At 47.9% G+C, this 61,895-nt stretch overlaps 3 protein-coding genes across 3 annotated transcripts; all 3 read left to right on the top strand.

Moving 5' to 3' along the window:
* Positions 1-5,874: 5,874 nt before the first annotated feature.
* Positions 5,875-34,131, top strand: UBOX5 (U-box domain containing 5). The gene is given in 5 exon segments (XM_048509915.1): positions 5,875-5,979; positions 25,054-25,160; positions 26,826-28,032; positions 30,198-30,347; positions 33,145-34,131. Coding segments are annotated over 4 exon segments (1,620 nt in total). The 5' UTR covers positions 5,875-5,979; positions 25,054-25,106; the 3' UTR covers positions 33,354-34,131.
* Positions 5,880-14,501, top strand: FASTKD5 (FAST kinase domains 5). Its single transcript, XM_048509914.1, has 2 exons — positions 5,880-5,979; positions 11,834-14,501. The coding sequence occupies exon 2, from the start codon at positions 11,869-11,871 to the stop codon at positions 14,341-14,343; it is 2,475 nt and encodes an 824-aa protein (XP_048365871.1). The 5' UTR covers positions 5,880-5,979; positions 11,834-11,868; the 3' UTR covers positions 14,344-14,501.
* Positions 34,132-45,974: 11,843 nt separating the features above from the next.
* Positions 45,975-56,363, top strand: LOC125440117 (vasotocin-neurophysin VT-like). Its single transcript, XM_048509696.1, has 3 exons — positions 45,975-46,244; positions 53,895-54,096; positions 56,057-56,363. The coding sequence occupies exons 1-3, from the start codon at positions 45,984-45,986 to the stop codon at positions 56,212-56,214; spliced, it is 621 nt and encodes a 206-aa protein (XP_048365653.1). The 5' UTR covers positions 45,975-45,983; the 3' UTR covers positions 56,215-56,363.
* The last annotated feature ends 5,532 nt before the right edge of the window (positions 56,364-61,895 follow it).

Raw genomic sequence — 61,895 nt, 5'->3', positions numbered from 1 at the left:
TAAATCGACTTCTCCTCCATAAATCTGTCCAAGCCCCTTTTAAAGCTATCCAGGTTAGTGGCCATCACCACCTCCTGTGGCAGTTAAATATGGAGCTAAATATGTAACATGGAATTTTCTCCTGCACATACCTCTTTGGGGCCATTTATCCATGTGGTTTGCTTCACATTGAGAGTTCATCCCCTTCACGATGGAGTCTCTGCAACGCACATGTTGGAATGGAAAGTGAAAGCGCAGCTTGAAGAAATACGTCCACACAAGAAATGTTTCTGCAACAGATATTCACCCCATTGCGCACCAGACACCTGTGCATAATTGGCCATTGCAGATACTGGCAGGTCAGAAAGGGAGTCGAATCCTAGTACGGTCAGGGAGATTTATAGAGAGTACATTGATGCAAAGTGAAAGCCAACTCAGGCAGATGTTATTGCCTCGGATTGTTTAACTCATTGTATAGCTAAGATAAATTATTTAAGAACATAAGAACAAGCCAGCTGGATCAGACCAGAGTCCATCTAGTCCAGCTCTCTGCTACTCGCAGTGGCCCACCAGGTGCCATTGGGAGATCACGTGCAGGAGGTGAAAGCAATGGCCTTCTGCGGCTGTTGCTCCCGGGCACCTGGTCTGTTAAGGCATTTGCAATCTCAGATCAAAGAGGATCAAGATTGGTAGCCATAGATTGACTTCTCCTCCATAAATCTGTCCAAACCCCTTTTATAGCTATCCAGGTTAGTGGCCATCACCACCTCCTGTGGCAGCATATACTAAACACCAATCACACATTGTGTGAAGAAGTGTTTCCTTTTATTAGTCCTAATTCTTCCCCCCAGCATTTTCAATGGATGCCCCCTGGTTCTAGTATTGTGGGAAAGAGAGAAAAATTTCTCTCTGTCAACATTTTCTACCCCATGCATAATTTTATAGACTTCAAACATAGTCCCAAACGCTGCAGCCTCTCCTCATAAGGAAGGTGCTCCAGTCCCTCAATCATCCTCGTTGCCCTTCTCTGCACTTTTTCTATCTCTTCAATATCCTTTTTGAGATGTGGCGACCAGAACTGGATACAGTACTCCAAGTGCGGTCGCACCACTGCTTTATATAAGGGCATGACAATCTTTGCAGTTTTATTCTCAATTCCTTTCCTAATTATCCCCAGCATAGAGTTTGCCTTTTTCACAGCTGCCATGCACTGAGTTGACATTCCCATGGAACTATCAACTAAAACGCCCAAATCCCTTTCCTGGTCTGTGACTGATAGCACTGACCCCTGTAGCTTGTATGTGAAGTTTGGATTTTTTGCCCCTATGCGCATCACTTTGCATTTTGCTACATTGAACTGCATTTGCCATTTCTTAGCCCACTCACCTAATTTATCAAGGTCCGCTTGGAGCTCTTCGCAAATCCCTTTCCTGGTCTGTGACTGATAGCACTGACTCTTGGAACCCTTAAGCTAAAGAAAAAATATAAATAAAATTTTAATTTGTTCAAATTTACCTAGAATCCTACACTGGCAATTCATGAGGTTTTCTTCCTCAGAATCACATGGCCCTTTGACACTGGTTTAGAGTTCAAACACAATACTTCAGGAGAAATTAAAAAGGGGGATGGAATTAAATTTCTGGTGGCAGTGATATATACCTTGGAAAGAAAGGAAGAAACAAACACGTCATATTTATTCGCAAAGCAAGAAGGGAATGCTCATTACAGGAGGCCTGTGTGTTTATTGACTTATTTATGTACATAATTTATAATCTTACCTTTCTCACTGGGACAAGGCAGAGCTACGCAGAGTGAGTCACTACAATCAACAGGATGGGACATTCAACTAGCAATGCAGTAGAATTGGGATTTTAGAAGTCTGGAACCAACGGAAAATCAAAAAGATAGGATTGAAGCAAAGCATAAGGATTAACATGACACATTAAACAATTCAAAAAGCATAGCATAAGCATAAGCATTTATTGTCATTGTGCACGCACAACGAAAGTTTACAGCAGCATTCCTCGATGCACACAATTTCAGACTCATACCCCATCCTCACTTTCCCCTTCCTCCACCCATCCCTACACAGCCCCAAACACATCAACATGAAGCCGCAGAGTTTAGCATAGCCACAGCTCTAGAGTAGAAGCTGTCTCTAAGCCTCTTTGTCCTAATTTTTATAGACCTGTATCGTCTGCCGGATGGTAACAGTTCAAAAAGAGAGTGTGCTGGATGAGACGGGTCTCTCAGAATATTTTGGGCTTTTTTTAGGCTTCGAGAATTGTAGAGTTCTTCCAAGGAAGGGAGAGGGCAGCTGATAATCCTCTGTGCAGTAGTGATCACCCTTTGGAGCGCCTTCCTATCCGCCACTGTGCAACTGGAGAACCATACACAGATGCAGTAGGTTAAGACACTCTCTATAGTACAGACAAACAAACAAACAAAAAACCCTCCAACACCAGAAAGCCCTCCATGAACAGCCCCTGGCCACGGCTGCGACTAGCTGGACATCATTTGGTCCAGGGATCACCAATAGGTTTTCATTTGCAGAGTGTAACACACTTCGGGTGACGTATTGGGAGAGACAATCTCGTGGGCATGTTGGCCCCAGACAGTTTAGGGCTTTGTAGTACCAGAACCTTGAACCTGATCTGGTACTCCACCCAGACCCAATGAAGCTGGCAAAGCACTGGTTGAACTGGCACCAGACACATATAGCAGTGGTGGGATCCAAAATTTTTAGTAGCAGGTTCCCATGGTGGTGGGATTCAAAACAGTGGCGTAGTGCCAATGGGGCTGGGCGGGGCACGACAGGGGCGTGGCCAGGCATTCCGGGGGCGGGGCATTAATAATTTCTCTGTTACTGTAAAAAACTTACTGTAAAAAAAAGTTCCTAATTTCCAGCTGGTATCTTTCTGTCCATAATTTAAACTCATTATAGCAAGTCCTATTGTCTGCTGCCAACAGAAACAACTACTTCTCCTCTAATTGACTGCCTGTCAAATACTTCATACTTTCAAATACTTAATTTTGTTTCTAGAAATCAAAAGAAGGAGATTTTCCTTAAACGAGGAGCTTTACCATATTACTAAAACATGTTATTAAAACAGCACAACAGAGAGAATTATCCCGTTTTCTGCCTTCGCTAACCAGCCACATAGGAAACAACAGGACTGTATGATTTTTGGACCTAATGGAATTTCTAACGGAAAAGCGGACCCAATTAGTAACCCCCTCTCGGCACACACAAATAATTAGTAACCCCCTCTTGGGAACTGGTGAGAACCTACTGGATCCCACCTCTGACATATAGTATGTCGCCTAGAATAGGGGAGGGGGGGCAATACATAACATTGCAAAGTATCTTGGTATTTTGTATTTGTAATTCAATTTATACCCCACCCTATCCCCGCAGGGCTCAGGGCAGCTAACAAAACAGTATACATTATAACAAAATAAATACTGATAAAATATATAAAACTAAGAATAAACATCATGTTACAGGCGGCGACTTAAACATATCAAGCCGAACAGTTTGCTAATAACAATAACAGCAGCACTATATCAGAACATATCAATACATATCTATACTAAATCCAACTATATCACTACAATAACAATAAATCAACAATACATTGGCAAAGCAGTGATATACCAAGAATATTAAGCATTCTAGTTTACAATGCAAAGACTCCAATACTTAACAAATGCATTAGATCAGGGGTCGCCCCACGAACAGCTTTCTAGATGCCTGCCAAGTATTTCTAGAAATTGAGTGCGGCTAAATGGGGCTTTTGCTCAGCAAAGCTTCTGACTAGCTATTGAGATTTGATTGGCTGCCATTATTTTTAAAGCATTGTTTTGCCAGCAAATGCCACCACAGCATGAGGATCTTCACCATGAGACTGAAGGTCAGCTGTGGTCACCATTTTGTGGTTGGCTTCACCCCCGGCAGCCGTCATTTTATGGCTGCACCCACGACCCTGTAATTCCAAGCAGGCTCAAAAAAAAGTTGTGGCCCGGTGGAGCAGGGGGAGGAGGAGGGCTGTGGGGGGCAATTTTGTACCCCCACGTGACCCCAACGGCATCCACCTGGGGCGCCTGTCGCAACCCTGTCCCATGGTAGCTACGCCACTGGGGACGCCAGCATTAGATTGTGTATTTACACTCATTCTTCTGTTGAGTTTCTTTTGACCTTACATCACTCCCCCAAATCCTTTAAACCCGATTAAGCCTTCAGGATATCCAGAGATTCCGATTCTGCTGGTTTTGTTACAGACTAGCATAGCGACCTCCTTGGACTCTTATGTTACATCAGCAGAACAGAAAACTATTCAGAACTTTAAAAACAAGGAATGTGAACTGTGAACTGTTGACTGTTGGCAGGGCTTGGAAAGTTTCAGGTTAATGAAATTAATATTTTCACCAGCACTGCAGATCTCTGCAACCTAATTCTCAGACAATCGTTTGTGATTTTATACACATGGTGTGGAGAAATAACTTTTCCTCTGTCACTTATCATCACAGAGATCAGAGTCATCCAACCAAACTGAATGGCAGGTGATTCAGGACAGAGAAGAGAAAATGGTTCTTTGCACAAGAGATACATTCTAATTCAAGTCTCCCCTAGACCGGGCTTTGGGGAAAAGCGATGAATTAGTGGTAAAGCAGCTGCCTTTTAGAAAGTCCCAAGTTCAGCTCCAGGCATCTCCTGTTTTATTTTGCATAGCAAGCCATGACTTTTTGGGTGGTTTTCCATCCACCAGAGCTGACCGTCTGGAGCTTCTGAGGTCTGATAGAATCATAGAATTGGAAGAGACCCCAAGGGCCATCAAGTCCAACCCCCTGCCATGCAGGAACATACAATCAAAGCATTCCCGACATATGATCATCCAGCCTCTGTTTAAAAACCTCCAAAGGAGACTCCACCATACTCCGAGGTAGTGCATTCCACTGTCGAACAGCCTCACTGTCAGACAGTTTTTCCTGATGTTTAGGTGGGATCTCTTTTCCTTCATCTTGAACCCATGACTCCTGGTTCTAGTCTCTGGAGCAGCTGAAAACAAGCTTGCTCCCTTACCAACATGACATCCCTTCAAATATCTAAACATGGCTATCATGTCACCTCTTAACCTTTTCTACAGTAAAGTAAACATCCCCAGCTCCCTAAGTCTCTCCTCTTAGGGCACGGATTGCAGACCTTTGACCATTTTGGTTGCCCTCCTCTGGACATGTTCCAGCTCATCAATGTCCTCCTCCTCTCCTGTGGAACATAAATGTTTCTGACCAGAAAGGAATGCTGTAGTTAAGAAGGATTTTTCCCCTTCATAGTTCCAGTTTTTAGAAGGGACTACCCTGCAAGGTAGGCTAGGCTGAGAGAATGTGATGGATCCAAGTTCACCCAGCGAGCTTCCAAGTCATGAGTTCGGATTCAAACCCAGGTCTCCTTGAACCTAGCCAGGCATTGTTACCCACTATGCCACTCTGGCTTTATGCAGTCCAAAAACAAAGCCCAAGACCAGCAGGGCAAGTGGCTCATGTCTGTGTTGCAACACTCCAGCCTCCACGCACAAACAAATCTGGGTCGAACAGTAGCATGTCAAAGGCAGCCATGAGATGTTAGCTTTCTACATGCAGGAATATATATAGGCATGGAAAAGCACATGTGCCGGTGCCACTTGACCCCGCCAGATGCGACCAAGAAGAGGTTAGCTGCGCATGCGTGCCGAGAGGCCTAAACCGAGCGGCGCGCGCCCCCTGCCGCTTTGACGCCGCTTCGACGGCGGCTGCGGACAACACAGGCGCGACGTCGCGCGCTTCCAGGAAGTTTGACCCAGCCGCTTTCCGTCGCCTCCCTTCTTCCCCCCTCCCTTTTCGGAAGTGGGCGGTGCCGCGTGACCGGAAGCAGCGCTGTCAAGGGAGAAAAAGAGAAGAGGCTCGTTGGGAACAGCAAGTCCTGGCGGGGGAGGCGGACGGCGGAAAGGCGAGCGGCTCCTGGTACGTGAGGGTGGCTGGCTGGGACTTCCCGTGAGGCAAAAGATCGCTAGAGTGGGATGGGGGTGGGGTCATCTCGAGTCCCTCAGAAGCCTCGCAGCGGGCGCTTCTTGGCGCCGCCCCCGGCATGCCGTCACAGAGAGCAACGCCCGCCTGCTTCTGGCCCCGCCCCTTGGGCGCCTACGTCATGGGCCGTGCCCCTGGGCCAGGTGCGCTGCGCAAAGGCACGGGGGACCCGCCCCCTCTGGCTCGGACGCTTGTGCGCATGCGTGGCCCCTCTGTCAGATGTCTCTTTTCGCGTGTCGGGCGTGGGCTGGGCTGTCCCAGCGGACTTCCTGAGACCCTCGTGGGGTTTTCAAGGCAAGGGAGAAGCAGAGGTGGTTTGCCACTGCTTGCCTCTGCGTAGCAACCCTGGGCTGTTAAACTTGATATTATTATTATTAATTTGATTTTTTTTCATCACCCTTCTCTGGTAGGCCCAGGGTGGCTTCCAGCATCTGATAAGACCAATTTAAAACATAAAAAATGCATTAAATTTATTTTAGAACATTTAATGCCTCACCTTTTCCTAGCTGGAGCCTGGCTCTGGGCATCTCACACATATAGCTTCAAACAGTCATAACATCAAATAAATTACACAATATACATTAATAACCTTTAAAACACGATTGCTGTCAAAGATTGCATAATCTGGGTGTCTGTAAGGACCTTTATATAGTCTATATAGTGCCTCTGGGGTGTTCAGTAGCAGCACCTTTTTTTCCAGATGATATCTTTATTATGAAACAGCATTAGGAATGAGCATTTAGACTCCTGTTGCCAGAACTAAAGCATATGTAGCATAGCGCCCTCCATTAGATGCCTTGTCACCCCCCACGTAACACAACACCACCCCTGACTACTTGTTCCCCGGGGCGGGGGGGATGATACCCCACCAGTCCACGGTCCAGAGATAAGGCATCCTTCCCCAGCATAGTTTTACTATACGTGTGACATATTCTCCCCCACCCTCAATATTTTTGATAAATTAGATCCTCTCTAGACGAATGTCTGTTGTGTGCTCATAAGAACAAGCCAGCTGGATCAGACCACAGTCTATCTAGTCCAGCACTCTGCTAATCGCAGTGGCCCACCAGGTGCCTTTGGGAGCTCACCTGCACGATGTGAAAGCAATGCTCCCCTGGGGGCAGCTTGAAAGCCCAGAAAGCAGGTGCCTGCAAGGAATGAATCTCATGGCATTTTCCCCTGGAATGATTTGTGAGCAGGAAGTGATGGGGTATGGCCACGGCAGAGCCGGAGTGTCGAGACATGGTGCTCCTTCAGATTCATAGTCCTGTTTTTAAGGATGGCTGCGTGCAAACACGTGCATGGTACCGTGCATGAGGTTTGTCCATCTGATGGGTTTTGCAGCATGAGAATGGAAAAGGCTGCATCACTGCAACACAGCGAAAACCTGCTATTGCAGGTTGTACTGGGTGATGCAACTCCCTCCTTCCCTGGTCAGAAAGTCCTGACCACACTGTACAATCCCATCAGCATTCCGCACAACCTGGGCAAATTTGTGAACTCAGTCCTGTCCCCTGCTTTTAGAACCAGCCATGTTTGTGGCTGCATGATGATGCAAGTTGAGTTGCAGGCCCCCCTGCTTTTGATCAGCACAATTGTTTGGTGGCAGCAGTCCACCTTCCCTCCCTACTCAGGAGAAGCTTGAAGCTTGGAAGCAGTTCAGCTACTGAAGCAAAGCAAGTCTGGCGTCCTGTTGTTTTCTAGACAGGCATCCACCAGAAAGCCATAAGTAAGCTGATCTGCTCTTAGAAGTGAGGTACGGACTACAGCAGTGATGGCGAACCTTTTCAAGACCGAGTGCCCAAATTGCAACCCAAAACCTACTTACTTATCGCAAAGTGCCAACACGGCAATTTAACCTGAACACTGAGGGTTTCATTTAGAAAAAATGGTTGGCTCCGAGGCGCGTGTTACTCGGGAGTAAGCTTGTTGGTAGTCTGGCTTTGCTTTGAAGCAACCATGCAACTCTTCGAACGGGTAAATCATGACCCTAGGAGGGTTTACTCAGAAGCAAGCCCCATTGCCAGCAACTCAGCTTACTCTCAGGTAAAGGATCACGCTTTAGTTCTTCCCATGAAAATCAGTGGGGTTTAACAGTGCTTCCCCACCCCCCACATGACGCACTCTGTGTGCATGTGCCCACAGAGAGGGCTCTGAGTGCCACCTCTGGCACCCGTGCCATAGGTTCGCCACCACTGGGCTACAGGGTAGTTGTGAGCTAGCTACGGACATATGATTGCTGCACTCCCTTGAATCTTCCCCAGCGAAGGAAGATCTATTTGTAAATTCAATCTGGAAAGCACCATGCTTATGCAGCAGTCCTTCGGCTTACGTGAGGAGCTGTGCAATTCCTGAATCAAACCCAGACCCCCAGGGAAGTATCGGCAGCAGCCTGGATCCCCTCTTGGTCTGCAAGCTGCTGAACCAAGGGTGGATTTTCTCCACGTGGAGAGCGACAACAGGTCTTGCCGGTAGACTGCTCTGAGGAAAAGAAGAAGAAGAGTTTGGATTTATATCCCCCCTTTCTCTCCTGTAGGAGACTCAAAGGGGCTTACAATCTCCTTGCCCTTCCCCCCTCACAACAAACACCCTGTGAGGTAGGTGGGGCTGAGAGAGCTCTGAGAAGCTGTGACTAGCCCAAGGTCACCCAGCTGGTGTGTGTGGGAGTGTACAGGCTAATCTGAATTCCCCAGAGAAGCCTCCACAGCTCAGGCGGCAGAGCTGGGAATCAAACCCGGTTCCTCCAGATTAGATACACGACCTCTTAACCTCCTACGCCACTGCTGCTCCAGGAAGAACCTGGCCCATCATCCCCTCCAGTACAACCAGTTTCTGACCATAACTCTGTACTGTATGCATTGAACTGCTGGGGTGCTCCAGCCAGAGTGTCTCTGCTGTTTTTCCTCTTCTATAGAGCTCTCCTGCATATTTTCAATCCTGCTGATTGGCAGTAATTAGTAATGTGGAAAAAAGGGAACTTCGTGCTTCAGCTTTCCTACATCTCACCAGTAAATAACGTTGATTTGTTTTTCTACTCCCTGCTTCATAAGAAGAAGAAGAGTTGGTTTTTATACCCAGCTTTCTTCTGTCTCAAAGCAGCTAACAATTGCCTTCCCTTCCCCACATCAGACACTTTGTGAGGTAGGTGGGGCTGAAAGAGTTCTGAGAGGACTGTGCCTGAGAGTTCTGAAAGGACTGTGCCTGAGAGGACTGTGCCCAAGGTCACCCATCAGGCTTCATGTGGAGGAGTGGGGAATCAACATTGATTCTCCAGATTAAAATTCCTATTTGATTAGGAAGCAGCAATTTACCCATAGTTCTGAGCCTGTCAGTTTGCCTGTTTTTTTGTGCTTTTTCCTTTTTTTAGTATTTAACGCTAGGTGGCAGCAGCAGACTCTTTCAGACCAAAGATGAGTTTTGAAATTGACCTGCCATTTTCAGCCTTGCGAGAACAGATTGTCTAATTGAAGAAAGCAAATGATTTTAAAGATTTCTTTCTTTCTTTCTTTCTTTCTTTCTTTCTTTCTTTCTTTCTTTCTTTCTTTCTTTCTCTCTCTCTCTCTCTCTCTCTCTCTCTCTCTCTCTCTCTCTCTCTCTCTTCTAAAATACCAAAAGCAAGGAGTAGTAATTGGTTGCCTTTGTAGCTTACCAAGGGGTTGGATTGTCAGCATCGCTGGTTGAAGGAACTGATACTGTTGGCTATTTCCCATCTATGATTAGCTGAGAGAAGTAGTAGGATATATCCAGTAATTTGTGATGAGGGTATTTCTGTGGGTTTAATACATTAGTATAGGACCTCGTCAAAGGGTGTTCAAGGCACGAGTTGAGCAGAGGTGGTTTGCCACTGCCTTCACATAGCATTCCCAGTCTTCCTTGGTGGGCAGGTGTCCCAACTACTGACTGTGGGTGATGCTGCTTAGCTCTCAAGTTCTGACAAGCTTAGGCTGAGCTGGGCTATTTGGACTGCTTCCAAGACTACTGTATAACTTATTTGCATGTTGCCAGCGGCTCAGAACTGTGTAGCAAATAGGGTTAAATCTTGCTGCATCACTGACTTCCTTTTAGTCTATTTCATAAAGTGAAATAGTGGGGAAAACTCTCTTTATTACTTCGGTCTGTCATCCGTCTGGCCTCAACTCTCCAGTGTCTCAGAAAGAGGTCTTTAGCATTACCTAGGTCCCTTCCGCACGTGCAAAATAATGCGTTTTCAAACCACTTTCACAACTGTTTGCAAGTGGATTTTGCTATTCCGCACAGCTTCAAAGAGCACTGAAAGCAGTTTGAAAGTGCGTTATTCTGCATGTGCGGAATGAGCCCTACTGATTGATCCTAGGCAAATGGAGATGCATGTTGTTGAACCAGCGACCTTCTGCAAGCCAAGTAAATCCTCTTCCACTGAGCCGTGTCCTGACACCTGGTTTTTTCTAAGACAATTAATGTGGAGACGATTTAAAAGGACCGCAAAGTCCATTTTAATCCAGAGGATAAGCCAGGTTCTCCTCCGTGCTCAGCCACGTAATTTGCTTGCCGCTTCTATTGTGTTATAAATCTTATTGTTTTCTATTGTGAGTTGCTCTGTGCCTCCTGCACCTGAATAATAATAAATAAATAAAGGGTGGCTTGGTCAGGTTTGAAATCTTGCAGCATTTAAATAGCCAGCTGAACTCCTGCATGGCCTTTCAGGGTATTTTTGTTGTTGTTGCCGGTCTTCGAGCCCAACAACCACAATGACTGTCTTTTGAAAGCCAAGGACATTTGAAATGCACCTGTTGAACTTGATGGGGGGCGGGGCATGGGTTGGGAGATTCACAGCAATGAAGAAGCACTTAGTACTTTTTAGGATGGTGCGCAGTTCAAAACGGATCCCACTTGCAGCTTAGTTAATTGTAACTTAGGCCCCTTCCGCACACGCAGAATAATGCGTTTTCAAACCACTTTCACAACTGTTTGCTAGTGTATTTTGCTATTCCGCACAGCCTCAAAGAGCACTGAAAGCAGTTTGAAAGTGCATTGTTCTGCATGTGTGGAATGAGCCATAGAGTGCCGCTTCTGAAAATGGTGGGTCTGATCGTGCCTGAGAATTTCATGCCGCTGGCAGAGGTTGCATCCAGCAGGCACTAAGACTTAATAATAAAACACCCTTGTGAATCTCATTAGAAATCTCGTCAGGAAAAAAAAAACACTTTCCAAAAGTTCATTTAGGCCTTGTATCGTTAGGAGGAATCCCACTCCTTCTCCCGGTTCATATGGTAGATTGGCACAAACATTTCAAAACAATTGAGTCGCTGACTCAACTCTTACAAGGTTCTTATCACAGCAGAGTACCTCAGTTCCTATCCCAGTGCACTTTATTTTTCTGTAAACTTGGTTGAGGGTTGACTTGCGCAAAGAAAAGAAAGGACTTAGCTTTTGAGTTTTCTGCTTACCAGCTCATGCATAGATGGAGCTGCTTAGTACCGAATCCAGCTGTTGGTCTACCAAGGTCACATTTTCTACTCTGACTGGCAGCAGAACTCCAAAATCTCGGACAGAGTTCTTTCTCTCCACCTACTTTCTGGTCCTTTTTTAAAACCGGAGTTGCGGGGATCGAACCCGGAATATCCAGCAGGTCCTCTACCACTGAGCAACAATACCGCCCCAAACATCCAGTCTCCTGCCATTTGTTTGACGCGTTGAGTGAATGTTGCGTTGCAGAATATATTTTTGCCTTAATGTTAAAGGGTTTGAAAGAGAAAAAAGAACTCCTCATGACAGATGGAAGCCACTCATTCTTCATCTGCCCTTTTTTCAGTACTTGGATCCCGTTCTGACCCGGTAGTTGGGAGCATGCCCGCGAGGATGATATACCGAAGATTCGCAGGGCAGCCCTGCCGCACGGCTGCCTTTTCTACTGCGATCAAAGCGCCGGGCAAGAGGACGTTCTTTGGAAAAGCGGAAGAGGACCAGAGGCTCCAAAAGACAGAGGAACATCCTAAGCCCGTCGCCGTGCTCAAATTGTGGAAACCTCCAGAATACAGAGTATCCTTTCATCCATCGGCCTACGCTGGGGCCAAACGTGTCTCCGAGGAGGACCCATCTTGTGGCTTGGAGGGCGGATCGCTCGGAAGCGACTACCCAAGCATCGGCGCCAAACAGGTCCAGAATCACTACAGCGTCACCTGCTCGCGGAGGCTTTCCAGCACAAAGAATACACTGCTGGATTTGGAAAGGAGCAAGTTTCTCTCTGCCCAGGCCAACCTGCCGCATTCAACAACACCGGATCTTGCGGAAGAGGACGGGGAAGCCGCGGACGTGGAGTCTTATGACACGAAGGAGGATCCCAGGGCATTTCAGACACAAAGGCCTGAATACGAAGCGTTGAGTTACAATCGTCGCAAGCGCCCTCCGCCCCTTTCCGCAGAGGAAGGTAGCTCGATCCTGCAGAACGTGTCCGTGCTCAAAAGCAGCCTGAAACCAGACACCATCACAGAGTGTTTCTTTAGGCTGAGCGGCTTGCCGGCAGAGCAGCAAGAGAGCCTGTTCTCCAACTCCAAGTTTGCCATTCTGTGTCACTGTGCGGTTGAAAGCATCCCGCTCTTTGATACTTCCGAGCTGCTTACGTGCTTAAAAGCGTTTGTGCACTTAGCCGTTCCGCCCACGCATCCCATGCTGAAGGTGTACGAATCCGAATGTTGCCGCCGCGCCTGGGACATCGGCCTGAATCGCATCCTGCTGGTGGCCGACCTGTGGCGTTGCTTGGGGTGCAGCGTCCCTCGGTATCTGGAGATCGCGTTAAGCTACGTTCACCTGCACTGGCAAGAGCTCAGTTTGGCCCAGCTGGTTCAGTTGCTCTATATCATCGGCGAGGGCCGCAGAGCCCCTGAGGATTTAATGAAGAAACTCGACACCTTGGTCTTGAAGCACTTGAGTTCCTTGAGCCCTGAGGAAGTGGGGGCCGTTTGCTTGGGGTTCTTCAAGTCCAGCCACGGTCTTTCCAAACACACTATGCAGAAAATTGGAGATAAAGTCTCTGCCCAGATGGCAGAGATGAGCAATTACGCCTTGGTGAACGTGCTCAAGATGTACCGTTACACTCACGTTGATCATCCTGAGTTTCTGAAGCAGCTCTCGATGGTCGTGCCTGCACGGATCCCTACCATGGGCACTCAAGGAGTCATGCACGTAGCCCTCGCCTGTTCGGCTTTGCATTACCGCAGCGAAGGAATCATGAATGCCGTCGCTTCTTCCATGCCTTCCAGGGCAGCTTATTGCCGAAGCAAAGACATTGCCAAGTTTTTGTGGTCATTTGGGTGCCTGAACTATGAGCCTCCTAACTCAGAGGAATTCTACGCTTGCCTCGAGGAGCAGATGCGCACAAAGATGCGTGAATATCGGAGATTCCCCGAACATTTCCTTACCTCCTTGCTAGCCCTGGTGTTTGCAAGGCGATTCCCCAAAGATTTGATTGATTATGCTCTGAGTCCCAAGTTTATCCGACTGATCAGTGACAATAAGTTTGACCTCAAGAAGGACTTGCTCACCCTGGATGGCTCAGTGGGGATTGAATGTCCTGGCTATGCTGGCAATCGCCTCGAGGCCCATCTTAAGCAGGAGACGACCGAGATGCTGTGGGATTACGCCCAGAAGGACCTCTGCACAAAGCCAGAAGTCATGGAAGCCCTCTCTCACCTCGAAGACATGTTGGGCGGCCCCCAGTACATCAAACAACACATGATCCTACCTCACACAAGGTCTGTTGATTTGGAGATCCATTTAGATCCAGAACGAAAGCCGTTGCCTTTTCATTCAGAAGCCACGGCGGTAAAATTCGAATTAAAAGAGAGCGGAGTGTCTCTCACGGATGACTTAATGAGTCGGCTGTTGAAGGGGAGGTCTGTCAAACCATGCCCAGCGAATGGCTCCGAAAGAGAGGACGAAACGCGTATCCAGAAAAGACCAGCGCCCCAGGAGCAGTCTCCATCCACTCTGGACCATTTTGCATTTTCGGATGGAGTCCCTCTTACTGGCGCCATCTTGAACGCGTTGACCAAGTCCCAAACCTCTTCTGAAAGTCCAGACCCTCACCCGAAACAGCAGCATCCTGGGGACACGAAATTAGCCGTTCAGGTGTCCAACAGAAACCACTACAGCTACGGCTCGAAACACCTCCTGGGGCTCCACAATTTGAAAAGGAGGCAGCTCCGTCAAATTGGATACACCGTGGTAGAGCTGCCCTTCTGGGAATGGTTTCCATTGCTCCGGCGCAGCCGCTCAGAAAAGCTGAGCTATTTGCACCATAAAATCTTTAACTCTGTACCATGAAGTATTGCGGTTTTAGAACCAAACTGGTTGCCGGGTCTTGCCCAAGCTTGGTGGGGAATGTAGCTGACTTTTCCTTAACAGATTGAAGCGCCTGCTGTTCAGAATTCTCAGAGCATTTAAATGGACTTCATAGCGATTCTCTTGTAAATAAAGTTGCATTAGGAAAATTACTTTACTTGCTGCTTTTTTTCTTTGAAAGGCAACAGATTGAAGTCATGTACTTCAAGGGCTTGGTCTTTATTGCAGAAGCTATAAACACAATTTTAAAATATTGCAGAAAGCACCAGTGATCCCAGGGAGACAGATAAGAAAGTGTGTTAAGGCCCCCAAAAGATTGCTGTTAAAATGAAGGGCGTTTTAACATCTTAACGTTCATACCCCAAATAACCTTGTCAGTCTGTAAGGTGCTACTGAACTCAGACCCAGTTAAAACATTAATGACAAACTGGTTAAACAACTATCCAGTTGTTAATGTTTAAGAAATTATAAGTACAGTAAAGTGGGATATGCTAAATAATGATTAACATTACAATGTGAAAAAAATCAACAAAACTTTCTGAAAAGTCTGTTTTGTGATGCTAGTGTAGCATTTCCATGGGTTGTTGCTGTTCACTCTCTAGATCAGTGGTGGCGAACCTATGGCACTCCAGATGTTCATGGACTACAATTCCCATCAGCCCCTGCCAGCATGGCCAATTGGCCAAGCTGGCAGGGGCTGATGGGAATTGTAGTCCATGAACATCTGGAGTGCCATAGGTTCGCCACCACGGATCTAGATTCTTCAGCTATTAAAAGAAATTATCTGCATAACAGTGCAGTAGTAGAGATGAGCAGCAGAATATGAAGCGTTAAAGTGCAGTTTAATCGATATTGTCTTGTTCGAATGGGCATAATAGAACCCAGGACACAGTTTGGTATGCTGTAGTCCACTGACTCTGAGAAGATTTTACTGTCCTTTGTTTCAGTCCAATGGCTGTTTTGTTCAGACTAGTTAATGTACGAAGGGCAACCTTCTACTCTTTGATATGTGTTGTGGGACACCAAATCTGTACCTTGAGCTTGCAAATTATTTTTATATATATATATATAAACCTTTAATGGCATAATTAAAACAGCAGCAATATACCAGAAAAATGGCGACCTCAGTGTAATGATACAATCTCCAGTACAGTTATAAATCCGTTTCGTTGATGACAGAGCACAAAAGTTTAGGCCAGCGCTTCCAATACACTTGCAGAACCTCAATCCAACATCGTTACCACAATTGATAGATTAATATTATCAATGGGGGTTTTAAATCCACGGGCTTAGATATTTATTCCTGGCTAAACTGTGTAACGGGCAGTGTAATATCACGTGTTGGATTGATTCTTCGTAAGCTGAACTGCAGGGACAAAATCTTTCATTAAAAGGCACTTTCTGTATTCTCAGTTCCCTGAGTGGTAGCTGAAGGGAGAATATTGCACCTGGCAAGGGTCAGGGCTCGTCGCAATTTGGGTTCTAAGACCAAATGGAAATACTTGGCCATGGTATAGGGTTTTAAGGGTATACCCAAGTGCAAGGGAGAGCAGCGTTTATTAGCCTGCTGCATCAGGTGACCAAATTATTTTTAGAAATGATGGATGCAGTTGTGGGAGGTGGCGGCACCTGCGCCCCAAAATTTGCAGTTACGTGAAGGAGGTCAAAGTGGATAGAATCTCATTCTCATCCCGTCTTCAGGCCTTCAGTGTAACCTCCAAAATAGTCACAGGATATTTGGAGAGGCAAGAAAAACGTGTTTGTGTCTTTTTCCGTGAAGTGCTCAAGATCCAGTTCATCTTGCTTAAACAACATGGGGCACGTCAAGTTTTGATCTATAGCCTTAAACCACTCTATTAAGCTAGTGAACCATCTTGCAGATTTCTTTGTGGAATAACTCTATTCCCTTTTTTAAAAAATGCATGCTGCTCTAAAGATGGACTGTGAGTTTCTAATGGTGAATGTTTGACTGAGATGGATCTCACCTGTGTGAAACCAGACACACATTTCTGAAGACCTGATGGTACTTGAGTCTTTGCGAAATGTCATTTTATGTCATTTCTGTCATTTTCCCCTAGCCCTTCATTGCTGCCTTTAGGAACACAGTTTCTGGGGTCTCTGTAGATGACAGTAGAGAGGGGAGGCAGAACGCCTTTCTCCTCAAAGTCCCCAGATGTCTAGATGCACCCCACTGTCTTCTGGTCCTGGGTTATGTTTGTTCGTATCTGCCAACTCCTTTGGCAGGTATTATTTTCCAAAGTTGGCTTTGTAAATTGAATGAAGACTCTCTCGCTCTTCAAGGCCATTGCTGCACCATAGAAGCATTTATTTATTTTCCAAAGGGGCATGTCTGCTCTGGCGACAGTATGGCAAGACTGGTCGACCAAGCGCGTCTGGTGGGCTAGAGTTTTTTGCGGGCTTACTTGAAAGACTGATCCATTGTTAGCGAGTAGACCCGCGGCACAGCGGGTGGTACGTGACCAAGAGCAGGAGTCAGAAGCTTGGATACTTAGCTGTAGCACCACGACAGCAAACACACCACAGGAAGCAGGTAAGAACATAAGAACATAAGAACTAGCCTGCTGGATCAGACCAGAGTCCATCTAGTCCAGCTCTCTGCTACTCGCAGTGGCCCACCAGGTGCCTTTGGGAGCTCACATGCAGGAGGTGAAAGCAATGGCCTTCTGCTGCTGCTGCTGCTCCTGAGCACCTGGTCTGCTAAGGCATTTGCAATCTGAGATCAAGGAGGATCAAGATTGGTAGCCATAGATTGACTTTTCCTCCATAAATCTGTCCAAGCCCTTTTTAAAGCTAGGTAGACTTCAGTGAAGTGCAGGTTTATATATAGTGCAGCTATTTACAAGTATATACATCAGCAAGGAACAAACGGACAGCATGCTTCGTCAGACAAAGTATTCCCTAACCAGTAGCATACAGTCACATCTGTTCAGTTTATATACATACATGGTCCAATCAGTGTAAAGGTCACCCTGTCCTGTTGTAACCAGTTTGATCTGGTTTAGTCCAGCTCACTGCCTCTTACATCAGCTAGGTGAGCTGTCACTTAGATCACACCGATCTACTTCAGCACACAATATGCTCAGTGGGTTACTTCAATACTCTGACATCCATTGGTGCTTAGGTGTGGCTGCTTGAGAACATCAGAAGATCCCTGCTGGATCAGACCAGTGGTCCATCTAGTCCAGCATCCTTTCTCACACCGTGGCCAACCAGTTCCTCTAGATATCCAGCAACGTTTATTTATTTATTTACATTTATGCCCTCCCCAATTCCTGGCCGAGGTCGGGCTCCGGGCGCAACAAATTCAAGTTAAGAACACAATAATAAAATCACAAATAAGAATACTACAGTACTACAATAACAGCAGATCTCATAATTAAACATTACTGTTTAAAACTAGCCCAGATGGCTACCAACATATTCCAAACCTAATGATATTCTGTTTCTCCACTACCATGACTGCATCGGGGGATGTAATTGTACCTCTCTATTCTGAATTGATTAGACCTCACCTGGAATATTGTGTACAGTTCTGGGCACCGTAATTCAAGAAGGAGATTGACAAGCTGGAATGGGTCCAGAGGAGGGCAACCAAAATGGTCAAAGGTCTGGAATCCATGCCAGAGACTTAAGGAGGAGAGACTTAGGGAGCTGGGGATGTTTAGTTTGGCTAAGAGAAGGTTAAGTGGTGACATGATAGCCATGTTTAGATATAAGAAGGGATGTCATGTCAAAGAGGGAGCATGCTTGTTTTCTGCTGCTCCAGAAACTAGGACCAGGAGTCATGGGTTCAAGATGAAGGAAGGTTGGTGCGAAGGTTGCGGATGTCACGCTTCGTCTAGATAGGCTTTTAGACAGTGCTGGGGTGGAGTCAGCAGTTGTGGTCCACATTGGCACCAACGACATTGGGAAATGTAGCCGGGAGGTTCTGGAAGCTAAATTTAGGCTGCTAGGAAACAGGTTGAAGTCCAGGACCTCCAAGGTGGCATTCTCAGAAATGCTACCCGTTCCACGCGCAAGAGAGGCTTGAGAAGCTAGGCAATGAGGAGATACAGGGTTACTCAAATGCGTGTGGATTGAGAAGGTGGTGTAAGGCAGAGGGTTTCAGATTTGTCAGGGAACTGGGGAACCTTTTGGGACAAAGGTAAAAGGCCTGTACAAAAGCCCAGGGGACGAGGCTTCATCTTGGCACCAAAAGAAGGAACCAGGCTGTTAATCCAACATTATTAAAAGTGGTGGCAGAAACAGCTTTTAAACTGACTCACTGGGGGAAAGCCGACAGGAGCTGAGGTGACTTCGGTTCGGAATACAACAGTATCTATGGGGATGCAGACAAGAGAGGGAGGTTTTTCTACATCAAATCCACATACAAGCGAGGAACATAGCAAATGTGCATGTGACAAGGGATAGTGTCTACAAAGACTTGATGGGTAAAGCACATAAATCCCAGGTGGCTAAGGACAGAGACAGGGTATACAGGTGTCTCTATGCTAATAGTAGAAGAAAGCATTAGAGCCTAAAATGGGGAGAGCTAGGGAGGTCAGAGTTTTGAAGGAGGACTTTGATATAGTGGGCATTACAGAGACATGGGTGGAATCGAGGAGAACCAGTGGGATGCTGTTATACCAGGCTACAGGCTCTATAGGAAGGATAGGACAGAAGGCGACATTGGGGGTGGAGTTGCTCTACCTGTGTTATATCAAAGCATAGTATCACATAAAATGGCCAGACAATACAAGGGGAGCTGGTTCCTCTACAGAATCACTTGTGGATATCAATACCAGGTGTGAGAAGGACAGTTTAATATTAGGAATATATTATCGTCACCCCTGACCAAAGTGCACAAGCGGATTCTGAGATGGAAAACGAAATTAGAGAGGCAAACAAAAACAAAATGCTGGTGGTAATGGGTGATTTTAACTATCCCCATATAAACTGGAAAAATGCATGTTCAGGTCATAGTAAGGAGAGAGCATTCCTGGATATGCTAAATGACTGTGGCTTAGAGCAGAGATGGTTGTGGAGACCAACCAGGGGAGAGGTGATCCCAGATCCTTCTATATGTGGGACCCAGGACCTGGTGCAGGAAGTCATGGAGGTGTTGTGCTGCTGAGCCGATAGGGAAACAGCTGCAACCACAATGCTGTCCAGATTCAGTATCTCGGCATGCGAACAAGTAGCAACTACTAATGAAGATTACATTCGCCTTCCAAGAAAGGGAAATTTCTCAAAGATGAGGGGGGGGATGTAGTGTGCAGGAAGCTGAAGGGGAAACTGTCCAGGGATGCTTTGGAGGTTATTTAAAAACACAGTAATAATAAAAGCTCTAGCTGGAATGTGTTCCACAGGTTAGAAAAGACAGCACCCAGTCCAAAAGAAAGCCACCATGGTTAACAAGAGAGGTTGAGGAAATTATCAGAAAAAAGAAAATGTCTTTTAGAAAATGGAAGTCCAGTTTATTTTGATGAAAGAATATGAGAGGGAACACAAAATGGTGCTTGGCAAAAGAGAAGCAAGTTAGGCTGTAAAGGGGAGGCAAAAAAGGATTATGAGGAACGCATGGCTGTGAACATCAAGACTAGCAACAAACAGTTCTTCAAGTACATCAAAAGCAGGAAGCCAGCAAGGGAACCGGTAGGCCCGTTAGATGACAAAGGAACAAAGGGTGTGCTAAAAGATGGCAGGGAGATTGCAGAGAAGCTGAATGAATTCTTTGCATCTGTCTTCACCCAAGAGGAGGTGAGGAACATTCCTGCACCTGGAACCAAGCTTCTTAGGAGGAAGTGAACTGAGGAACTAAGCGAAGATAGTGGTAGACAAGGAAGAAGTTCTGGCAGCCATTGATAAACTAAATGTTACCAAATCCCCTTGGCCCTAGATTGCATTCACCCAAAAGAGTTCTTAAAGAGCTCAAGCATGAAATTGCTGATCTTCTCACTTTAATATGCAACTTATCCCTGGAATCAGGCTCCATCCCCTGAAGACTGGAAGATAGCATTAATGTCACACCAATCTTTAAGAAAGGATCTAGGGGGGGACCCGGGAAATTACAGGCCAGTCAGTTTGACATCTGTTCCTGGTAAATTAGTAGAATCTATCATTAAAAGATAAAATTATAAAACATGTAGAAAAGCAAGGACCCGCTGGAGAAAGAGAATTTTCAGCATGGCTTTTGCAGAGAGCAAATCCTAGTCGCCCCTTTAAACTCTTACTTAGAGTTCTTTGAGGGTGTAAAAAAACAGGCATGTGGGACTAAGGGGTGAACCAGGTGGACATTGTCTACTTGGATTTCCAAAAGGCTTTTTGACAAAGTTCCCTCACCAGAGACTGTTGAGAAAACTCAGCAATCAAGGAATAAGAGAGGGGAAGATCCTCCTATGGATTAAAAAAACCTGGTTGAGAAACAGGAAACAAAGAGTGGAGTGTAAATGGGGAAGTTCTCACAATGGAGAGATAGCCGGTGAGTGGTGTCCCCTAAGGATCCGCTTTTGGGGACCAGTGCTCTTTAACCTATTCATAAAAAATGATGACCTGGAAGTAGGGGTGGGTAGCGTGGTGGCCAAGTTTGCAGATGATACCAAATTATGTAGGGTGGTGAGAACCACAAAGGATCATCTGAAGAGCTCCAAGCCGGACCCTTGATAAATTAGGTATGAGTGGGCTAAGAAATGGCAAATGCAGTTCAATGTAGCAAAATGTAAAGTGATGCAACACAGGGGCAAAAAATCCAAACTTCACATACACGCTACAGGGGTCAGTGCTATCAGTCACAGACCAGGAAAGGGATTTAGGCGTCTTAGTTGATAGTTCCACATGGGAATGTCAACTCAATGCATGGCAGCTGTGAAAAAGGCAAACTCTATGCTGGGGATCATTAGGAAAGGAATTGATAATAAAACTGCAAAGATTGTCATGCCCTCTTATATACAAAGCAGTGGTTAGCTGACCGCACTTGGAGTACTGTGTCCAGTTCTGGTCGCCGCATCTCAAAAAGGATATTGAGGAGATAGAAAAAGTGCAGAGAAGGGCAAACCTTAAGGATGATTGAGGGACTGGAGCACCTTCCCTATGAGGAGAGGCTGCAGCTGTTTGGGACCTCTTTAGTTTGGAGAGTGAGGCGGCTGAGGGGGATATGGATTGAAGTCTATAAAAAAATTATGCATGGGGGGGGTAGAAAATGTTGACAGAGAGAAATTTTTATCTCTTTCTCACAATACTAGAACCAGGGGGCATTCATTGAAAATGCTGGGGGGAAGAATTAGGACTAATAAAAGGAAACACTTCTTCACGCAACGTGTGATTGGTGTTTGGAATATGCTGCCACAGGAGGTGGTGATGGCCAATAACCTGGATAGCTTTAAAAGGGGCTTGGACAGATTTATGGAGGAGAAGTCGATTTATGGCTACCAATCTTGATCCTCTTTGATCTGAGATTGCAAATGCCTTAACAGACCCAGGGTGATCCCGGGAGCAACAGCCGCCCAGAAGGCCATTGGCGCTCTCACATCCACCACATGTGAGCATCTTCCAAAAGGCACCTGGTGGAGCCATCATGGTAGCAGAGAGCTGGACTAGATGGACTTTGGTCTGATCCAGCTGGCTTGTTCTTATGTTCTTATGTTCTTAAGGAAAAGAAATTCCACCTGAACATCAGGAAAAACTTCCTGACAGTCAGGGCTGTTTGACAATGGAATGCACTACCTCAGAGTGTGGTGGAGTCTCCTTCTTTGGAGGTTTTTAAAGCAGGAGTGCTTTGATTGTGTGTTCCTGCATTGCAGGGGGTTGGACGTAATGGCCCTTGAGGTCTCTTCCAACTCTATGGCTCATTCCGCACATGCAGAATAACGCACGTTCAAACTGCTTTCAGTGCTCTTTGAAGCTGTGCGGAATGGCAAAATCCACTTGCAAACAGTTGTGAAAGTGGTTTGAAAACGCATTATTTTGCGTGTGCGGAAGGGGCCTATGATTCTACTGAATTAGATAGCTGGTCCATCCAGGCTAATACTTTCTACGCAGATGAGCAATTGCTCCTTCCAGGTCAAGATGTGGGGGATTGAACCTAGGACCTTCTGCATGCCAAACCAATGCTCACCCACTGAGCCATGGCTCCTCCCTGAGAAGGCAGAGGAAGCTGCAAGTTTTTGTGGTCCCTCAAGCACAGGATGTCCATGAGCCTCCCACTTCTATTCTACCAATGGGCCAGAAAAACACCACATTGCTCCTATCGGCTAGCAGTATCCTAGCACTGAATGACATAAAATCAATTAATCCTCAACACTCTATGTGTCTTCCAAACCCAGTTTAGTAAATGCTGTGTCAAACTCAATGTTGTACTCTTATAGATGCTCCCTGTATCTTATAAATTTCTCTAGAGGCTGATAAGTGTCTTCATGGGCTATTATGCAACCTCTTAATAATGCATCATACATAATAGAAGAAGAAGAAGAGTTTGGATTTATATCCCCCCTTTCTCTCCTGCAGGAGACTCAAAGGGGCTGACAATCTCCTTGCCCTTCCCCCCTCACAACAAACACCCTGAGAGAGCTCCGAGAAGCTGTGACTAGCCCAAGGTCACCCAGCTGGCATGTGTGGGAGTGTACAGGCTAATCTGAATTCCCCAGATAAGCCTCCACAGCTCAGGCGGCAGAGCGGGGAATCAAACCCGGTTCCTCCAGATTAGATACACGAGGAGTCACGGTGGCCAAAGTCCATCCCTCTGCCACTTTAAGTACTGGCTGTTTTCATTCAGCGATTCCCCGTTTTTGCAGGTCATTCATGAAAAGCCTTTTTGGATTGATGAATGGATGGAACAGGATGAGTACAGATCATGCAATAAGTATCGATGTTTTGAATGAATGTAATATTGGTTACTAATATTGTTCACTAAAATATTGTATTGTAATATTTACTTCCTTGTCTTTCTTTGGCAAGTTATTTCTGGGGGTGAGGTTCCCCGGGTTGCTTTTCCTTTCATAATAATGTTAGACCAATAATCCTTCAGACTCCTTGGCCATTGGTTTCAGGCCTGATTTCACCATCTTCTTGGTCCCAAGAATGAAGCTCTGTAAACTTCCGAAAAGCACAAATTCTTCTTAATGCCTTTTTCAATTACCATGCAGGACAGCAACGTAGGCTGTGTTTCTCTCATTGCTAATGTCCTTGCAAGACTCTGATCTGTGGGGGCAAGCATGACTCTTCTGTACTGTACTACCTTTCAGGCCCACCATCGGGGTCTAGCAAGGTAAACAAGAGTCACGGCACACCTCCTTTCCACGCACACACATACCCCACACCACCCCCATTTACCTTAGTTCCGGCTAAAAAGCAATCTGGCTGGGCCCACCAGGCTACTCCGGGCTTCTGCTAGGCCTGAGCAGGAAGGGGGAGGGGTCTTGTGAGTGATTTTCCGCCCCCACATGACACCAATGGCATGCGCCTGGGGCAGGACGCCGCCGACGCTGCGCCCCCCCACCTCCGGTTATAGCTACGCGACTGCTACTATTGATATTGAAGTCTATAAAAATATGAAGTCTATAAAATATGAAGTCTATAAAATTATGCATGGGATCGAAAATGTTGACAGAGAGAAACTTTTCTCTCTTTCTCACAATACTAGAACCAGGCGGCATTCATTGAAAATGCTGGTGGGAAGAATAAGGACTAATAAAAGGAAACACTTCTTCACGCAATGTGTGATTGGTGTTTGGAATATGCTGCCACAGGAGGTGGTGATGGCCACTAACCTGGATAGCTTTAAAAAGGGCTTGGACAGATTTATGGAGGAGAAGTTGATCTATGGCTATGGATCTTGATCCTCTTTGATCTGAGATTGCAAATGCCTGAGCAGACCAGGTGCTCAGGAGCAGCAGCAGCAGCAGCAGCAGCAGCAGCAGAAGGCCATTGCTTTCACATTCTGCATGTGAGCTCCCAAAGGCACCTGGTGGGTCACTGCGAGTAGCAGAGTGCTGGACTAGATGGACTCTGGTCTGATCCAGCAGGCTAGTTCTTATGTCCTTATGATACACTCCAGAATTGCATTAGCTTTCTTGGCCGCCGCATCACAGCGTCGTGCCACATTCTGTTAAAGACCAAAATTAGGAGTTGGGGATATGGACGTGTCTTTTAAATTGCTGAATTGCTTTCCTCCTCCTCTTAGGAGCAGCAGTGGCGTAGGAGGTTAAGAGTTCAGGTATCTAATCTGGAGGAACCGGGTTTGATTCCCAGCTCTGCCGCCTGATCTGTGGAGGCTTATCTGGGGAATTCAGATTAGCCTGTACACTCCCACACATGCCAGCTGGGTGACCTTGGGCTAGTCACAGCTTCTTTGAGCTCTCTCAGCCCCACCTACCTCACAGGGTGTTTGTTGTGAGGGGGGAAGGGCAAGGAGATTGTAAGCCCCTTTGAGTTTCCTGCAGGAGAGAAAGGGGGGGTATAAATCCAAACTCTTCTTCTTCTTCCCCTTCCTCGCCACCTCTCTCCATAAAATAGCACACGTTCTATCAGTAGGACCGTTCGCACTAGGATAGCTAGAGAAATGGATTTGCCACCACCGTGACCCTGTGGTCTTCTCAAGAGGTTCAGGTGCAGAGGGCACTGTGTCCAGCCAGCTCTTTCTTCCAGTCCGCTGCTGCAGTTTTCTGACAACACCTTTCGTGTGCACGTTTTCTTTAGTTTCAGATTCGGATCAGGAACCGGGAAGCTGATCTCTGAGTCAAGCAGTAAAGATGGTGATCAATGTCTGCCTGCCACAATTCAAGCCGAGAATTCACAGCAACAAGGTATTTCATCCGGCATGAAAGTGGGGAGGGGGTTGCTGGCTAGGTGTCACGCAAACCCATGCTGTGAAGACCAAGGGCTCTTGGAGTTGCATACCGGCGTCCTGTGCCGCTTGGGGAAATCCTTCCCAAGGAATAGGACTGTAGGGACTTGATCAATTCCATCTGCCGGTTTCTTGGCAGATTCTTCGTGGAGCGTCCCTCACCTTAAAGAACAACAATCTGTTTCATTGCAGACTCTCAGAAGAAAATAAATAGAATTTGCTGTCAACCCCAGGCAAGAGATGTTCGGAGGTGGTTTGTCACTGATTTCCTCTGCAAAGCATCTCCCGTGACGCTGTCTCATCTGAATGCTGACAACAGCAGTGGCGTAGGAGGTTAAGAGCTCGTGTATCTAATCTGGAGGAACCGGGTTTGATTCCCAGCTCTGCCGCCTGAGCTGTGGAGGCTTATCTGGGGAATTCAGATTAGCCTGTGCACTCCCACACATGCCAGCTGGGTGACCTTGGGCTAGTCACAGTTTCTCGGAGCTCTCTCAGCCCCACCTACCTCACAGGGTGTTTGTTGTGAGGGGGGAAGGGCAAGGAGATTGTAAGCCCCTTTGAGTCTCCTGCAGGAGAGAAAGGGGGGATATAAATCCAAACTCTTCTTCTTCTTCTTAACGTCCAAGCTCTGATCAGTTCAGGTTCCAGGCAGATAGGATAACTTCAGAACAGTAGGTGGATATGGACAAGCTGGAACGGGTCCAGAGGAGGGCAACCAGAATGGTCAAAGGTCTGGAATCCATGCCCTACGAGGAGAGACTTAGGGAGCTGGGGATGTTTACTTCGGTGAAGAGAAGGCTAAGAGGTGACATGATAGCCATGTTTAGATATGCGAAGGGATGTCATGTTGGTGAGGGAGCAAGCTTGTTTTCTGCTTTTCTTCTTGGCAGTAAGGGCTGTTTGACAGTGGCATGCATGACCTTCTTTGGAGGTTTTTAAACAGAGGCTGGATGATCATGTGTCAGGAGTGCTTTGATGGTGTGTTCCTGCATTGCAGGGGGTTGGACTGGATGGCCCCTTGGGGGTCTCTTCCAACTCTGTGATTCTGTGAGGGCTGAGCGATGAAATAAAAGGCGTAATGGTGTCCAGATCATCCCCAAATCCGCTTGTTATAGTGCAGGGGTAGGGAACCTTTAACACTCAAAGAGCCATTTGGACCCGTTTTCCACGGGAAAAGAAAACACTTGGAGCCGCAAATAATTTTTGACATTTAAAATAAAGATAACACTGTATATATTGGGTTTTGCTCCACCTCATTCTGAGAAGCGCCAGGATGTACCCACCCTAAGCTGGCCTGCAAGAGGCGGAGCAAGAGATAGAACCAATGGCTTGGCCTTGCCGGCTGCCGGGAAAGCGCCCACCCCGCTTGAGCGGGGTGGGTGAGAGGGGAAGCCCACGGCACTGCCCAGCCGGCCACGGGCAATTGGTGCGCCTGCCCTGCTGCCTGCAGGGCGGGCAAGGATGAAGCCGGCAGCTCGACTCGTGGAGCCGCAGTGCAAGGGCAGAAGAGCCGCATGCGGCTCTCGAGCCGCAGGATCCCTACCCCTGTTATCAAGGCTGTCGGCTTCTGCATTTTAATTGCACTCGCAATACAATGATTGTGTCCAAAACCTTTTTCTCATAGATCTCTGCCGATGGTTACGAAGTAGAAAATCTCATCTCGGAAGACCTCGCCAAGCGGAACCGTGGGTTCCGATGTGAATATTTTATCAAGCCCCCTGTCCAGGTGACTCTTTCCTTCCCCTTCGGCGTCGAAATCTGCCGGATTAACGTGGACGTTTCCTCGGGCAGCTGTCAGAACGTCACAGGGCTGGACATTTGCACCTCTGCCTCGTCCGGCAAAGCCTCTTGGAACAGCCCGGAGTCTCCGTTCTCGGGTCCGGCTGGTCAGCCTGCGTTGGACAAGGAGGTCTTCACGCTGGTGGGCAAAGCCGTGCTGAAGAATCAGAGCAAAGTGACCTTCAGCCACCGCGGTTTCAAGCCGAGGCCTCCGTTCCACCACCCGACGGACACGCTCTCCTCCTTTTCCGGCTCGGCTTCTCTGGACCTGTGGAACAAGGGCCCCGCCTCCCTGAGCGGCGTGTCGCACTTAAAAATCTGCATCACCCATGTGGCGGGGAGCGGCGTCCCTTGCATTAAGAAAGTGGAGGTCTGGGGCCAGCCCGCCAAATCTTGCCCGCACGAAGTGGTGGACAGCATGCTCCGGGTCGCCTCCGAATCCCTGGCGCTGGGCTTCGGCGGGCAGGCGTCCAGCCTTCCGTCTCCCATGGAGAGCGACGTGGTGCCTTTCGGCAACCCGGACGGCCAGGAGCAGAAGCTGACGGAGGCCCTGCGGGATATCCCGGAAGAGTTCTTGGACCCCATCACCCTGGAGGTCACTTATTGCTTCCCCATGCACTGCTGCCCCTCGAACCCAAAGTCGCCGACCAGGGAGACCCTGGAGAGATTACCACAGCGGAGCTTGTAGGCAACCTGGGGGCGGGTCCCCAGCGACCCGTTCACAGGGGTGGCTTTTGGCCAACACTCCCAGCCCCTCCCCCACCCGTCTCTGAAAGCGAGGATCGACCACTTCCTCCTCCAGCACAACATTCCCGGCACCAACCTGCTCGGGAGAGCTCAGGCCTCGGGGACTGCCGTTGCCTCCTCCATAGCCATATCGTCTCTCAAAAGGAAAATGGACCTCCTGGAGCAGAACCTGGGTCGCCACGGCAGTCTGGACCGCTCCTGCTTCTCGGCAACGGACTTTGTCGCCACGTCTACCTCGGAGTCCCACGCGAAAAAAATGAAGATGGAGTGCGAGGCGAATGCCACCCAGATGGACTGCTCGACAGGTATCCCCGGGCCTCTGTCCTCTTAACCTGCCACGGGGAGTCGCCTCTCTGAACTGCAGCCAGAATTTCATTGGGTGCATCTTCCCTCATTCTAAATTTTCTGCGGATTATTGGCTGTGCAGAGCAGTGTGGCGCTTCGAAGGGCACGTCTGTGTTGGGGGTCCGGGGTGGGTTTGATGGGGTCACTGTACGACGGGTTGGGCGGGATGCTTCGAGTAGTCATGTTATGAGATTCGCTGCCATTTGGAGCCTGCTACTTTTTATTTTGTGTATTTGGTGTCCGTTTTACCTAAGTGGGCTGTTATTTATTTAAAACATTGTAATAATAATTGAATAATTAATAATCCTCCTTGATCTGAGATTGCAAATGCCTTAGCAGACCAGGTGCTCAGGAGCAGCAGCAGCAGAAGGCCATTGCTTTCACCTCCTGCACGTGAGCTCCCAAAGGCACCTGGTGGGCCTCTGCGAGTAGCAGAATGCTGGACTAGATGGACTCTGGTCTGATCCAGCAGGCTAGTTCTTATGTTCTTATGTTCTTATGTTCTTATTGCTATTTTCTCCTGTTGTTTGTCCTGTGTGCCTGCATCGGACAGCTCAGAATCTGGATTTTGGTTCAGATTTTAGCTTTCCAAAAGGCCCTTCAGAAGTGAGCAACTAGCTCTCATTGCAGAGAAAGACTCTGACCCTGTTAGGTTGGACCTCATTGCTGAGAGAGGATGTAACCCTGATGGGACATTAGCCCTCATTGCAAGAAAGATTGTGGCTCTGAAAGGTTGGGTAGCCCTCATTACAAAGAGAGGGAGAGGCTACGAACCTGGTGGATTGGCTAGCTCTCATTGCAGAGAGAAACTGTGGCTCTGATAGGTTGGGCTTTTTCTTTCTGCATCGCAGCAGCCTGTGCTTCCTGACCTACCTCACAGGGTGTTTGTTGTGAGGGGGGAAGGGCAAGGAGATTGTCAGCCCCTTTGAGTCTCCTGCAGGAGAGAAAGGGGGGATATAAATCCAAACTCTTCTTCTTCTCTGGTCTCTGCCCTTTAATACCAACCTCACTGTTTCTCCATCCTAATTTTCGTCAAAACAATATGAATTCTGAGCAAAAGAAAACATTTTTAAATTAGTTTTTTATTCAAGTTCGTTTGGGAGCTGCTCTGAAAGATTCTTGTGAATCTTTCGAAGATCATTCACTGCTTTCTTGTGTACGTATTGCTGTACTTTTTGTCAAGGTGAGTTTTCTGTTCAGATTCTCTTAAGACAGCGGTTCCCAGTTTAGGGTACATGTACCCTGAGGGGGTACGCACTAGAGTATTTGGGGGTACGTGAAAAAAAGTAATGGGTTTGCTAATATAGCAGTACAATTTTAGGGAAATGGGTTGCCAAGAAATACACGAATGAATAAAGGTCGGGAGCCGCTGCTCTAAGAAATGGCTTCCTGTATATATCTGTCAAAGGCAGCTTTGATTCTTTAAAGATTATACCTCTGAAATCTTGTCTGACTCTTAAGTGCTACTGGGCTTGAATCTTAACTTTTCTTCCTGTGTTTCTGTCCCATTTTGGGACTGTCCTGATGTTGCAAGATTGTTGAATGGAGAATAGATCTTTCAGTGACTGTTAGCCATTCTGACTACAGAGACTTTGTCTGTTGTGCGTTTTCCGGGCTGTGCTGCCATAGTCCGGTAGCTTTTGCTTCTAGCGTGCCACCCGCATCTACAGCTGGCATCTCCAGAGGCGTGTCACGGTGAGAAGTATTCCTCTCTGTGGTACTTCTCACCGTGACATGCCTCTGAAAATGCCAGCCATTGAGGCGGGCGAAACATTGGGAGCAAAAGCTACCAGACCACGGCCACAAAGCCTGGAAAACCCAGAACAGCCAGTTGATTCTGTGTGTTACAGCCTTCGACAAGACAGGACTTTCTCTGAACATGGGGGACCCATCTTAGATACTGGCATGGAGATGAAGAGGATGATATCTCGCCTCTCTCGGGAGGCAAAAGTATAAAAACAGGTGGGTGGGGTGGGGTAGGGGTGGGAATAGGTATCGGCTTTCTGAATTAGTCTTCCTGTGCATCATTGTCATCCAACAGTATATGAAAGGCTGCCCTCTCGGTGGTCTGCGTTTGTGGTTTATCCGGAGTGTCTCTTTTTAGGCCGTGTGCTTTTGTTTGCAGATCCAGCTTCTCACGAGCAGCGGCTCTCTGCGAGCTTAGACAGCGCCTTGAGCTCCATGCCACTGTTCACAGCCAGTTTGACGAAAAGGCACCTGGCTGCATGTAGCGGAGGCAGCGACGCCAGCCTGTTGAACCCCAGCAGCGGATATGGTAAGGCCAGGCACCGCACGAGCACTCGGGACCTGTTAGTCTGTGTTTCGGTTGTTTCGTCTCTTTCTCAGCAATCTGGAAACCTAAATTATGGTCCCTTTGCCTTGGGTATAAGTGAGGACAGCCCATCTGTCCGTAAGGTAGAATGCTTTGGTTCTTGCACACAGAATAAGTGGGTTGTGCGAAGGTGATTCTTGTTACATGTGTATACACCTGGAAACTGTCCGTATTCCCCAGATGTGGAGATAAATTGGATAATCTTATAAAAAGCTTTGCTTCAAATCTCACAATACTAGAACCAGGGGGCATCCATTGAAAATGCTGGGGGGAAGAATTAGAACTAATAAAAGGAAAAACTTCTTCACGCAACGTGTGATTGGTGTTTGGAATATGCTGCCACAGGGAGAAGGCCACCAACCTGGACATAGCTTTGAAAAGGGCTTGGACAGATTTATGGAGGAGAAGTCGATCTATGGCTGCCAGTCTCTGGATCCTCCTTGATCTGAGATTGCAAATGCCTTAGCAGACCAGGGTGCTCAGAGTAAGCAGAAGGCCATTGCTTTCATCCTGTAATGCAACTCCCAAGGCACCTGGTGGGCTACCAAGTGAAAGTGGGTAGAGTGCTGGACTGATGGACTGGTCTGATCTGCAAGAATCTGGAAACTCCAAATTGCGGTCCTCTTGCCTTGGCAAGGAGGAGATGTGCCCCATCTGTCCGTGTTGCAGAATGCTTGGTTCTTGCACACAGAATAAGGGTTGTGCGATGTGATTCTTTGTTACATGTGTGTTTACACTACACCAGGGGTGTCCAACTGTGGCGCCCCAGATGTGGAGATAAATTGGATAATCTTATAAAAAGCTTTGCTTCAAATCTCACAATACTAGAACCAGGGGGCATCCATTGAAAATGCTGGGGGGAAGAATTAGAACTAATAAAAGGAAAAACTTCTTCACGCAACGTGTGATTGGTGTTTGGAATATGCTGCCACAGGAGGTGGTGATGGCCACTAACCTGGATAGCTTTGAAAAGGGCTTGGACAGATTTATGGAGGAGAAGTCGATCTATGGCTGCCAGTCTTGATCCTCCTTGATCTGAGATTGCAAATGCCTTAGCAGACCAGGTGCTCAGGAGCAGCAGCAGCAGAAGGCCATTGCTTTCACATCCTGCACGTGAACTCCCCAAGGCACCTGGTGGGCCACTGCGAGTGGCAGAGTGCTGGACTGGATGGACTCTGGTCTGATCCAGCAGGCTAGTTCTTATGTTCTTAAGAGAACCTGTACTTGCATGGTCACAGGGAGCATCAGTGGCATAGTGGCTAAGAGCAGGTGCAACCGGGTTTGATTCCCAGCTCTGCCGCTTGAGTTGTGGAGGCTTATCTGGGGAATTCAGAGTAGCCTGTGCACTCCCATACACGCCAGCTGGGTGACCTTGGGCTAGTCACAGCTTCTCAGAGCTCTCTCAGTCCCACCCACCTCACAGGGTGTTTGTTGTGAGGGGGGAAGGGCAAGGAGATTGTAAGCCCCTTTGAGTCTCCTTACAGGAGAGAAAGAGGGGATATAAATCCAAACTCTTCTTCTTCAATTTGTATGCATTTTGTATTTTTAATGTCCACCTGGATTCGTCTCTTTCTATGGAGACCCAGGTGGCCCATGTAACCCGGGTTGCGTTTTTCCATCTCTAAAAGCCATAGGCCCGGGCGGTTGGCCCCCCTTCTCTCCTGGCTAGGATGTGGGCCACAGTGATCCATGCAACGGTCTACCTCCAGGGATTAGACTATTGCAACTTCGGGCTTCTACTTAGGCCCGTACCCCTTTGAGGCTGATTCGAAATTGAAACTCGGTCCAGCAATGCGGTGGCTGCTTTGCTCAATGGGAGGTGCTCTCCAGAGATCAAGCCATCACTCGCGTGTTGTTGCACCGCTGTGCAATTGGCTCCCCTTCTGTTGAGTTCCGGGGAATCAGCTCTTCCAAGCGTATTGAGTGTTAACAACTTTAAGGCCTTAATGCTGGTCTGGGACCTTCGCTTGTACCTTAAAGGGACCCAGAGTCCTGGCCCCCCTTATTATGTCCCACCGCCGGGTCTCTGCGCGTCCGGCCAGAGCCAATCTACTGGAGGAGTCCCCTCACTCTCTATATGATGCGGCGGTTGGCCTCCACTAGAGACCAGAGCTCTTACGGGCTCCTGGCCCTACTGCCTGCTCAGTGGGAATGCTCCTCCGCCAGCTGTCCACCTAAGTGGGACCTTAGTGGAATCTGGCCACTTGGGGCCTCAGGTAATCGACTGAGTTATTCCACTGGGCTTTTCTGGGAGGCCAAGCTGCTGATCCAGGTGCCCATATTAACAACTGAGATCCACTGTTCCTCCCTTCAGAGTCAGAGGGAGTGGAAAGGCTGGAACGCCCATCTGTGTTAAACATTTATAAGCTTGGAGCGCTGCATTTTAACTTGTATAAATTTTAGTATTTTATCTTATTATCCACTTGTATGTATCATGTTGTGAAACGCCCTGAGCCCTTCGGGGGAGGGCGGTATAAAAGTGGAACAAATAAATAAATAAATAAATAAATAAATGTGGCTTAAATAGGGTTTAGTTTTTATTGTGAGGTATATATTGATGCACTGAGCACTTTAAGAAAATTTGTTTCACGTTTAAATCTGCTCTGAGGTCCTTCATTCTTGGGTTCTGTGTTTCTAGTTTGTACTATACCTCTCTTTAGTTTTGACTATAAAATGTCAGAGGTAAACTCTTGAAACTAAAAATAAAAACCCCGTTTCTTTCTCTCCATTCCGACTCAAGAACGCAACAGCGGCGGGGCTCACCAGGGCTGCTCTTCCTGCCGCAGGACCTTCTCCTCATACTTTAAGCCCGAGCCCGTTTACCAGCTCCCCTGCAGCCACCTCGTGTGTCGCTCCTGCCTGGCTGAGAAGCAGAAGTCTCTCGAGATACTGTGCATGAACTGCAAAAGGTCGGTCGCCACGCACGACGTCGTGAGGGTCCACTTCTGACTCGTCCGGGCGGCGCTATCTTTGGAACGGGCGTTAGGGAATCGACAGCTGAAGCTGAATTGCACAGGGAGCCCCGGCGGCCGGTTCTGGACTCTCCTCGCCCGTCTTGAGCTTCAAAGCAAGCCAAGAGCGGAAAGGCGTGGTTCCGAAAAGGACGTTGCACTAAAAACGCATCGATGGGGCTGTAGCGTTTTGCTGGAGCCGAAGCTATCCAAGGATAATAAAGCCATACGCTTCCTTAATTAAACAGAAAAAAAAGCATTTGCGTACAAGACTGACACCCATGTAATTACACGCTGTTATTTAGCTATCTTACAAAGCCGGGGGACCCGGGCATAGAGAGGGCTTCCGTGTTCCGAAGGATGAAATGAGATCTGTGTTGGTTGTTAGGAAGAAAGTAAGAACGGAGGAGAAAACGTAGCTGAGATGGTCATTCGTGTGCCGCAGGGTTTTTTTCCCAGCTGTGCGAAAAGATTGTGCCAGAAACATGTACACAGGTTGCTAGTTCTGAAGATCGAGAGGCTATCGGGGAGTGGGTAGCGGTATGGCGATAGAGCCGGTGGCAATTCTTCTTCCTTGTGCAATCTGTGTGTGTATGGCGGGGCGGGAGGGGGGAGAGTCAGTGTATTGTGTATGCACATACATGTTGTCACTCTTGATTCGTGTTGTGCGACTTGGGAACGCAGTGTGGCTGGGGATCCGCTTGCCTCCCGTCTAGCTGACGAAAGTTGAAGCCTTAATAAAGTTACGATCAGCCCCTGCTGATCTTCGGGGGCTCCCCCAGGAGTGGATTTCTTTCATTTCTGTCTCTGGCGCAGGACAAAGTCTGCCGTGGCTACTGCAATATTTCTGCTGATTCACACAAGACCCGTATGAAAGTAGAGAAACAAAACACAGGGTGAAAGTCGTACGCCCGAAATCTGAAGAACAGTTTGGATTTATACTTCACTTTTCTCAAATGTAAGGAGTCTCAGAGCAGCTTATAAACTCCTTCCCCTTCCTCTCTCCCAACAGGCCCCTTGGCCCCTTCCGCACACGCAAAATAATGCTCTTTCAAACTGCTTTCAGTGCTCTTTGAAGCTGTGCAGAATGGCAAAATCCACTTGCAAACAGTTGTGAAAGTGGTTTGAAAACGCATTATTTTGCGTGTGCGGAAGGGGCCCTTGTGAGGTCCAGTTTCCCTGAAAATAAGATCTACCCCGAAAATAACCCCTAGCATGATTTTTTGGGATTTTTGGAGGATGCTTGAAATATAAACCCTACTCCAAAAATAAGCCCTAGTTACAGTTTCCCCGGTCACGTGGGGAGCGCAAAATCAGCATGTTGTTCATGGAAAAGAATAGGACATCCCTTGAAAATGAGCCCTAATGCATCTTTTGGGGCAAAAATTAATATAAGACCCTGTCTTATTTTCATGGTATCACAGGTAGGTGGGACTGAGAGTTCTGAGAGAACTGTGACTAGTCCAAGGTCACCCAGCTGTCTTCAATTGTAGGAGCGGGGAAATAAACCCAGTTCTCTAGATAAGAGTCAGATGGTCATGTGGAGGAGTGGGGAATCAAGAAGAAGAAAAAGAAGAGTTTGGATTTATATCCCCCCTTTCTCTCCTGCAGGAGACTCACAGGGGCTGACAATCTCCTTGCCCTTCCCCCCTCACAACAAACACCCTGTGAGGCGGGTGGGGCTGAGAGAGCTCCGAGAAGCTGTGACTAGCCCAAGGTCACCCAGCTGGCGTGTGTGGGAGTGCACAGGCTAATCTGAATTCCCCAGATAAGCCTCCACAGCTCAGGTGGCAGAGTGGAGAATCAAACCCAGTTCCCCGGGTTAGAGTCCACAGCTCTTAAGCACTGCACTACACTGACTGTATACCTGGTGGCCCTCATTGTCTGTAGCATAAGAGTCCTGCCGGATCAGACCAACAGTCCTAGTTGCACATCCTATCTCTCACAGTTAGAACTCTAGAGGGCATAGAGGCCGCGGGAAGGAAAGATGATTGTAAGCCATTTTGAGACTCCCTTATGGTGGAGAAAAGTGGGATATAAAAGCCAACTCCTCCTCCTGTCCTGAACTCAGTCGGGATTCACAAAGTTTAACATTAGGAGGACTATGCCCTCAATTTTTTTAAGTCTCAAAAGTTCAAAGTGCTGGGATCAGTTAAAAGAAGATCAGATAGAAACGACAGCTCTGTCAGTGGACTTTTGAGGAAATCGCCAAGAGGGGAGGGGCTTGGTTCGCCATCTACACTGATTTCCAGCCAGAAATTCAGAGTTAATAGATAATTGCACAGCCTCCCTGAAGACTTCCACCATGGTATTAGACCCTTGATTCCATTAGCAAAGTTCTCTTGCTTGTTATCCTATTTCGCTGGGCAGGTTCTCTTGTGCTGACCAAACAAACAAAACTAATTTCAACAGATATAAATGTAAGATACTGCACTTAGGTAGAAAAAATGAAATGCACAGTTATAGGATGAGTGACACCTGGCTTGAGAACACTACACGCAAAAGGGGTCTGGGAGTCTTAGTAGACCACAAACTGAACACGAGTCAGCAGTGTGATGCGGCAGCCAAGAAAGCCAATGCGATTCTGGGCTGTATCTATAGGAGAGTAGTGTCTAGATCAAGGGATGTAATTGTACCTCTGTATTCTACATTGGTTAGACCTCACCTGGAATATTGTGTGCAGTTGTCGGCACCACAATTCAAGAAGGATATTGACAAGCTGGAACGGGTCCAGAGGAGGCCAACCAAAACGGTCGAAGGTCTGGAATCCATGCCTTACAAGGAGAGACTCAGGGAGCTGGGTATGTTTAGTGAAGAGAAGGATAAGAGGTGACATGATAGCCCTGTTTAGATATCTGAAGGGATGTCATGTTGGTGAGGGAGCAAGCTTGTTTTCTGCTGCTCCAGCGACTAGGACCAGGAGTCATGGGTTCAAGGTGCAGGAAAAGAGATTCCACCTAAACATCAGGAAGAACTTCCTGACAGTAAGGGCTGTTTGACAGTGGAACACATTACCTCAGAGTGTGGTGGAGTCTCTTTCTTTGGAGGTTTTTAAAGAGAGGCTGGGTGGCCATCTGTCAGGAGTGCTTTGATTGTGTGTTGCTGCATTGCAAGGGGGTTGGACTTGATGGCTCTTGGGGTCTCTCCCAACTCTATGATTCTATGGCCATATATCCATAAGAACATAAGAAAGAGCCTGCTGGATCAGACCAGAGTCCATCTAGTCCAGCACTTTGCCACCAGGTGCCTTTGGGAGCTCACGTGCAGGATGTGAAAGCAATGGTCTTCTGCGGCTGTTGCTCCCGTGTAATCCATGTTGCCTGCTTGGAGTTGAAAGGCATGTTTAAACACTTGGCACATGCTCACTTGCTGTGCTGTCCCGAGCAGAGTTTGCATCTTTCCAAATCCAATGAAGTGAGCAGACGTCCCTGCCGGGAAAAGTCAATGTGGGACTTTATATATATTTTTTTAAGTCCGCTAGTATCCCATAGTGTCATCTGCAAATTGAACAAGACTGTTAGGAGGCCATGCCTGTCTTCACATTACTGTATTATAAAATTACACTCGCAGGAATTAGCCTCCCTCAAGCAACTCTGTGTCTGGAATGATAATGCCGGCATATCAGATTAAAATGCAATTAATGCTCTTTAAAGGCAACGAAGGTTAATATCTTGTTTTCTGAGCCGGGGAGGATTTGCGCAGCCAGTGTGGAATCGCTTAATGAAATCTGCCAACGGAACAACTCGGGAGCCCAAAGTACAGAGCCTGGAGAAGGAGAGAGAGGCGGAAAGATGTCATGGAGAAAGATTCCACCATGATGGCCTGTTCGTGGTACAGCAGTGGCGTAGTGGTTAAGAGCAGGTGCGCCCTAATCTGGAGAACCGGGTTTGATTCCCCTCTCTGCCACTAGAGCTGTGGAGGCTTATTTGGTGAGCCAGATTAGCTTGTGCACGCCAACAAATGCCAGCTGGGTGACCTTGGGCTAGTCACAGTTCTTCGGAGCTCTCTCAGCCCCACCCACCTCACAGGGTGTTTGTTGTGGGGGGTGAGAAAGGAGATTGTCAGCCCCTTTGAGTCTTCTTACAGGAGAGAAAGGGGGGATATACATCCAAACTCCTCCTCCTCCTTCTTAGCAGCCATTATCTCCATGGGAATTGATCTCTGTTGTCTGAGATCAACTGTAATATCCAGGCACCACCTGCAGGTTGGCCATCTCACTGATACATGTGGAGGAGGAGTGCTGGGTTGCAAAATTTCTGGAGATTTGAGGTTGAAGTCTGAATAGAGGCTTAGGGAAGGGCCCAGCTCTCATCCCCCCACAGTTGTGCCCAAACTCCATGTGGCAATCAGGGCTGTCGACCTTTACTTGCTGAACTTCAACTGTGCCCTGCCCTCCTTGGGAGCCAGTGCACAGTTGCAAGGGGAGCGTGGCCCTGCAATGCACCCCCCAAGAAAGTGGTGCCCGGGGTTTCAGCCCCCTTGTGCCTCCCCTGCTACGCCACTGCTCAGCAGGATATAATGCCATAGAGTCCACCCTCCCGGCAGCTGTTTTCTCCAAAGGAACAGATCTCTGTAGTCTGGGGGTCGTAATTCTGAGGGATTACACCTAGAGATTGCTGCCGGTTCTCACGTTCGGTTTTTGAGCAACTGAGCTTTGAGAAATCAAACGGCATGGATGCATGTGTGGGCAGGTTAATCTTTCCTGGCCCTAATCCACAAAACGGTCTCATGCTGAAGAAACAAAAGCCCTTCTTAAGAACATAAGAACTAGCCTGCTGGATCAGACCAGAGTCCATCTAGTCCAGCTCTCTGCTACTCGCAGTGGCCCACCAGGTGCCTTTGGGAGCTCACGTGCAGGATGTGAGAAGCAATGGCCTTCAAGGCCAAGCTGCCCTGTTGCTCCAGAGCACCTGGTCTGTTACCAAGCACCTGGTCTGTTAGGGCATTGTGCAATCTGAGGATCAAAGAGGGATCTAAGATTGAGTAGCCATAAATCAACTTCTCCTCCATAAATCTGTCCAAGCCCCTTTTAAAGCTATCCAGGTTAGTGGCCATCACCACCTCCTGTGGCAGCATATTCCAAACACCAACCACACATTGTGTGAAGAAGTGTTTCCTTTTATTAGTCCTAATTCTTCCCCCCAGCATTTTCAATGTATGCCCTCTGGTTCTAGTATTGTGAGAAAGAGAGAAAAATTTCTCTCTGTCAACATTTTCTACCCCGTGCATTATTTTTTTTTATTTTTTTTTCTTGAAATTACTATTCAAATACAAACAGGCCCAAGGCTGCGGGGAACCCATTGCAACACACTGCCTGGGTTCGCAACCTTTTACAGGTTAAAACAAATGAGTTACCGAAGAACACTAATAGGATAATAATGGAGAAGCAACTGAACACGGGCAGGGAAGATTCCTGACTGCCGCATCTTCATTAACTCTGCCCTGCCAAATATTAACTTGACTAATGAATGCCCAGAAAGGTCAGCAGCAAGAACCAAACCCAAATTACTTTCCCCGCATCTAATAACGGCAGCTGAGTCCTTGGCACCTGGGAATTGGCTTATGCTACCAGGTAAAATGACTGTTGCTCTAGTGGTAGAAGAAGAGTAGTAGTAGTAGTTAGTAGTGGCAGTAGCAGTAGCAGCAGCAGTAGTAATGTTGTTTTGGATGTATATCCCCCCCTTCTCCCCTGTAAGGAGACTCAAAGGGCTTACAATCTCCTTTCCCTCCCCCCCCCAACAAATACCCTGTGAGGTGGGTGGGGCTGAGAGAGCTCCAAAGAACTGTGACTTGCCCAAGGTCACCCAGCTGGCATTTGTTGGAGTGCACAAGCTAATCTGGTTCACCAGATAAACCTCCACTGCTCGAGTGGCAGAGTGGGGAATCAAACCTGGTTCTCCAGATTAGAGTGCACCTGCTCTTAACCACTACACAACGCTGTGCACATGCATCGCGCACAGAGAGCTACGGAGTGCTCTGCACTTTGCTGGAGTAGAAACATTGAGTTAGCCAGACAAAAACACAACTGAATTTCCTCTACTGTATCTCCTGATCCATTTTCCCCCAGTTGAGCACTGGTTTTCTTTTGGGGGAAAAACGAGGCAAAGAAGATGTAAGTGAATGCCTCCTGGGTCACAGCGGCAGGGATTTCATCTCCTGTGAAATGTAGTCTTCTCCGTCCTGATGCTAAGTTCCTATAAGTATGCGGAGTACGTTACAGGCATTTATGTGTGTGGGCAAATTCCGATTCATCGGTGAAAATTGCTTGAAAGTATGCTTGAAGTGTGGTTTAAGGACTAATTCCATTAATTTCCCTGTCTCCCTTTTAAATGGCTCTGACAGCGGACATTGGCAGGCGCAGCAATCGTCTGTTTTACTGTCCAATATATGCCTTTTTTTAACGGATGGGTCATCAAAGGGAACCAAAACGGTACCAGTTTCACAGCATCTGTGCAGCTTTGTTTTAGCCAAAGAGCGCGTTTTAATTTCTTCAACAATTGCCCATGGAATGGACCATCCATCCACCATTATTGAGGGCTTGGATTAAGATTGTGCTTGTTTTTGGTGGTGTTTTAGGCACAAGGCAAAACAGCTTTTGTTGCTTTTAGCCATTTCCGCACGGCCCAAATATGACACCTTAGGGACGGCAAAAATGCCGTCCCAAAGGTGCCGTTCGCACAGGCGGCGCTGCTGAAACGCAGCAGCGCCGACCTGGCTTCCCTCCACCTCCCCCAGAGCAGCATCAGGCTGCCCCAAAAAACCTCCCTCCTGGAGTGAGGTTTTTTAAAAACAGCGTGTTCCCGCACGCTGTTTTCCCCATCCTGCCCTCACCTCATTGTATTACGTCGTTAAACGGGAGCTGGACTGCTGAGATTTCTCCGGCTGTCCTCCGACTCCCCTGGAGGCTCTGGAGGGGCAGGCGTGGAGATGGAGTCTTGTGAGTAGTCCAGCAGGGCGACGCAGGATGACGAGGTGAGTGTGGGAGGGATGGGGAAGAGGCGGCTCCGTGCGGAGTCGCCTCTCCCGCGCCAGCCTCTGCGGGGGCCGCTCGCACGCTCCCATGCGAACGGCCCCCACCCCTCCACCGGCAGAGACCACAGGGCCATCATGTCCAACAATCAAAGCACTCCTGACATATTTTGTTGGCATTCGTTATATTTATTTTGTTTGCATTCGTTACATTTTAGGAGCTCCGTGGTGCAGAGTGGCAAGCCTGCAGTCCAAACTCCGCTCACAACCTGAGTTCAATTGCTCCAGAAGTTGGTTTCTGGAAGCCCGGTTGGAGGTTGACTCAGCCTTTGATCCTTCGATACACTTTTTCACTTCAACTCACTCAATTTCTAACTACAGCCCAATTTCTTACTCCCCTATCATCACATGCCCTTTGCAGATGCACATCCCATAATCCTTTGTTGCTCTTTCCTTTTTCACCAGTGGAAAATCTGGCTAATTTCTTTTTTGTGGGGAGGGGGGGGCAGCATCAAAATTAAGGTGTCTGTGACATCTTCGCTCCTCCTATGACGAGCCGAATACGGCGGGCGTTTCGGATGCACTGTTCGGCTTGTTTTCTTGCTCCATCATTAGTATTTCCCCTCTCCTAATTTCTCTTTAATTAAGCCATGAAGGCAACCTTTAATACTTGCATCTAAAGTTGGAAAAGTGTCTGCCCCCTGGGCGGTTCTGGGCCCTCCAAGGGAGGAATTGCTGACGTATTCATCATTAGTCAGATTTCACTGTGCATATTAATTCCACGTTTGGAGGGTCGCTTCCCGCTGGTGCCGGGACAGGGATGTTTCTTCTCGGGGAATCACACAGCGGGAGCAGTTTGCAGCAGCTGAGGATAAGCCGTCAGGGCAGGAAAGGAATGGAAACAGGGCCAAAAAACGGAACACAAAAAAGCCGCTTGGGGCACTTTCGCAGATGCAGAATGATGCACTTTCAATCCACTTTCAATGCACTTTGCAGTTGGATTTTACTATGCCAAATATAGGCTGACCAGACGTCCCGCTTTTGGCGGGACCGTCACGCCTTTAAACAATTTGTCCCGCATCCCGTGGGTTCTGCAAATTGTCCCAATTTTTGGGAGGCTGCCGCACTGCCTTCTGGGGCGCAAGGCAATGCGGCAGCCTTCCGCACGCCCGGCCACAGGAGCGCCCGGCCTTCTGGGGCTTGCTGTTTGCCGCTCTGTGACAGGACGGCAAACAGCAAGCCCCAGAAGGCAGTGCACTTCTGCGGCTATGCGCATGCGCGCGCAGCCGCTTCCCCGTCCCGGATCACAAAGGTGACCATCTGGTCGCCTTAGCCAAATAGCCAATCCACTGGTAAGCAGAGGCGTAGCTGGGCCAGAGTGCGCCCGGTGCACACTGTGGCTTTTTCGCCCCCCCCCCATGGTGGCGCCCCCCCACTCCCACTCCCACTTACTTTAGAAAACCGAACAGGCTGGAGAACAGGCCTTTCTGTTCTGGTGGGAACTACATTTCCCAGGGTCTCCTGGGAAATGTAGTTCCCACCAGAACAGGAAGGCCTGCGGCCACCTCCGTTTCCTAAAGTGGGGGGGGGGGGTGCCGCAGGAAGGTCGCTGTGGGGGGATAATCACACCGGCCCCCCACGGTGCCCCCCACTCCCACTCACTTTAGAAAACCGAGCAGTGACTCCTGTGACTCCACCCCCTCACCCAATCCTCATATATAGTGAAATACAATGAGGGCCCATACTGTCCCTCACTAAACAGTGAAAACGGAGCAAGAAGGAATCAGCTTGGTGAGGAGAGAAAGGCATAGAGAGCAGCAGTTGCATAGTGGTTAAGAGCAGGTGCACTCTAATCTGGAGAACTGGGTTTGATTTCCCGCTCTGCCACTTGAGCTGTGGAGGCTTATCTGGGGAACTAAATTAGCCTGTGCACTCCAAGACATGCCAGCTGGGTGACCTTGGGCTAGTCACAGTTCTTTGGAGCTCTCAGCCCCACCCACCTCTCAGGGTGTTTGTTGTAGGGGGGGGGAGGGAAAGGAGATTGTCAGCCCCTTGGAGTCTCCTACAGGAGAGAAAGGAGAGATATCAGTCCAAACTCTTCTTCATTTGAAAAAAGATCTCTCTGCATCTCATCTGGGATAGGAAGGAACTGGGAACACACAAACCATGTATTTGGTAATCACAAGAAGAAGCTTGGAAAGGCCTTCCGGACAAGGGTGCCATGCAAGCTGTGAATTCCTGCACAGATGGGAATTTGTGTGGAGGATTATTTTTTGGCTGGTCGGACTGGATCTGACTGGTCGCGCCACCGTCATGGCACTGAGTCAGAGCAGGAAACCATCTGCATCCTGGCAGATGAACCCCGTCAGGGGCTCTGTTTTTCCACCTGGTATGGAAAAGATGGTTCAACATTTGTTCAGGAAGTGCCAGTTTTAGCCCTCATCCCACTTGGTCCTGAGGGCCAAGAAGAATTTAAACAATGTGTTACGGTTGGGATTAAAGGAACCAGTGGGGGTGGACAGCTGGTCTTCTTGACCAGTTTCCTTCCAGTAATATCACAAAAGGTTAGGGTTCCCAGCCTTTCACTGACCTATGCTAGATTTGTGAGGGCATACCTAGAAAAGGTAGAGTTTCAGGAGAACATGGTGGCACTTCTGGGTGATGCTCTAGGAATTCCCTTTGATCTCTATGGTAAAAACCATACAGACTAGCTGAAATTCCTAGAATGTCCCCAGTGATCAAGGGGGATTTAGGATAAGAACATAAGAACTAGCCTGCTGGATCAGACCAGAGTCCATCTAGTCCAGCTCTCTGCTACTCGCAGTGGCCCACCAGGTGCCTTTGGGAGCTCACATGCAGGATGTGAAAGCAATGGCCTTCTGCTGCTGCTGCTGCTCCTGAGCGCCTGGTCTGCTAAGGCATTTGCAATCTCAGATCAAAGAGGATCAAGATTGGTAGCCATAAATCGACTTCTCCTCCATAAATCTGTCCAAGCCCCTTTTAAAGCTATCCAGGTGAGTGGCCATCACCATCTCCTGTGGCAGCATCTTCCAAACACCAATCACACGTTGCGTGAAGAAGTGTTTCCTTTTATTAGTCCTAATTCTTCCCCCCAGCATTTTAATGTATGTCCCCTGGTTCTAGTATTGTGAGAAAGAGAGAAAAATTTCTCTCTGTCAACATTTTCTATCCCATGCATAATGGGTGTGGAAGTATGCCCACAGATGGTAAACCTACAAAAGTTTTCTTCAGAATATATATTTTGTTGAGGCGCCACCCAAAGTCTCCAGAGAACATCTCATTTAGTTCCTGAGGAATTGTTTTGAAGTATAGAAAGACAGACAAATGAAAAGGGCCTAGATAATGTATGGATTTTAACATTTGGAGATGTATGATAACATAATAAGGTTACAACATCCTAAGAACCAGCTTCATGTCGAGCCCTGGTTCTGTGCACCCAGTTCAGACTCTGGATTTGTGAATCAGAAACCTTTATTGACAGACATCGGTTGGCTAGATTGAAGAAGCTCGACTCTCCCCGCTTTATCACCCCAAAGCCCTTCGCCTCCCCCTCCCACTGTCACGCCTCATATCAAAGGCAACACAGAACAATACAGAAAGGAATGTTAACAGAGACTCAAGACTAGGTGAAAGATAAATGCATCCTCCGGCCCCGGGCGCCACTACTTCATTGCACTTCGTTGCAGAAGCGAAAGTGAACATCCATCCCCTGCTTTTCCGGCTGCGGTCTACTCTGATGTCAGGATGCCATCCTGACAGGTCACAACATCCTAAGAGTGCAATTCACCAGTGAGGGGGTGTGGAAAGAGTCATAGATGCACATCAACTGCTCCTCACCCTAATGGAGGGCAAATACGCTGGGGTAAATATGCTGGCAATGGGACACCAGCAGATCTGAACTCCATAGCCCAAGGGGTGATTCAAACCTGGGTCTTCCAGATACTAGTCTAACACACTTAACCACTACATCACACTGTCCCCTTCCGCACATGCAGAATAATGCACATTCAAACCACTTTCACAATTGGGGTGCTGCGTGGTTTCCGGGCTGTATGGCCGTGTTCTAGCAGCCTTCTCTCCTGGCGTTTCGTCTGCATCTGTGGCTGGCATCTTCAGAGGAAACGTCAGGAGAGAATGCTGCTAGAACACGGCCATATAGCCTGGAAACCGCACAACACCCCAGTGATTCCAGCCGTGAAAACCGTCAACAATGCACTTTCACAATTGTTTGCAAGTGGATTTTGCTATTCTGCACAGTAAAATCCAGCTGCAAAATGGATTGAAAGTGGATTGAAAGTGCATTATTCTGCATGTGTGGAAGGGGCCACTGGCTCGCACCACTTCTGTCTTCTCAAGATTCAGTTTCAACTTGTTCGCTCATAGCCATGTATCCACAGTAGCCAAGCATTGGATCAGGATAGCTGGTGGCACTAGATTTTCCCAGGTAAGAGTATGGTGACATTTGAACGAATATTCAGATTGCAACAGGCCAAGTTTAAGCTGTTTCTCTCATGAATCACTTGTTGGCAGCTCTGGCACAGGCGACATTGCAAGGAGGGCGTTTAATACATTCTTGGTAGCTTTGCATAGTACATACTATGTTGTATCTTATGTAAGGAGCTGGGGCGGACTGAGGTTCTTTTCAAGGGGGCGGCAGCCTGAAATATACAAAAAGGAAATGCGGAGATCCGTTCTGCCGGGACTGCGAAACATTGTGGGCAAAACGTCTACCTTTTAACTGATTCATTAACTGGATGCATATTTATTTAAGTATGCCTGTTAACTGGATGTATATTTTTGTAATATGCCTATTTAAATAAATATGCATGTTACATAGTGTAGTGTAGTGGTTAAGAGCAGGTGCACGCCAATCTGGAGAAACGGGTTTGATTCCCCGCTCTGCCACTTGAGCTGTGGAGGCTTATCTGGTGGACCAGATTAGCTTGTGCACTCCAACACGTGCCTGCTGAGTGACCTTGGGATAGTCACAGTTCTTCTGAGCCCTCTCAGCCTCACCCGCCTCACAGGATGTTTGTTGTGGGTGGGGAAGGGAGATTGTAAGCCCCTTTGAGTCTCCTTGCAGAAGAGATAGGGGGATATAAATCCAAACTCTTCTTCTGGTTTGAAGAAGGAATGAAGGAAGATGAGGAAGGAAGATGAAGGAAGCCCCTTTGAGATGAAGGAAGCCCCTTTCCCTTCCTCTCCCCACAACAGATACCTTGTGATGCAGGTGGGGATGAGAGAGTTCAGAGAGAACTGTGAGTAGCCCAAGGTCACCCAGAAGGAATGTAGGAGTGCCGAAACACATCCGGTTTACCAGATAAGCCTCTGCCACTCAGGTGGAGGAGTGTGGAATCAAACCCGGTTCTCCAGATTAGAATCCACCTGCTCTTAACCGCTGCACTGTGAGGGCCTCATCCTATTCAGATTCGTGTTGCCTTCTCCGCATCCCACCGCCTCACTGCCGACGGCCACCCGACTCGATTTGATGATGATTAATGCATTAAGAGCAGACCTGCGACAAACAGAAGAGGCTTTGGGGACTTGAACTGGCGTCTGCACTGAATTGGCTCAATTATTGCGAGAGATTGAAGCCTCTCTCGGGGTGGGAGACGAGGGAACAAACACCCTGCCAGCAATGCGCCAGGCGTTACGTCTTCGTCAGAGCGGCCCTGGGTATAAAGAGACAGGTGGTCCAGAAAGCAGACAGATGCTAAGCACAGGAGGCAAGAGAAGCGAGCCAGTCAGGGAGACGCGCAACCCTCGCCAGCCCGCCAAGATGCTCAACACGTCGCTTCCAGTTTACTTCCTCTGCCTTCTCACCTTCTCCTCAGCTTGCTATATCCAGAACTGTCCTCGAGGAGGGAAGCGAGCATTCCCGGACACGGAGATCAGACAGGTACCAGGGAGACTGGCTGGGTGTGTGTGTGTACATATGTGTGACTGGGAGAGACAGGCCACTTTCGACACCTGCCTCTGTCAAATCTCTGGCCTGCTGGCTTGCTGAGCAAGGGTTGCCAACTCCAGGTTGAAAATCCCTGGCGGCATCGAGGTGGAACCTGAGGAGAACAGGGCGCGGGGAGAGACTTCAGCACATTATAATGCCACACGTTCCACTCCGCGATGTGGTGTCGTGGTTAAGAGCAGGTGGATTCTAATCTGGGGAAACAGGTTTGATTCCCCACTCCTCCACCTGAGTGGCAGAGGCTTATCTGGTGAACCAGATGTGTTTCTGCACTCCTACATTCCTGCTGGGTGACCTTGGGCTAGAGACACAGTTCTCTTAGAACTCTCTCAGCTCCACCTACCTCATAAGGTGTCTGTTGTGGGGAGAGGAAGGGAAAGGAGCTTGCAAGTCACCTGGAGTCTTCTTACAGGAGAGAAAGGTGGGATATACCTCCTCCTCCTCCTTCTTCTCCTTCTCCTTCTCCTTCTTCTGTAGGAGGTTAAGAGCTTGTGTATCTAATCTGGAGGAACTGGGTTTGATTCCCAGCTCTGCCGCCTGAGCTGTGGAGGCTTATCTGGGGAATTCAGATTAGCCTGTGCACTCCCACACACGCCAGCTGGGTGACCTTGGGCTAGTCACAGCTTCTTGGAGCTCTCTCAGCCCCACCTATCACCTCTCAGGGTGTTTGTTGTGAGGGGGGAAGGGCAAGGAGATTGTCAGCCCCTTTGAGTCTCCTGCAGGAGAGAAAGGGGGGATATAAATCCAAACTCTTCCTCCTCTTCCTCTTCCTCTTCCTCTTCCTCTTCTTCTTCTTCTTCGCAGCCATTTCCTCCAGTCTGGCAATCAGTTGTAATTCCGGAAGATCTCCAGGCCCCACCTGGGAGTTGGTAACCTTACATTTGGCCCATGTGGTTCTTTTTCGTTGTTTTTATTGAGGCTCAATGGCTCCGTCCTGTTAGAGTCTTCACAGGCAGAGGATTTGAAACACCTGTACTAGGAAAGAGTATGATCAGATACACCCAGAGTGTAAATCAGAGGATGGAGGGGGAAGGAAACTGTTGATTTATGTGCAGCGTGATACATTTTAGACCTGCCAGGTCCCAGAAGAGACAAAACACAACTGATACAAGTCAAGGGTCATTAGTTTGGAGATTAAACCCTGCGAGGAAAGGCTGAGGGATTTGGGAATGTTTAGTCCGGAGAAGAGGAGGTTGAGGGGTTGGACTGATTGCCTTCTAAGAAGAAGCAGGTGAAGAAGAGTTTGGATTTATACCCCACCCTTCTCTCCTGTAAGGAGACTCAGGGTGGCTTACAAGCTCCTTTCCCTTCTTTCCCACAACAGACACCTTGTGAGGCAGGTGGGGCTGAGAGAGTTCAGAGAGAACTGTGACCAGCCCAAGGTCACCCAGCAGGAATGTAGGAGTGCAGAAACCCATCTGGTCCACCAGATAAGCCTCTGCCACTCAAGTGGAGGAATGGGGAATCAAACCCAGTTCTCCAGATTAAAATCCACCTGCTCTTAACCACTACACCTCGCTGGCTCACCACGCTTGCTCTTTAAATATTTGAAGGGCTGTCAGAGGAGCACAGAGAATAGGACTGGCAAAAATGAGTTTACATTCCAGGCAGAAAGGATGCTTAGCTTTAAAAGGGGCTTGGACAGATTTATGGAGGAGAAGTCGATTTATGGCTACCAATCTTGATCCTCTTTGATCTGAGATTGCAAATGCCTTAACAGACCAGGTGATCGGGAGCAACAGCTGCAGAAGGCCATTGCTTTCACATATTGCATGTGAGCTCCCAAAGGCACCTGGTGGGCCACTGCAAGTAGCAGAGAGCTGGACTAGATGGACTCTGGTCTGATCAAGCAGGCTCTTGCTTATGTTCGGGGGGAAATCATAGTTAGGGGGGAAATGTTAGGGGGGAAAATCATAGTTAGAGTTATGTGCAGTGGGATAGCTTGCCTAGGTGAGCTCCCCCTCACTGGCAATCTTTAAGCAGCAGCTGGACAAACACTGGGTCTGGGATACTCTAAACATCAAGCCGGCAGTTGGACTAGATGGCCTCTATGGTCCCTTCCAACTCTATTATATGATTTTACAAAGGGACTTAAGGAGCTATATGTTTCAAGCTTGCTTCATCAACCAGTCACAGGTATAGAAGTTGACGTGTTGCTAAAGTTACCAACTCTAAGTTGGCCAATTTCTGGAGATTTGGGGGTGGATCGTAGGGCAGGGTTTTTGGAACAGAGGAACCTCAGTGGAGTATAAGGCAGTGGTGGGATCCAAAAATTTTAGTAACAGGTTCCCTCCTCAGCAAAGGGGGCAGAGGCATACCTAGGCAAACCTGAGCCCTGGGCAAAACCTGAGTTGGATGCCCCCCCCCCATGGGCAGCCACCCCACCACGACCCCCAAACATTTTTTTTGCACCAGGTCATTTCTAAATCATCATCCCATTATAGAAAATGCCCCAACTCACAAATCTGAACACAGCAATGGTGAAACACACAGGTTCTTTGATAGAGAGTGGTGAGATGAAAGGTACGAAAGGCTGAGAATCCATGAATTGCAGTACCTGAAAAGGATTAACCCAGTTCAGGGAGTTACATTATTATTAGTCACAATTGCTATATGGAACTTTCACGTTCAAAGGCAGGATGCCTCTCGGGAAGGCGAGGGCGTGGAGACGAAAAAGCGGAACCAATTAGTAACCCCCTCTCGGCACACACAAATTACTAGTAACCCACTCTCGGGAACTAGTGAGAACCTGCTGGATCCCACCTCTGGTATAAGGCCACAGAACATGCTCTCCAAAGGAGCCCTTCCCTCCCCCCCAAGTGAACTGATGTCTCTGGCTTAGAGACGTCTTATTTGTGCAGTGCAGAAAGTCCAGAGTTTCTACTCTGCTCAATGGAAAAGGTACGCGTCGCTTAGGTTAATGTATTATGGGTGAATGAATAGAACTCTCTGTAGGAGAGAGATTGGGGGCATTTAGGACTGGATTGAGATCAGGGGCGTACCTAGGCAAACTGGAGCCCTGGGCAAAACCTGAGTTTGATGCCCCCCCCCCCCCACGGGCGGCCAACCTCTCCCACAGTAACCAAACAATGATTTTTTCCACCAGGTTGTTTCAAAGTCACCATCACATTATAGAACATGCCCCAACTCACAAATCTGAACACAGCAGAAATATTTTTTGAAAACATTTTCAAAATGCTTTCGAAATGTTTTATTACTGCTATGAAAACATTTTATGGTGTTGTATCCAATCCCCCCAATTGGGGAAAACAGCATCACTTTCAATGTTATTTAAACAGGGGACCCCAGATTCTTCCTTTAAGGTGGATTTAAAAGGAAAATCTGGGCTCCCTAGTTTAAACAAGTGATGCTGGAATCCACCCCCAAACAGCATTATTTTCAATGGTGTTTAAACTAGGGAGCCCAGATTCTCCTTTTAAATCCACCTTAAAGGGAGAATCTGGGGTCCGCAGTTTAAACAACATTGAAAGTTATGCTTTTTGGGGTGGATTCTCCCCCACCCTGAAACAGCATCACTTTCAATGTTTAAACCGGGGACCTCAGATTCTCCCTTTAAATCTATGCTGAAGGGGATGGATTTAATAATAATAATAATAATAATAATAATAATAATAATAATAATAATAATAATAATAATAATAATAATAATAATCTTTATTAGGCAGTGAGAGAATAAAAGAAAGAAAGAAAACAAACATTGGCAGGAAGGGGGTGGATTTAAAAAGAGAATCTGGGGAAATTTAGGGGGTGTCTGTTGTCAGGGGTGCAATTATTAAGATAGCAGCACCAAAATTTCAGAGTATCTTCGTGAGACCCTACTGATGATACCACCCAGGTTTGGTGAAGTTTGGTTCAGGGGGTCCAATGTTATGGACCCTCAAAGGTGTAGCCCTCATCTCCTATTAGCTCCCATTGGAAACAATGGAGGATGGGGCACTCCCTTTGGGAGTCCATAACTTTGGACTCCCTAAACCAAACCTCACCAAACCTGGGTGGTATCATCAGGAGAGTCTTCTGAAGAATCCCTGAAATTTTGGTGCTGCTAGCCTAAAAACTGCGCCCCCTGCAGGCCAAAATGGAAAAAACACTAAAAATACAAAAAATCCCACAAACGAACCTACGCCCCCCCCACAAGGCTGCGCCCAGGGCAACTGCCCACTTTGCCCAATGGGAGGAACGCCTCTGACTGAGATGCAGGAAGCCCCGGGCGATTCCACGTGTGGGGCCCCTCCCAATCCCCAGCCCTCGTGAACCTGGAACCAGGAACCTGGAAAATTGTTTTAAACACAATTGAGTAAAGCCAAGGAATGGCGATGGGCGTTTAAAATTCCGTAATTCACATTTCTTCCTCCAAAGGACATAAAGTGTCATTGTTAAATATCATAGTGATTGGGAAAAAAATGCATAAATGTTAAAGTTAACCCTGTGAAAAACTTTTGCCATAGCCAAAGTTTGTAAGCATTTTGTGGAATAAGCAGGAATTTATAGGAAAATGGAAGTTTGACAGTATTATTTTGAAATGGGGGGGACAAGGAAAATTACTGAAGGGTTGTGGTGTAGTGCCCAGGAGGTGGTGTGTGTGTGTGTGTCTTGCACCGAGCATGCGCCAATGCAGGGGCATGTCAGGGGCAGTGCAGGGGCGTGGCGTGGCATAGCATGGGCAGGCAGAGGTGCAGTTCCCCCTTGCTATGGCTCTGTTAGAGACCACAGTGCATATGACAACATGCATAAGGAAGGTCTATGATAAGGTGACCAGATTTTCACCTTTGTAACGCGGGGTGCGCATGCGCACGTGGCCGCAGGAGCACACTGCCTTTTGCGGCGCTCCCCGGTTTCCCGCCCTGTCACAGGGCGGGAAACAGGGAAGCGCCCCAGAAGGCAGTGCGGCAGCCTCCCACGCTGCCGCACTGCCGTCTGGGGTGCTCTTTGTGACAGGGCAGGAAACCTGGGAGCGCTGCAAAAGGCAGTACGCTCCTGCAGCCGCGTGCGTGCTCCCGCGCTGCCGCACTGCCTTCTGGGGCGCTCCTGTTTCCTACCCTGTGACAGCGCGGAAAAGGGGAGCGCCCCAGAAGGCAGTGCGGCAGCCTTAAAAAAATCGGGAGAGTTAAAAAACCTCGCTGGACGCGGGACAAATTGCTCAAAAGCGTGACTGTCCTGCCAAAAGCGGGACGTCTGGTCACCTTAGTCTATGACAATGTCAAAAATATGACACACCTTGCCTGGTGGCCCCCTAGATTTTGAGACTCTAGGCTTCGGCCTGTTAAGCCTACAGGTAAATCTGGCACCGGGGGGACGTTTGAAGGCCCTGTCCCCTACATTCTCATTGGGTGGGTGGTTTTTCTAGGGTTTGTGAACTGGGTGATATAATTTAAAGCTCAGGGCTACTGTGATTTGGGGCTGCTTCTTTCCCTCCTCTCATGTATATATTAGTGATTAACGGCATCCACTTGGCCAGAGTCAATTTCAGAGGGAAGCCATATCGCTCTGCAGTAGAACAGCAAGATTCAAGTCCAGTAGCACCTTAGAGACAACAAACAAGATTTTCAGGGTATAAACTTTGGGAAGCCAGATTTCCCTTCATTAGATACTAGACTGGAGTGGGTTGTCGTATATTGTGGACTCAACTAACAGAATTATAAATTGCATCTTTGCACAACCATGTAAACACCATGGCTCATTCCGCACATGCAGAATAATGCACTTTCAAACTGCTTTCAGTGCTCTTGAAAATGCTGGGGGGAAGAATTAGGACTAATAAAAGGAAACACTTCTTCACGCAACGTGTGATTGGTGTTTGGAATATGCTGCCACAGGAGGTGGTGATGGCCACTAACCTGGATAGCTTTAAAAAGGGCTTGGACAGATTTATGGAGGAGAAATCGATCTATGGCTACCAATCTTGATCCTCCTTGATCTGAGATTCCAAATGCCTTAGCAGACCAGGTGCTCAGGAGCAGCAGCCGCAGAAGGCCATTGCTTTCACATCCTGCACTTGAGCTCCCAAAGGCACCTGGTGGGCCATTGCGAGTAGCAGAATGCTGGACTAGATGGACTCTGGTCTGATCCAGCAGGCTCGTTCTTATGTTCTTATGTTCTCTTTGAAGCTGTGTGGAATGGCAAAATCCACTTGCAAACCGTTGTGAAAGTGGTTTGAAAACGCATTATTTTGCATGTGCGGAAGGGGCCCATGTTTTAAAAATGTTTATTTATACCCTGCTTTTCTCCCCAGTGGGGATCCGAAGAGGTTCCTGTCAATCTCCTTGTCACTGTTTCATCTTCACAACAACTCTGAGAGGTACCCAGTTTCCCTGAAAATAAGACCTACCCCGAAAATAAGCCCTATCATGATTTTTCGGGATTTTTGGAGGATGCTTGAAATATAAGCCCTACTCCAAAAATAACCCCTAGTTACAGACTCCCCAGCACAGCTGATCTGGTCACGTGGGGGGTGCAAAAATAAAACATTCCCTCAAAATAAGCCCTAACGCATCTTTTGGAGCTAAAATGAATGTAAGTCTTATTTTTGGGGAAACAGGGTAGGTTAAGCTGAGCAAGTATGAAGTAATAGAAGAGTTTGGATTTACACCCTGCCTTTTTTGAACTGTAAAGAGTCTCAAAGTGGCTTATAGTCACCTTCTCTTCCCCTCCTTACAACAGACACCTTGTGAGGTAGATGAGGCTGAGAGAGTTCGGAGAGAACTTGGACTAGCCCAAGGTCACCCAGCAGGCTTCATGTGGAGGAGTGGGGAAACAAACCCAGTTCTCCAGATTAGTCGCTCTTAACCACCACACTGTGCGGACTGACCCAGAGGTGGGATCCAGCAGGTTCACCAGTTCCTGAGAGTGGGTTACTAATTATTTGTGTGTGCTGAGAGGGGGTTACTAATTGGGTCTGCTTTTCCGTTAGAAATTCCATTAGGTCCAAACATCATCAAGTCCTGTTGTTTCCTATGTGGCTGGTCAGCGAAGGTAGAAAACGGGATAATTCTCCCTGCTGGGCTGTTTTAAAAACATGTTTTAGTAATATGGTAAAGTTCTTTGTTTAATGAAGGTATCCTTTTGATTTCTAGAAACAAAATTAAGTATTTGAAAGTATTAAGTATTTGACAGGCAGTCAATCAGAGGAGAAGTAGTTGTTTCTGTGGGCAGTAGACGATAGGACTTGCTATAATGAGTTTAAATCATGGACAGAAAGATACCAGCTGGAAATTAGGAACTTTTTTTTTTACAGTAAGAGTTTTTAACAGTAACAGAGAAATTATTAATGCCCCACCCCCGGAATGCCCGGCCACGCCCCCGTCGTGCCCCGCCCAGCCCCATTGGCGCTACGCCACTGTTTGAATCCCACCACCATGGGAACCTGTTACTAAAAATTTTGTATCCCACCACTGGACTGACCCAAACTTCCATGACTGAGTAGGGATTCGAACTTGGGTTTATCAGATCCTAGTGACTAGTCCGACACTTTAGCTGCTACGCCACACTGGCTGTCAGTGGATTTTCCGCAGTGTTGCATTACCTTACCGGAACAAAATACTACCGGGTGTTCGTTCTTCCCTTCAGTGCATCCCTTGCGGCCCCGCAAACAAAGGGAACTGCTTCGGCCCCAACATCTGCTGCGGAGAGGAGCTCGGCTGTTACTTCGGCACCCCCGAAACCCTGCGTTGCTTGGAAGAAAATTTCCTGCCTTCTCCATGCGAGGCGGGAGGGAGGCCTTGCGGTGCGGATGGGAGATGCGCAGTGTCTGGCGTTTGCTGCAATGATGGTAACTATCATGGCAAAATCAAAGAGCATAAAGAAAGTAGGAAGAGAGAACGAGAGGAAGAGGAGCATAAGAATCAGAGGTGTCGGAGATAAACCACACAGCTCACGGGCAATTCTTTTGATGCCCGGCCTATTCTTGCAACGGGTCCCTTTGCATTCAGTTAGCTCTCTGCTGGGTCTTCTGCCCCTTTCTGGCTTTTGTGAATGACCCTCCTAACAGTGACGGTTTGTAGAAAAAAATGCCTAAAGAACGTCTCTTATATAAAGCCGTGGTGCGACCGCACTTGGAGTCCTGTGTTCAGTTCTGGTCGCCACATCTCAAAAAGGATATCGAAGAGATAGAAAAAGTGCAGAGAAAGGCAACGAGGATGATTGAGGGACTAGAGCACCTTCCCTATGAGAAGAGGCTGCAGCGTTTGGGACTCTTTAGTTTGGAGAGGAGACGGCTGAGGGGGGATATGATTGAAGTCTATAAAATTATGCCTGGGGTAGAAAATGTTGACAGAGAGAAATTTTTCTCTCTTTCTCACAAGACTAGAACCAGGGGGCATCCATTGAAAATGCTGGGGGGAAGAATTAGGACTAATAAAAGGAAACACTTCTTTCACGCAACGTGTGATTGGTGTTTGGAATATGCTGCCACAGGTGGAGGTGGTGATGGCCACTTCAACCTGGATAGCTTTAAAAGGGGCTTGGACAGATTTATGGAGGAGAAGTCGATTCATGGCTACCAGTCTTGATCCTCCTTGATCTGAGATTGCAAATGCCTTAACAGTCCAGGTGCTCGGGAGCAGCAGCAGCCGCAGAAGGCCATTGCTTTCCCATCCTGCACGTGAGCTCCCAAAGGCACCTGGTGGGCCACTGCGAGTAGCAGAGAGCTGGACTAGATGGACTCTGGTCTGATCTAGCTGGCTTGTTCTTATGTTCTTATGTTCTCATGTCTCTGGTGCTTCTGTCCCACATCTGTTATGTACCACCCAGCGGGACATATAGGGCCAAATGTCCTGGGATGCAGCCATTTAGTCATGTGGGGGGAGGCAGAAAATCACCCCCCACATGGCCTCACCCATCTACATGCCAGGCAAGCAGCACCCGGGTGCTCTGGGCCGCCCAAAGCAGGGCGACTGTGCCTGGGTGGACTCCGCTTTGCCACCTGTCCAGCATGGCCCCTGCTAGCTGAGTGCCTGGAGAAAGTGGGCAGCCTCCAGCTCCCGGGCTGCCCTTCCCGAATCCCCCCCTGCGGGCTGCTGTTGCATGGTCCGGGCTGGGGGTGGCTCCACACTGGCACTCCCTGGGCACATACAAGGGGAGCAGCGGCTGGTGTCCGGTCCAGGGTGTGCCAGTGTGGAGCTGCCCCCAGCCCAGACTGTCTTGCACCCTTCTTGGCCGGACACCTGTCCCAGCCACCGCCCGCTGACCTGGCTCTGGGCCCATGGGGTGTGTGTGTAAAACTCAGATTTTGTCCCGGGCTCCATTTTCCCTAGATACACCTCTAGGCAAAGTGGAGGTTCTGCCACTGAGCCACAGCCCTTCCACTAATAAGAAAACTGGCAATCCCCCCACTTTTCTTATCCAGGAGGGCAGGAATACTTTGCTTGAGGTGCCTTCAGATGATGCCATCAGCACCGTTGATTGATTGCTTGCTTATCCATCCATCCATCCATCCATCCATCCATCCATCCATCCATCCATCCATCCATCCATCCATCCATTGTTTAGTTTTATATACCGCCCTATCCCCGAAGGGCTCTGGGCGGTGTACAACAAAATTAAATCATAATACAACTAAACACAATCAACTAAACAATTAAATTCCAATACAAATAAATTGCTAGATCCCCTTTTAAAACAGCGGTTAGTACAAAATTTAAGATTTACCCACGGGGTCCCATCAGATGAAGTAACGGGGCCTCCTCTCGGGCCCCTGAACGTGCTTGACCTTTTCTATCTTCCACTCAAAGAGAGCTGCACCGTGGATGCCGGATGCATGGAGGACGGCGGCGACCAAAATCGAGCACCTTCGGAAAGGAACCTGACCAGGCTGGGTGGCTCCGCAGGGGACCTGCTTCTCAAACTGGTTCACTTGGCCAATGCAAACAGGCAGCAGCCGTTTTACTGAAGCGAGGGGTGGCTTGGAAAGGGCCGGGCGGCTTTCCTTTCGGAAGAGCCCTGAGGAAGAGAAGAAGGAAGCCCGAGGTGGTGTAAAGGAGGAACGCTTTGAGAGCAACTTTGTAAATACCCAGCAAATAATAAACATCTTTTATTGCACTGTGTGGTGATTTTTGTTCTGAATCTTTTGTAAACATAAAATGGTGAGGGCAGTGGTGGGATTGTTCCGATGGTGGTGGGGCCAACGGGACCAGGAGGGGAGTGACACGGTGGGGGCGTGGCCTGGGCGTTCTGGGGGCGGGGCATTCCAGAGCAGGGTGGGCAGTGCTGCGGCAGGGGCGCAGGGTCTGCGCGCCCCAGGTGCAGCTCCCCCTCACTCCGCCTCTGGATTTTTCTGTACCTCCCCTCCAGTACTGTTGTTGGTACTTTCACCAGTTTTCAAGCCCAGTGCCCTCCCTCATGAGGCAGAACTTAGCCTCTACAAAACTGAAAGTAGAAGGTCATATTTTCTTTTAACAGAGATGTTATCTAGGGGAAATGGAGCCCGGGGACAAAATCTGAGTTTTGCGTCCCCACCCCCATGGGTGGCTGCCCTCTCCCACCATGACAAAACAATGATTTTTTTTTTGCCCCAGGTCATATCAAAGTCACAATCACATTATAGAACATGCCCCAACTCACAAATCTGAACACAGTTAAATGGGGCCTCGTAAGCACACCAGAAAAAATAAAATTTGTTGACACAACATTTTCAAAATAAAGCTTTCAAAAATGTTTTATTACTGCCCTGAAAACGTTTTATGGAATTCTATCCAACCCCCCCCATTGCCTCCCCCCCCCCCCCAACATTGGAAACACAGCACAGAGCCAGGGAGGGAGGGAGGACAGGGACAAATCTCAAGTCATGTTTTTTACGCAGTAGTTGCACACATTGAATTTTAATCACTGACAATGCTCTTAGTCTTAACTTTCCCAGTCCCAGGCTCTAACTGCTTTTCTCCGTAGTTCTACCTTAATCCACCTGCCCATCAACTGACACTCTTCAAGGCATACCTCATCACACACACATTATGTAAAAACATGATTCTTTGTGGTCCGTTGCAAAGTGACTATCAAGACAATCTTGCTTTGGCATACAATCAAGGAACAAGCAGAAACATGAATGCTTAAGATAGCCAAACACTAAATTTTTTTTTTTCAAAGAGCTTATAGAGGTGATATGCAGTGTAAAGCTTTTGGTTAGGATCTGGGATACCCAAAGTAGCTTACGACATTATCCCCTTCTGACAGTGCCTGGCCCAGTTTCCATATCAGAGTGGGAATTCAGACCTATCTCCCAGATCCTAACCACTTCATCATACTGGCTTTCCTGGTAGTAATGCCCACGCAATCCCAGTCTACTTTATGTAATGCATTTATTTTATACAGTTTGATGCCACCCTTCACCGTCCCAGGCTCAGAGAAGTTTCCAGTATATAATAAACAATAAACCCATCACCTTAAATACTTTTTAAAAACACAGATGAACTAAAAACATCCATCTTAAGAGATTCATTAAAAGTCTAAAGCTTAATACGATTTTTTGACTTATCACTGTAACAGAATAATATCCGTGCAGGGCGGAAGCGCTGAGCCTGTCTCGGCTAAGTCGGCCAGGCCGAGGCCGCTGAACTCCATTCCACGCCTTGCCCTGCAGGCGGGGAGCTGGGAGGGTGAGCCAAATGGCTCTTTGAGGGGAAAAGGTTCCTGACCCCAGTTCTAGAGTGCTGCTTGGACTCAGGAGGCCACCGCAGCCCATCCTCCCTCCACCTCCTCCCTCTGGGGTAGAGTCCCCATGAGGCTGCTCTGCTTACCCTTCAGCAGTTTCCAGCCTGCCCCTCTGCCTGCTTTTCCTCTAACCCTGCGTACCTGGACTCCTCTCCCCTGGCAGCCAGCTGCTTCTCCCCTCTGCTTTGCTCAGCTTAGCTGTGGGGAGGCTGAAGAGAGAGACAGCCAGGCAGCAGGCTGCAGAAAAGAGACTCTAAGTTAGGGGATCGGCTGCAAATTCCTATCTGCGCTCTGGAAACCAAAGTAAGTGTGGGGGGTGGGCGCCCAGGTGAGGTGGGAGGTGGGAGTGGGGGGTGCCATGGAGGGGCAGGGGGGGGCCCTGGGGGTGATTTTGCATCCCCTACTCTGATGAGTTAGTGTTGCAACCCAGGGACAGGAATTGCCCCTTTGTCCCACTATGTGGAGTTAATCATTAACAACAGGTTCTAAGTGAACTGAGTAGGTTCTTAACAACCGGTTCTACCCCAACCGTATCGAATCGGGCTGAATCCCACCCTCTGGGGTGAGGGGGGGAGAGACTGCATGTACAGTGGTGGGATCCAAAATGTGGGCCTCCCAGCAACAGGTTCCCATGGTGGTGGGATTCCAACAGTGGCGTAGCGCCAATGTGGGGCTGGGTCGGGGCTTACGGGTGGGAAGCGTGGCCGGGCATTCTGAGGGGTGGGGCATTAATACCCTCTGTTACTGTTAAAAACTCTTACTGTTAAAGGTTTACTGGTTCCAGCTGGTATCTTTCTGTCCATAATTTAAATTCATTATGGCAAGTCCTATCGTCTACTGCCAACAGAAACAACTACTTCTCCTCTAATTGACTGCCTGTCAAATACTTAATAATTTTCAAATACCTCTAATTTTGTTTCTAGAAATCAAAAGAAGGAGACTTTCCTTAAACAAGGAACTTTACCATATTGCTAAAACATGTTTTTTTAAAATGCCCAAACAGGCCTGTCCGCCATCTCTCAACGTTTCATCTCCCTTAAGCTTACCATACCACCTGAGGAAACAACTGGACTTTATGATTTTTTTGGACATAATGGAATTTCCTAGCGGAAAAAGCAGACCGATTACGCAACCCCTTCGGTGAATATCATTAAAACAATAATAATAATAATTATTATTATTGTTATTATTATTTATTGGGTTTATAGACCGCCCTCCCCCGGAGGCCTCCCCCGGTGTAATGAATAACCCACTCTCGGGAACTGGTGAGAACCTGCTGGATCCCACCTCTGGGTATGTCGGTCTGAGCTCCTTGGAGGAAGGGCAGATAAAAAACGGTGATGTGTTCCCTGCATTATGGGGTTGGACTACTTAGATGAAAGCCCTTTGGGGGGTCTCTCCAACCCCATGATTCTGAATGAGACAACCACCTAGAGACAGAGATCCGTTCACATGGAGGAAATAACCACTTTGGAAGGTGGGTTCTAGGGCAGGGGTAGGGAACCTGCGGCTCTCCAGATGTTCAGGAACTACAATTCCCATCAGCCTCTGTCAGCATGGCCAATTGGCCATGCTGACAGAGGCTGATGGGAATTGTAGTTCCTGAACATCTGGAGAGCCGCAGGTTCCCTACCCCTGTTCTAGGGCATTATATACCCATGAGGTCCTTCATCCTCCCCCAACCCTGCTCCCAACAGGTCTACCCGCAGATCTCTAGCAATTTCCCAGCCCAGCCATTAACACCCCTACTTGTCTTCATTCCTTTTGTCCAGACATAAGTTAGCCACTTGCCAGACGGTGCTTGGAAATTTCCAGGAACTGTCACTGATCTCAAATCAACAGAGACGAGTCCTGGATTTTGTGGGTTTTCCAGGCTGCGTGGCCGTGGTCTGGTAGCTTTTTCCCCTACTGTTTTGCCCACATCTATGACTGGCATTGTCAGAGGCAAAACAAGCTCAAACAATCAACATAAATATATGGGTCAAGTGCAACCTCAATGTAGTCAACATAACAAAGGGTGGTACACCTTGGCTGTGTAACGATCAGAATTTATCCATGACAGTTAAACAGGTATAAAAGTGAGTTAAGATTCGAGTGTAGCTATGTCATTTTTTAAAAAAAAACCTGCTGTATAAAAGCCTCTTGTCAGCTCATAGAGATGACCTCTGTTTGGGCCAAGTTCAAAAGGAAACACTTCTTCACGCAACATGTGATTGGTGTTTGGAATATGCGGCCACAGGAGGTGGTGATGGCCACTAACCTGGATAGCTTTCAAAAGGGCTTGGACAGATTTATGGAGGAGAGGTCGCTCTATGGCTACCAATCTTGATCCTCCTTGATCTGAGATTGCAAATGCCTTAGCAGACCAGGTGCTCAGGAGCAGCAACAGCAGCAGAAGGCCATTGCTTTCACCTCCTGCACATGAGCACCCAAAGGCACCTGGTGGGCCACTGCGAGTAGCAGAGTGCTGGACTAGATGGACTCTGGTCTGATCCAGCAGGCTAGTTCTTATGTTCTTAACTCCATTCTGACCTCACTTACCTGGAAGCAAGTGCTTTTGTTTCAATGGAACTTTCTTCCAAGCCGGGGGAATTTACTGAAGTGTTCTGTAGACCTAAGCCCAGTTCTGCTAGAGGCACGTGTGTGCGCAAGAACAACACTTGCTTCCCCCATGTGTACACAACGTGCAGGACAATTTTAATATTGTTAGGGGTGTTGACTTCGTTTATATAGTGCAGCTCTGCCCCTTTCCAGAGAGAGAGAGGGATCCACAACTCAGGTAGTGTGAATTTTTGCCCCCTGCCCTGTGAACCAGAAATGTTTAGATCATATGTCCATAGACTTGTTATTTGAGATTGTGTGTGCATTTCCCAGCTTTTCCATCCCTTGGATGTACCTATGGCTCATTCCGCACATGGAGAATAATGCACTTTCAAACTGCTTTCAATGCTCTTTGAAACTGTGCGGAATGGCAAAATCCACTTGCAAACAGTTGTGAAAGTGGTTTGAAAACACATTATTTTGCATGTGCGGAAGGGGCCTAAGAGACAGAACCAAAATATCAAATATACTGGGGAGAGGGGGAAGAAAATAACTGCAGAGCAGGAAGTGATTTCGTGGGACGTTCTCCATCCTCTGGCAACTAAGCAAAGAATGGGGAAAGGGTAAAAAATGGGCTCGGCAAGGAAGGAATAAGGAAAGGGCAAAAAACGGGTTGGGCAAGCAGGGAATGGGGAAAGGGCAAAAAATGGTCTGGGCACGGAAAGAATGGGGAAAGGGCAAAAAACCTGTTGGGCAAGGAAGGAATGGGGAAAGGGCAAAAAACCAACTGGATATGCAAATAATGGCTCATGAAAATGCAAACCCTAGTATTTTAGTTTGCCAAGGATTCATCTGAAGGCCAGGGGCTTTCTTTCCTTTATCTACTAGCTTCCGTTTGATCACTCCAGTCAGCCACTTTGGATGTCTTTTTGCGGTCTAGAGAATCATTTCTGATGCATTCCACACAGCACAAATATAATGTCTTTAGGACATTATAAACAGCATTTTGGGGACAAACTTCACATAGCATTCTTCCCCAAAACAAATTCAGCCTGTTAAATTTCTCTCAACCTGTGTTTCTCAAACATCAGTAGCGATTCTTTCCCCCCAATCTGCGTTGAAGACAATTTCTGCCTTTTGAGCAAACAAAAACAAGCAGGAAATGCTTGTATTTCTCCCGCCTAAACCTCTTACTTTCCCTCCTGCCACTTGCGGCCACCATTTTGTGTACTGCACCAGATTCTCTGTGAAAATCCCCCGTGGAGGTTTTTTCTGCTTGCATCTCATCTGACTTCTAGTTCCTGTTAAAAAGTAGACGAATAAAGTTTGTTTTGCCCAGCGATCTCGCACATGGGCTGTTTTTCCTTTTTGGTTTTATTTTGA

This window comes from Sphaerodactylus townsendi, linkage group LG10 (genome assembly GCF_021028975.2).
Source record: "Sphaerodactylus townsendi isolate TG3544 linkage group LG10, MPM_Stown_v2.3, whole genome shotgun sequence".
NCBI classification, from domain to species: Eukaryota; Metazoa; Chordata; class Lepidosauria; order Squamata; family Sphaerodactylidae; genus Sphaerodactylus; species Sphaerodactylus townsendi.
Note: the sequence above shows the minus strand (reverse complement) of the source record. Positions and strands in the feature narration are given on the sequence as shown.

Excerpts from the sequence above, each read along its gene's own strand:
- FASTKD5 (XM_048509914.1), top strand. The coding sequence starts at position 11,869 with ATGCCCGCGAGGATGATATACCGAAGATTCGCAGGGCAGCCCTGCCGC.
- LOC125440117 (XM_048509696.1), top strand. The coding sequence starts at position 45,984 with ATGCGCCAGGCGTTACGTCTTCGTCAGAGCGGCCCTGGGTATAAAGAG. Across the intron at positions 46,245-53,894 it reads CGGACACGGAGATCAGACAG|TGCATCCCTTGCGGCCCCGC; the intron begins GTACCAGGGAGA and ends TCTTCCCTTCAG. Across the intron at positions 54,097-56,056 it reads TGGCGTTTGCTGCAATGATG|AGAGCTGCACCGTGGATGCC; the intron begins GTAACTATCATG and ends TTCCACTCAAAG.